At 38.6% G+C, this 72,089-nt stretch overlaps 1 protein-coding gene and 1 pseudogene across 3 annotated transcripts; one reads left to right on the forward strand and one right to left on the reverse strand.

Annotated features, from left to right (window-relative positions):
• Positions 1-7,670: 7,670 nt before the first annotated feature.
• LOC137015298 (uncharacterized) lies at positions 7,671-57,259 on the reverse strand. Of its 3 annotated transcripts, XM_067380164.1 has the most exons (10): positions 56,933-57,259; positions 46,787-47,107; positions 46,074-46,418; positions 39,510-39,638; positions 38,648-38,974; positions 31,368-31,664; positions 23,615-23,926; positions 18,707-19,003; positions 10,119-10,157; positions 7,671-9,737 (listed from the first exon to the last, which is right to left on the reverse strand). In XM_067380164.1, the coding sequence occupies exons 1-10, from the start codon at positions 56,937-56,939 to the stop codon at positions 9,646-9,648; spliced, it is 2,166 nt and encodes a 721-aa protein (XP_067236265.1). In that variant the 5' UTR covers positions 56,940-57,259; the 3' UTR covers positions 7,671-9,645. The 3 variants fall into 3 exon arrangements, with proteins under 3 accessions (XP_067236265.1, XP_067236274.1, XP_067236281.1); XM_067380173.1 differs by lacking the exon at positions 31,368-31,664; XM_067380180.1 differs by lacking the exon at positions 18,707-19,003.
• LOC137018211 (5S ribosomal RNA) lies at positions 8,320-8,436 on the forward strand (annotated as a pseudogene).
• Positions 57,260-72,089: the final 14,830 nt, after the last annotated feature.

Consider the following 72,089-nt stretch of genomic DNA (forward strand, 5'->3'; position numbering starts at 1 on the left):
GGGGTGGTTGCTATGGTGTTGCCCTGCAATTTCTAGTGTATGCTATGGTATTCTGAGTGATTTCTGGCATGCTATGCGGTGCTAGGGTATTCTGGGTGGTTTCTAGGGTGTCGCTATGCAGTTGCTAAGGTACTAAGGGTGGTTGCTAGGCTGTTTATATGCAGTTGCCAGGGTACTCAAATTGGTTGCTAGGGTGTTCCTATGCAGTTGCCAGGGTGTTCTGAGTGGTTGCTAGGGTGTTGCTTTACAGTTGCTGAGATATTTGGGGTGGTTGCTAAGGTGTTGCTGTGTGGTTGTTAAGGTACTCACGGTGGTTGCTAGGGTGTTGCTATATGATTGCTAGGGTGTTATACAGATTCTAAGGTACTTGGGGTGATTGCTAGGGTGTTGCTATGCGCTTGCTAGGGTACCTGGGTTGGTTTGCTAGGGTGTTGCTAAGGTATTCTAAGTGGATGCTAGGGTGTTATGTAGATGCTATGGTATTCAGGGTGGTTTTTAAGGTGTTGCTATGCTGTTGCTAGAGTATTCAGGTTGTTTGTTTGGGTGTTGCTATGTGGTTGCTAGGGTATCTAAGGTACTCAGAGTGGTTGTTAAGGTGTTGCTATGCAGTCACTAAGGTACTCAGCTCAGTTACTAGGGTGTTGCTAGCATGATTAGCAAGTTATATTATTATTATTACTACTATATATTATTTAAAACATCCTCAATCTCATCCAACCCCCCTAGGAAAAGCCATTAAATATGAATAATAAAAACTGATATCAATCCTTTAACATTGAATGGGGTCAAATAGACTCTGATAGGAACATTAATAACAATTTTTAGCTCATGAGTTATTGATCCAGGAAATCAATAATCTGTGAATATGTTGCTAACTTTACCGATCTGATCCAGTTCAGGTGTCTTTCACTTACGTCAAAACTGTCATTGAACTATAAACACTGAACATATTTCTTTATATTAAAGGATTAGTTCACTTTCAAATGAAAATTAGCCCAAGCACCTCAAGCCATCCTAGGTGTTTATGACTTTCTTCTTTCTGATGAACACAACCTGAGAAATATTAATAAATATCCTGACGCATCCAAACTGTTTAATGGCAGTGAACGAGATCAATGAATTTGAGCTGAAGAAAGTGTCTCAATCCACATCCATCATCATAAACATACTCCACATGGCTCCAGGGGGTTAATAAAGGCCTTTTGAAGCAAAGCGATGCATTTGTGTAAAAAATATATCCATATTTAATGTTTTAGTTATGAATTAAAATATGTAGCTTCTGCCTGATCGCCTTCCGTATTCAACTTACTTTTTCAGCTATGAACAGTCTGGAAGACAGCAGCTTCATCTGATCCTCCACAATCCTGTTCAGCTCCAGCAGAGTTACATTGGGGTCAGTGCGTGTGTTCAGAGAGGTTTAGCAGCCACTAGATGGCGCTCTGGCAGTGTCAGACATCTGAAATTATGTGTATCATTTCTAAAGCACTGAGAACTACAGTGAACAGAAGTTAGTGTGTGTGTTTGGAGATGGTCTGTGTTCCAGTCAGTGAATCTCAAGTTTGAAATGAATATGGAAAGTACGTATATAAAGGGGTCTGCAGATGATTAACTGTTCTGATAGACCAATATTGTTATTATGATGTTCTTTATTTTTGATATATCTCACCTTCATATTTAACACATCATGCATTAACATTCATGGCCTCAAAAATTAAGATCGCCCTCTGATACACACGTTCATCTCAGAGACGTCCATCTGTGTTTGTTCATCTGTGTCTCTCTAAGCTGAAGACTGCTCTGAGACTAACTGCTTTTCTAACACGTTTATCAATTGATTTTCCAGATTTATTCATCTTTAGTAAACATCTTAGAGAAGTATTTGTGGATCAAAACACAAATGATGAAATGATTGTGTGTCATCAGCCAGTTTTTCCCTCCAGAAGACCCAGATTCAGCGCTTTATCTCCCCCTTGCGTCTGAACACGAAAGGACGTTATTTCAGCACTCTCACCAACATACCAGCTAATAAAGGTTACATACTGCAAATTATCTGTTATTTTTGTGATTGTTTGGGGTATTCTGCAGCCCTTCATCAAACCTTTCGACACAGAACTACCTCAGATTGATTTTAATCAATGCACAAATCATAAAAACAGATCAAATCTGTTCCTAAATTCTGATTGGTTGTGCAAGGCAGACATTCAGGTGGGCTCAGTCCTGTCCATGCCTACAACCGACCATGGGAATACTTTGGATAAAAATCAGAAGGTGTTGTTGTCCTTGAGGACATGTCCAGTTTGCAAAAACAGGCACGTTGGATTTGGGTCTAATTTTATCGGGTCTGTCTCGGGTTGGGTTTTTCTTTAAAAAAAAATTACGAATGTCGGTTTCTGGTAAGAAGTGATTCGGGTCAGTTCGGGTCGGGTACAGATTTTAGGACCCAAGAAGACTTCTAGTTCACAGGCGGGTGTGTGGTGTGCTTTCCTGGTCACATCTCGGCACTCCACACACCAGAGGAAGAAAACGGTTAAAACTATGATTTCTTATCGTCATGTTTGTGGTCTCTCACATTTTGAAAATCTTATAAGTCTTTAAAGATCTTTAAGTGTGACCCTAGCTTAAGGTTAAGGCCATGATTTCCATGATGCAGATAAAATGCGCGATTTAATTGATAAACAATCGAAAACAGAGCAGTCACATCGCAACATGGTCTAGGAGTGTCTGTGGCCCTGTTTCCACCTGGTTTAAGATGTTTTTTGGTTGATTGGATCACAAGTGGACGAGGAAGACACGTTCCTGTTTACACCTGGCATTTTTTTTGGTCTCTTTTGTGCACTTTCACCCACTTCTGTCCGGACTTCTTCGAGGGGACGGCCTATGAGTGGGTAAATGTATGGACGTGCCCAGAGATGACGGAAAAACATGCGGAGAGCATCTTTAGTTTCTGCTCTGACGGCCGTGAGACCAGTCGAGCTGTGAGTGTGTGTTAGAAATCAGTAACAGTGAGAGAACATTGTGCTTGGTACTTTTAAGATTATTTTAAATCTCCGTCTGTTGTCCCTAGTCGTGCTTCATTCTCAGTTTGTCTTTTTTACTCTTTCAATGCATAGGCCTATGGGAAAAGAGCCATGAACATGAGGCCAATCCTTTCACAAAACCTTCTCCCAATCTTACTTCTGTACATGGCTTTTATACATGTGAAGGGGTGGTGTAGCAACTGCCCAGTGAGAATATACTTTCATGATATAGGAATGTGGTACATGTAGAAAAACAAGTCTAAATATGGTCAACTTCCGGTCAAGTAACCATCCTTCCCAGAGCTGCCTTATGGCCCTCTTTCCTAGACCAAGAAAGGGAGACCCTTTCTTGGCTGCTTTCCAAGAAACACACACACACAAATATACATATTGTACATTAAAAACAGATGTGTGATGAAACAATAACAGCTATTCTCCCCTATTACCCTTACAGCCTTAAAGACCAGAGAGAAAACAGGTAGAAACAGAGAAAGAAAAGTCAGGCTGATAATATTTATCTTACAGTACTTCAAACCAAACTTGTGTCTTCAGCTGACAAAGTTTAAATCCCATCCAGCTAGAGCTCTTATAATGTTTACTCATTAGGTCTGAGGTGGAGAGTAGGCGTCTTTAGTGAACACATTCAACCACGAGCGTTTACACTACAAAAGCAATCCTGGTTGAATGCGTTTTCAACTACTTCTGGAAGTGTTCGAAAGTGGACAAGCTCAAAATGTTTTATACCCCGTTCACACCTGTATAGCGTCGTCCACTTGTGATCCTAATTTAAAAATAAATGTGCTTTCTGTAGACAAGATTCCCAGAACTCCTGGTCTGGAAATACACCTTCATTTAGAGACACACAAACATTAGTCCGCTGACACACAACTTTAAAGTACAGCAGTGAATCCTAAAGATAAATCCTTAACAATTTAGTCAATTTCTAGTTAAAGTCTAGTCACTCTAGACTTGTGACATTTCTACAGACACTGCAATGATTTTGATATGATGTCACACTTTATAAAAACATAAATTCAGCATATAACTGATGATGATAAATCCAAATGTACAAGAATCAGCATAAGCCTGTGTTTGTTGGTGTTCACACTGTGACAAGATTCAGTGTGTCAAAAACACATGAGAGGATCCACAGCAGAGAGAAGCCGCACACATGTGATCAGTGTGGAAAGAGTTTCTCTTTATTAAAGTCAGCTGAAGATACACATGAAGATCCAGTGGAGAAACCACATCACCACAGTCTGAGATCACAGTAAGCATTAATACAAATATATATATATAATTTATTAAACACACACAGAGTTTTTCATTTCAAAAGCATTACTAAATTCAGTTTATATTTCTAACAAACAAAAATGATGGTGAAAAAACTGAGCTACCACCATATCCAAACATTATCATTTCTGACTCTCTCTCTCTATGTGGTAATGTACATCTCTAAAACCTGACACATGGACAATACTCACACTAAACTGAAATATAATACAGATATATGAATGTACATAATAATAATAATTTGCTGTCAGTTAGTAACAGTCTGTTTGTGAGTTTTATAACTTCAGCAGCTCTGTGACCAAAATCCTGAATCTTATTGGTTTGTCAGTGTTTTTCACAGTGCAGTGAAGAGATTACATCACTTCTGTAAAAACAATGAATGACACATGAGTTACAGTTGTACATTTACCCGTTTTACATGTAGGTATATTTTAGTCAGTTATCGCTCTTCGTCTGCTTGAGCTCATTCTGTAAAGTTGAACAGAGACTCACTCGCTCTCAGCACAAGCACTTAAAGGGTTAGTTCACCCAAAAAATGAACATTTCTGTCATTAATTCCTCACCCTCATGTCATTCTACACCAGTAAGATCTTTGTTCATCTTCAGAACACATTAAGATATTTTTGATGAAATCTGAGAGGTTTATGCAATATAATCAACACTTTCAAGGTCCAGAAAGGTACTAAAGACATTGTTAAAACAGTCATGTGACTGCAGTGGTTCAACCTTAATGTTGTGAAGAGACGAGAATATTATTTGTGAGCAAAAAATAGCGGCTTTATTCACCAATCTCTTCTCTTCTGTGTCATTCTCATATGTTGTTTATGTCCAGCAGGGCTGGACTGGTAATCTGGCATACCGGGCATTTTCCCGGTGGGCCGACGCACTTTGGGGCCGATAAAAGGTTTTTTTTTTTTTTTGCCAAGGACTGGCCCATCACGCAGGGACAGCGGCCCATTGGTTTGTCTTCTGAACTGACAGGCCAAAGTGAGAGAGACCTCCCCCTCCCGCGCTGTTTTTTGTTTTTAATTGGAGCGCATGAGAAACTGCAAAAGACTAATATACCCGCTCACCACTGCCGCCCTATGAAGTGATAAACAGCGCAAGTCGCTTGATGCCTTGATCCTTTCAGATTTGTCTCAGAATTGTTTAAAACAGTCGTGTGATATGGGAACATTACAGGTTCGGTGGTGAATCTAGCCGAAAACAGCCGCGACCATGTAAAGACATGACGAGGTAAATTGGAAAACGCCAATACACACAACTACAAGCTTGTCAATCCAACACCACCACCTTTATAGTAATTTACCTTGCAGCTACTAACAGTGAAGAAATATGGTGTTTTGGCAGAAATGTATTTATTAAAAATGCTGCTATTATTAGGCCTACTTATGTTTAATATTGCGGAATATAAATCACTTTCTTTCATAAAGACTGTTTTCGTATTTTATATGCTTACAATATTTTATTACACAATCTATAGTTCATTATTTATTTTAGAAACCATATACCCATGGTAATAAGAAGCTTGGTTTTACCTGTGCTCTGTCTACATTGATCTTACAGTTAAACCATAGTAAATATCATCAGGGCAATTAAAGGATAATATAACAAAACAGCTCTAAAGCCTGTATCCCATGGGATAAGGACAAAGCTTTATTTTTTATTTCTTTAAATATGTTTTATGACATTTTTAATAGTTCTTATGAATTTTAATTGAAGTAAAATATTATTTCAATGAGAGCATCATGAAAGATAGATATCAGTGTCTTACATAAATTAGGTGTTAACTCTTTAAAAATGTTATTGTTTTAAAGGAGTAGTTCAACCCAAAATGTCTTAATTTACTCACCCTAATGTCATTACAAACATGAATTACTTTCTTTCTGTATAACATAAAAAAGAAAATAATTGGAGTCAAGGGTATAGCTTAACCAAAATGGTTTGGTTGACAACATTCTTCAGAATATCTTCTTTTGTGTTTTACAGAAGAGAGAAAGTCATACAGGTTTGGACATGAGAGTGAGTAAATGATGACAGGATTTAATAGCATTAAATTTACTTAACGGCATGAAAATCAGTGTTTTACTGCCAAAGTGAATTTCTATGTGACAAAAGTGCAATATTAAATTTGTTAACTGCATTTGTAGTAAATTCAATAATATCCATCATTATTTGTCCCTGTCCTAGTTTTGTTTATTCATTTATTTACTCCAATTTAAGGCCCTAACCCCAGCAAAAACATTCACAGGGGAACTTGTAGGCCGCATGGGCTGGGTTTGTCCAGGGCCGAATTTTAGCCTCAGTCCAGCCCTGATGTCCAGCGCTTCCAGATTCTACATTAGAACTCTGACTCATTATTGGCCAAAGCTGGTCACATGATCAGCACGATGTGTGTGATGCTGACGCAAGAGCCGACCAATAATAAGTCGACGATCTGACGTAGAACCTGGAAGCGCTGGACGTAAACAACATTCTTCTCAGATTTCATCAAAAATATCTTCTCACTGGAGTGATCTAGAATAGAGGCGATTCTGATGAATTCAGCGACACTAAGAAGGAAAAGTGAGCACTGTTACACCATCATGACTCAGCTAAAGATGTGGGAAACAGACCTTGAGTGTAACTTTGAAGTTCAGTGGTGCTATATATGTAAGATTGTTTTTACCTCAATATCCTTTAACAAAATTACAGGACAGAATTAAATTCCTCACCTCACTTTGAGTATAATGTATCCAAATGAATCACCTATAGATGGGTCAATTATACAAATCTTCTGGGAATGTAGAAAACAAACATTTTTAGAAAAAAAGGTTCACCCACGATTGTGGACATGCTTTAAAAACTGCATGATCATATTTTTGCTGAAACTATTTTTTTTCTTATAAATGAAATTTATACTGTTATTACTTATTTACTTTTAATATTATGACCATAATTGTTCTTCCATCTGCTGCTGTCTGTTTCTATTGTTGTTTTTTTGTTCTTTCTTTACTCTTTTTTTTATATATATATATATATATATATATATATATATATATATAGAAGTATCAAAACAATAAAAACACACTAGAAAAAAGCAGAAGTGCATGTGAAAAGCCTTTTCTTGGCACTGGGTGAAAATTCAGTACTTGAATTAGCAATAAAAAGAAAAAACATTCTAGATTGTACTTTTCTTCAACTATAAATCAGCACAAAGTTATTATTTATTGCTCTTGAAAGTTGAACAACAGCTGATTAAAGTCTCATTTTATTGCTGGACATTTGTCATTACAATCAACACAACTAGACAATAATTCATGTTAAAAGATTTATTAGGAAGCAAAAGCTGTATCAGTGTTTGTCCACTAGAGGACAGAAGAGATCAGACATTAAGATCAGCAGTACAGCAATATTCATCAATCACATGCTTATGAAAAAATAATAAAACACAAGAAACAACACCACAATGTGGTATCATGTCACTAAATATTAAATCTGAACAAAATGATTTTTCCATCTTTCAATAAGGTTACTGTAAGTGCTTCAGCGTGAATATAAAGGCACTATATATTCAAATATTCATTAATAACATGCTTCTGAAAAATAATAAAAGAACAACACCACCACAATGGTATTATGCAAAATGTCTTTTTCCATCTTTTTTTTAAATAGTTCAGTAAGGCTACTTTAAGTTCTTCAGCATGAATATAAAGGCACTTTAAATTCAACTCACATTTACAATCAGACATGAAGATTCACTTCACATCATATCTTTAATATTCCCTTATTCAAGCATAATTACATCATAGAGCAAAAAAAGCCATACATTTAAAACTTAAAAAGAAATATAAAAAAAAGAGTCAGCTTAAGTAGTTGGTTATAATTATAATTATTTTTACAATAATACTGTGACTTACAGTGAAGCTGAATAACACTGAATGTGACACACTAATGCATTTCTACACATGAAGCGAATCTCAAAGACATGTGATTAGATCTGAACTTGAACGTTAATCAGGCACTGGTGGCCAGCAGCCATATCACCCTGTAGCCCAAGTCTGGTTGCCCACTGAAGCTAAGCAGGGCTGAGCCTGGTTAGTACCTGGATGGGAGACCTCCTGGGAAAACCAGGTAGCTGCTGGAAGAGGTGTTAGTGAGGCCAGCAGGGGGCGCTAACCCTGTGGTCTGTGTGGGTCCTAACACCCCAGTATAGTGACGGGGACACTGTACTGTAACAAGCACCGTCCTTCGGATGAGACGTTAAACCGTGGTCCTGACTCTCTGTGGCCATTAAAAATCCCATGGCACTTCTTGTAAAGAGTAGGGGTGTAACCCCGGTGTCCTGGCCAAATTCCCTCCAATCACAGCCTCCTAATAATCCCCATCCATTGAATTGGCTCTTTCACTCTCTCTCCTCTCCACCTTCAGCTGGTGTGTGGTGAGCGCACTGGCTGCACACTGGTGGTGGATGAGGAGAGACCCCTGATTGTACAGTAGTACATAGGAAAGCACTATATAAATGCCTCATTCATTCATTTATTCATTCAATTACATAAAACATCAAATTCAAATACTGTGGTAAAACATCTTATAAAAATCATATTCCTCACACTCACTGTCGATAATCACACAAAATCAAAGCAGTGAGACTCACACTAGTATTGTGTTAAAGGGATAGTTCACCCAAAAATTAAAATGTTTATCTGCTTACCCCCAGCGCATCCAATATGTAGGTGACTTTGTTTCTTCAGTAGAACACAAATTATGATTTTTAACTGCAACTGCTGCCGTCTGTCAGTGGTATAATGCAAGTCAGCGGGAACTTGGACTATAAGAGTAAATAAAACACGACTGACAAATCCAAATTAAACCCTGCGGCTCGTGACGACACATTGATGTCCTAAGACACGAAACGATCGGTTTGTGTGAGAAACCGAACAGTATTTATATCATTTTTTACCTCTAATACACCACTATGTCCAACTGCGTTCAGCACTCGATTAGTGAGGTCCGATCGCGCTCTGACAACAAAAGTGATGTCTCACGCATATACTTCAATGAGTGCTAGACATCACTTCCAACTTTTCATTTTTGGGTGAACTATCCCTTTAACAGTGGTACAGGTATGAAGTGTAACATTATTAAAATGATATAAGAAAGTGTTTGATTACTATGTTTCTCGGTTCATATAAAGTAATTTTCACATGCAGGTTCATCATCTCAACAGACACGGGCTCATTTCTCTCTTTCACGGATTCTAGAGGATTATGAAAGCAGAAATGTGTTTTTGTTGTTGGAGCTGAAGTGTTGATGATGTCAGAGTGACTGACACTGGTGGGCGTGTCTAATCTCATTAATGTGAACTCTCGTCATTCACTCCATCTGGATCCTCTGCTTTCAGCAGCGGCATCATTACAGTCACTGATTCGTTCCCTCGTGTGGAGTCTGTCAGAAAATACACAGACAATGACGAATTAAAAGAGATTTACTGATCTGGATTCAGTCATATTATACGAGACATCAAAACTAAAGTCAAGCTTTTACATGTATAAAATCATGTTTACACAGACTGTCAGAAGTTCATCTCACTTATTTGACAAGTTCAGTCTGGTTTAAGCACTTTTCTCACAAATGAACATATTTATTGTTCTTGTGAACTCATGCATCTACTAAAATAAGCAACTAAAATATAAAGTTAATTCAGACTTTGTTTGAAATCTGAAAGAAAAAAACTAAACTGAATAAAAACTAAAGTGAATGCCACATCTCACACATCAAATCATGATCACACTTTAAATATATTCAGCACAAATGACAGAATCTCACCCTTCATCAATGGTCTCCTCTCCTCTTCATCTGTGACAGCTGCACATAGAAACAAAGAAATACAAGGAGAATGTTTCCATTAGACCAAGTGTGTTTTTGTACTTAAAAACAATGAATATGTGTTTGACATTTTTTGACATCATTCAGATGCTGATTTATCAGTGTGAAATAGACAAAGACAGTTTGCTATTTCTGGTAAAAAGAAAACAATATATATTTGTGCTTCATCTACAGATCACTGATATAAATAATGCTGAAGCAATTCACTGAGGTGATGCAGCAACTTAAATCATTTTAAAACTTTAAAGTTCCCGTTTTTTGTGGGTTTTTTTAAGCTTTGATTGTGTTTATAGTGTGCAATATAACATGTGTTCATGTTTCGCGTGTAAAAAAAACACAGTATTTTTCACATAATTTACTTATCTGTATACCGCTGTTTCCACTGTCATAAAAACATAGACAGTAAAAGAAATGGACACAGCGACCCCATTGGAACTCAATTGAGAGAAGTGAAGCCCATTTTTAGCGATTTTTAGCACTTCCCTTTCTGACGCGCAGACTCACACTAAGCTTGATGACGTCAGCAACCTGTCTGACAGATGTAAATCTTCTAGCAGCTGTGCGTGCAAACTGCCATCGTTAATCTTGCAGAGACGGCGAGCTTGAGCGGGGATTTCTTTGGCGTGAGTGAGCAGGAGTAAGTATTCTGATTAATTATTTTGTATAGTATTTTAAAATGTAACGCCAGTACGCCATATTAAGATAATCTCCCCGATTGCCTGCGAGCTTCTCCTCCTGTCTGTACGGTAATTTCTCTACTGTGCGACAGAGAGTCGAGTGGTTATGACGCAATCGTTAGCCTATTTTTACAAAAACTGTTTCTACGGGGCCATAATGTAACATAGAAGGTAATGGAGCCCTTTATACATTGTCGTGTATCTTTAGAAATAAATAATGGACAAATGGAGTCTTTAAACGCCTCAGATGTAAAGTTATTTGCTGTCAAAGTGACGCCAAAATGAATGGGAGTCAATGGGATGGCTAACGCAAGTGAAGTTCTGCTACAAGATGGCGGCACGCGGCCGACTTCAACTTCCGGTCGACTTCCTTGGGCACTGCATAAAAACGGGCTGATGACTTCCTTGTTCTATGAAGTCCCTCCTTCAGAAATACGTAACGAGTTCGGATTGTGCCAGCGGTTCCTGTGTTGTGATTCGACAGCAGCTTAGCGCATCTTGCCCGGAAAGGTCACGCCTCTTACCATAACGTGGAGATGCACGCGCTCAGTGTTATTGTAAACATGTCTTTAATTTTACTTTATCAATTTGAGCCGGAATCAGACCCGGTGATTGGACTGCGGGATGAAAATAACAGCGTTTCGACGACATGGCGACAAACACACTCTACAAACGCAACTCTTGTGTATTCCTGTGGGCGGAGGTTAGTCAAAAAACTGTTTTAGTGACGTCATTAAAGAAGGAAGTAGAGGGATGTAGTCCAAACTGGCCGTTCGATGTAGGTGACTTCTGTTAAATAAAATATCTCGCTTGGCATTGAACTTTGAGCTTTAAAATTTTACAGATTTTATTTATACTCTAACAACAACATTACACACTAACTAAAGTTTGAAACATGGGATCACGAAGAACGGGACCTTTAATCATTAATTCAGCATTGTAGATTTTATACAGGGTGAATTCAGGTTGATTGGTACACTTTTTACCATTGAGATGACTTGGAAAAAGTGTCCCAATCAAACTGAATTAATTCTATCTATCTATCTATCTATCTATCTATCTATCTATCTATCTATCTATCTATCTATCTATCTATCTATCTATCTATCTATCTATCTATCTATCTATCTATCTATCTATCTATCTATCTATCTATCTATCCACACACACAATTCCATGGTTTTCCGTATCAGGAGATTACATATACATATATATATATATATATATATATATATATATATATATATATATATATATATAAACAAGCTGGACGTGACACTCATTCATTCAACAGTTGACAGTCATTCAAGATTTAACGATCCAAACTTGCGAACATTTGTTTTTTACTTATAGTTTTAAGATTTCAGCATCAATATTTGAACAATGTTTTACAATAAAAAAAGTTAAAGTAATAGTAATTTATTAATTTATGTCAGGAGTGCAATCATGCTGAATCTAACTGATATTTATATTGACATAAAAAGAAAACGCATACCTATTCAATTGCACCTGCTTCCATTTATTTACGATTACAAGAATGCACAAAACAACTCCACTAAGGCTTTTAAATCCAAAGGCTTACACATTTAGAAATATATTGAAAACATACCCTATGTTTACGTCACTTTTCTGAGCCTTTCTATTGATTTTCCTCTAAATTATGCGATGATTGCAATCCGAGGACGTTTGCGCGATCTCTCTCAGGAGTTATATGAGTTATACGAGTTAACCGGAGTGTGTGAATCTGCAAGATATGCATTTGTCAGGAATCAACAGGCACAAGGAAGAGACAGATAAAACATTAAACCAAATAAATGCACGATTATAATCATATAAGAATTGTCTTCGTTCCTCAAGCAGTCTCTGATATTTTCCATAAACGTGTGTATTTAATCGCAATAGAGTGCCCCAGGGATGACGCATTTTTGTAGGCAAAACCCGGAAGCGAGTTAGCATTTTAGGACTTCCGGTTCCAACGCAGTCAAGTCTATGGGTTTTTTGAATGGGTTTTTGCTAAATCGCCTGAAATAAGGTCTGTGGTTAACAAAGCCTCTAAATACTTTAACGTTTTGATCTATGACATAAAACACACCAGTTATAACCCACTTGTGATTTTTTAAACTTTTACTGTGTCTTAAAAACGGCGTTTGCTAACAAATTGCTAAAAGGGACTACTTCTTTTGGCGGGGACTTTAGACGTCATCATGACAAACAGGATATTTGGACAGCATTTCTCATGAAAAAGTGGATAAGTATTCATACACAGCGAGCATGTTTTTAAATAAAGTTGTTTTCTAAATAAAGTTTGAGGAAGCTTGGTGGTGACGACGTTGATCCACGACCATGGTGTGCTGTAGTCCGTTTATAGCCTACTGTTAGCCTTTTATATCTGACCACTTTATTTAGGCTTCAAAATCTATAAATGTTGTGTTAACTTGTAAAGATTATCTTGATAGACAAATGTGTAAGTGTCATAACCCTTTTGCGATTTTCCAAAAGTCTGGGAAAAATGCATAGGCTTTCAACCGAGGGAACCCGTGCGCCGCTAACTTCCGGGTTGGCCTACAAAAACGCGTCATCCCTGGGGCACTCTATGGTTAACATAAGTAGCCTTTAGCATCGCATATATGACAGTGGAAACGCGACTGGCTCTGGCACGCACGACACGTTAGGAGTAAAATATCACATCATAAGGCTTTGGTGCATCAGTGACAGGTGAAGTACAGACAGCGGGTTGTTCATGTATTGCAGGGTCAGGATGCTCTTGAAGTCATGCAGCAGCACTTTTGTGGAAGGTCAGTAAAGTAAAGGGCAATTAAGGGCACGAAAACTGTTTATTGTACTGTGTCCGATTGTTTAGATTAAAATATCCAAAACCACTAGAACAGTGTTATATATTTTGTTGACTTGTGTACATTAGCCCAAATGTTTCCAAGAACATTTAAATCCAGAGAAATAAGCGTGTCCGTACGTTGCCTACCAATGACATCAAACCCGCGTTACCCTTGATTTCCGAGGGTATTTATTTGTAGAAACCATAGAAACTCCAGAGATGCTTTAATATATTCTGTGTTTTATTAGACAGGTGAGCAACTGTTTGGATACATTCATCAACAGAAAACCGATCATTGGTATATAGCTCAACACAGTCTTATTGTTTAAATTTCATTTTCTTGATTTACAGCTAGTATTATGTTTTACCATGACTAACATTGATCTCTTACTGCAGTGTGTAACAAGTGTCTCATAACAGTCGCCGAGTGAACGCTCAGAGCATTATAACAACTTTCAACACACAAATGTATCTAATATGATAAACAGCGCTGCGTTACTACACACATACGCTTGACCAGAAGAAGCAGAAGTGACACTTGCGGCATAATAAAAGCTCCACTGCTCTCAAGACGTGTGTCGCACTCGTCTCTCATTAACAGTCGCTCCAGCTGCCTCGTTCCTCCTCAACATTTCTCAGCCACACTCTGCTTCATACTACAGTAATGTTAAATCTTAAATACATTTGCTCATCAATGAACATGATTTCTGTCCGAGTCCTGTCCTGATTCTTATCCACCAGCTGTAGACGTGAAGACAACACCTCCCATGATTCAGTGAAATCAAGGAGTCATCAAGCTACACCTGTGTTTTGAATGAGTGACCTCTACAGGCGAAAACTACATAGTGTGCCTTTAACAAAAACTAAGAGAAAATGAAGAAGCCATGGGGGGAAACTAAGGACACTCTTACTGTAACATAGGAATCAGAGTAAGTAACGGTCATCAAATGACTTTGATTAACTGATCAACAGCACATGTGATCACCTCTATAAAAGCAGGAAGAAGGAAGATTATTCACAAGTGGAAGCTGTTTGAAACAAACACCAATCTTCCCAGGAGTGGACGTCCCAGCAGATTCAGACCGTGTGAAATCACAGACAACCCAACAGAGACTCTACAGGCCTCAGTTAACATGGTAAATGATAATGACTAACTGTTTTTAGCTACAGGGCGGTTGTCATCTCCAGACTATTGTCTCCTCTATGTTGTGCAAAATAATAATTTTTAACATTCATATCTAACAAAGTTGTATTGCATAAAATTTAAAGTGCAAATTTTTTACTTTTTAAGCCAAAAAATAAGAAAACTGTGCTAACCTCAGATTAGAGCGATCTTGACCACATGTGAACAGGAAGTTGACAATAGAAGAAGAAGTCAAAGTGGCTATTTGATTATTGAGATAGAGCCTCTAGTTTTGGAGTAATGAAGAGTGTGACAACTTACCCTGCTCTCCCCTATACACTACCAGTCAAAAGTTTTTTTTAAAAAGTAAGATTTTTAATGTTTTTAAAAGAAGTCTCTTCTGCTCACCAAGCCTTCATTTATTTAATTAAAAAATACAGTAAAAACAGTAATATTGTGAAATATTATTACAATTTAAAACAACAGTTTTCTGTTTGAATATATGTTATAAAGTATTTTATTCCTGTGATCAAAGCTGAATTCTCAGCATCATTACTCCAGTCTTCAGTGTCACATGATCCTTCAGAAATCATTCTAATATGATGATTTGATGCTCAAGAAAAATTTATTAGGGGCCAAGCACCGAAGGTGCTTAGGCACCTATTGTATCTGTTGGCGTTCTTTTTATTTTAGATTCTTCTTCTTCTTCTTCTTCTTCTTCTTCCGCTCGTGAAGTCTATGGCAGCCCATAGAACCGCTTACGGGAAAGTTGTGAAATTTGGCACACAGTTAGAGGTCAGTCTGACCTTTGTCCATAGCAAATTTGGAGTCTCTAACTCATTCCCTCTAGCACCACCAGCTGTCCAAACTTGCACTTATGTTTATGCTAATAACTTTTGAATCATAAGGGTTAGAAACAAAATTCCTCTTTTTCCTCTGATTCCTTGGGTCAAGACGAATCGATTGCACCCTATGACGTCATTTTCCGTCATGAAAATTTTTCTGCCATTTTGAATTTTCTGAAAAACATACTTTTTTCCTAGGCCGTTACTCCGATTGCACGAAAATTGAACCAGATCATCTGCAGACCATACCGACCAAAAGTTATGGAATTCAAGTTGATTCCTCAAACCGTTTTCGAAAAACACACAAACGAATTGTACGTAGTGCTTGCGAAAATAGAAGTGAGAATAGAAGTGAGGCTGTATCTCCGCAATGCTTTATCGTATTCAGACCAAACTACTATCGTATTCCTACATGTCATAACAAGCATGACCTGAGGCATCATGCAGTGTTTCAGCGTAGCGCCACCTACTGGTGCAGAGATATGAAAAATGGTCATTTTTGCTTATAACTTCTGATGGGTCTTGTTAGATTCGGGGCATCATGTCGAGTCGATTGATATCCAACCGTTGCTCCGATTTTCACCAAAATCGAACTGTATCATCTTCAGACCATGTCGACAAAATGTTATGGATTTCAAGTCGATACATTAAACCATTTTCGAATACCAGAGGAACAAATTTGAGGCATGATGCAAAACACACTCATGAAGCTGCATCTCTGCACTGCTTTATCTTATTCAGACCAAACTTGGTACATGTCATTACAAGCATGACCTGAGGCATCATGCAGTGTTTTGGTGCAGCGCCACCTACTGGAGTGGAGATATGAAAAATGGAAATTTTTCGGGGCATCATGTTGAGTTGAATGATTTTTCTATTTTCTCATATCATTTTGGCCATCAGACATTTTGAATTTTGTGCTAAAACGCTGTATTTTACGAACGCATTAGCATATCAATATGAAACTGGGTATGGGTCATCAGGACAATGCCCTGAAAGAGCCTGAGAAGTTTCTGACCAGCACCACCTTGTGGTCAAAAGTTATAACAAAATTTACAAAAATGCTAATGACTTTTGACTATTTTAACTGATTGTAATGAAACTGGTCTTAGTAGATTCCTTGGGTCATGCCGAGAACACGGATATCAAATTTTCCATAATCGGCTGAACTTCCTGTCCGCCATATTGTTTTTCTTTAAAAACATACTTTTTCGAACTCCTCCAAGACCGTTGCTCCGATTTTCACCAAAATCAAACCGTATCATCTTCAGACAATGCCAACAAAAAGTTATGGATTTCAAGTCGATACGTCTAACTGTTTTCGTATACTTGAGCAACGAATTTGAGGCATGATGCAAAACCCAGTCTTGAAGATGTATCTCTGCAATGCTTTGACATATTGACACCAAACTTTGCAAGTGTCATTGTCACCTCACTCTGACCATACCACATTAATTTGGTCACAGCGCCACCTATTGGTCAAAAGTGATGAACCAGTAAATCCTCATTTTTTATCATTTTTCAGCTTGTTTGCCTAGAATGATCTTAATAGGTTTTTAATTGCTCAGTGTTGCAGTTGGTCTGATGCTCACGGCCGTGTTGGCTGGTTTATTGTGCCGTTTTTGTGCTTGGCCCCGTAATTGCTGCTTGCAGCTATATTTATTATTATTATTATCAATGTTGAAAACAGTTGTGTACTTTTTTTCAGGATTCTTTGATGAATAGAAAGTTAAAAAAAAAAAAAACAACAACATTTATCTGAAATACAAAGCTTTTGTAACATTATACACTACCGTTCAAAAGTTTGGGGTCAGTATAAATTTTTATTTTAATTTTTTTTAAAAGAAAGCCTTCATTTATTTAATTAAAAAATACAGTAAAAACAGTAATATTGTGAAATATTATTACAATTTAAAACAACAGTTTTCTGTTTGAATATATGTTATAAAGTATTTTATTCCTGTGATCAAAGCTGAATTCTCAGCATCATTACTCCAGTCTTCAGTGTCACATGATCCTTCAGAAATCATTCTAATATGATGATTTGATGCTCAAGAAAAATTTATTAGGGGCCAAGCACCGAAGGTGCTTAGGCACCTATTGTATCTGTTGGCGTTCTTTTTATTTTAGATTCTTCTTCTTCTTCTTCTTCTTCCGCTCGTGAAGTCTATGGCAGCCCATAGAACCGCTTACGGGAAAGTTGTGAAATTTGGCACACAGTTAGAGGTCAGTCTGACCTTTGTCCATAGCAAATTTGGAGTCTCTAACTCATTCCCTCTAGCACCACCAGCTGTTTTCGTATACTTGAGCAACGAATTTGAGGCATGATGCAAAACCCAGTCTTGAAGATGTATCTCTGCAATGCTTTGACATATTGACACCAAACTTTGCAAGTGTCATTGTCACCTCACTCTGACCATACCACATTAATTTGGTCACAGCGCCACCTATTGGTCAAAAGTGATGAACCAGTAAATCCTCATTTTTTATCATTTTTCAGCTTGTTTGCCTAGAATGATCTTAATAGGTTTTTAATTGCTCAGTGTTGCAGTTGGTCTGATGCTCACGGCCGTGTTGGCTGGTTTATTGTGCCGTTTTTGTGCTTGGCCCCGTAATTGCTGCTTGCAGCTATATTTATTATTATTATTATCAATGTTGAAAACAGTTGTGTACTTTTTTTCAGGATTCTTTGATGAATAGAAAGTTAAAAAAAAAAAAAACAACAACATTTATCTGAAATACAAAGCTTTTGTAACATTATACACTACCGTTCAAAAGTTTGGGGTCAGTATAAATTTTTATTTTAATTTTTTTTAAAAGAAATTAAAGAAATTATTTTTTTTTTCAGCAAGAATGCATTAAATCGATCAAAAGTGACTGTAAAAACATTTATAATGTTACAAAAGATTATATTTTAAATAAATGCTGTTCTTTTGAACTTTCTATTCATCAAAGAATCCTGAAAAAAAAAAAAAAATGTTTCTTGAGCAGCAGATCATCATATCAGAATGATTTCTGAAGGATCATGTGAAAGACTTTGTGTTACTCACCACAGACGATAAGACTGAAGAGTCTGAAAGTTGAATAATAACTGCTAGTGATCTCTTGCTTATATAATCCAGAGTGTTCAGGTCTGGTTTGTTGAATGGTGAGAGATCCAGTCAGAGGCTCCAGCGTCATTTGGTCTCTGAATTCATCAGTGCATTGAGGGTTCCCACGGTTCTCTCCAGTCATTTTAACTATGAGTTTCTCTTCAAACTTCCACTGTATTTTAACATCCTCTTGTATTTCAGTATCAAACTTCAGAGTGACAGAATCTCCCTTCAGCACTGATTTATTTTCTTGTCCTGCAGCAGCACAGAAATAGAGATCAGAACCAGAATCTAACTTCAGACAACAAAACATTACTGTTCAACATCTCAAATGTTTCATTCACTCAGTTTATAAACATCAGTAATGAACTCAGCTTTCTCTGATTCTACAATATTATAGAAATCTACATGAAGATATAAATTAATTAAATTAAATCTAATGTGTGTTTTGACCAACAGAACAGCCTGAAATCCCCACAACAAACATCAGACTACAGATTTTGTTGAGCTTGACTATTTAATGATCCTCTTTTAAACTAAAAGAAGCAAATAGAGGGAAAATGTGTGAAAAAAGTCTGAATTCACATCAAACAAACAATAATTTGCTCAAAGAGCATCTGACATGTTCCTCTGCTCATCAGAAAAACTTTCATTGTCGATCACAAGACAGATAACAAGCAAACATCAGCCTGTTTCACACTAGACGAGTAAGTGAAGCGTATAAAAGCTTGCAGGAACAGGATGTGAGCGAGTTAAATGATCAGAGAAGTCCTGCGTTCATCACCAGAGAGAAGTCAGCAGATTATGATTATGGCATTTTGATTCAAAATTTCAACCTCAAGAAATAAATAACCTTTACATCACTCAAAATAAGATTAATAACATGCATTCAGAAAACAAATGGAGGGAATTTTTATTTCATGGTCACTTAAAAAAGCGACACACTGATCAGAACAGGAAGTGACACGAATGCAACACAAGCAAGGTATCGCATCAGTGATTTGATTATGCATTGTGTAGTGTAGCGTTTCTCAAACATTTTCTGCCATTCCCCACTTTGGAAGGGTTCCGAGCCCCACCTGTCCACAATCGCCCCTACAAAATGTTAATAAACTAGGCTTTAAATTTAACTGTTAAAATGAAAACTCTAAATGTATTGTTTTACTGTATATTTAAATGTCTGACACCTAAAATAAACATTATGTTGTTGAAAACACAGTATAGTTGTGACAAATGACAAGTGCTGCTACTGCGGTCAAGTGGGCCGCGCGTCTCAAATACACGGTCAAGCCAGCCGCACTTTTTTTTTAGTTTGCGCGTCTTTTCCTGCACTTACGGTATGTGTGCCGGAAACGGTCTAAATGCATTTAAAGACGGAGTTTCCTTTATACTCTTGCAGTTAACCCTAAAAAGGGCAAGAACATAAAGAGACATCAGACATTTTTTCCCCATCTTATTATGACTCAAATATTTTTTTTTATATAAAAAAATGTCTTTTATTTTCGAATTTAATCTTTGTATATGTGCTATACATAATATATTAATGTTAATAGTAATGGTAATTATTATGAATCATTTATTAATTTGAATTTTTAATTATTTTTTGTTATTGATTTTAATGTTTTTTTTATATTATACATTATTATACATTATGAATATTAATTAATGTTATATTAATGTGAAGTTTTATACTATTACATTTTGTGTTGGATTGTAATGTTTTATATTCTACGTTTATTTTTCTACATTATTAATGTTAATATTAATCTTAATAGTAATGGTAATTAATATAGATCATTAATTTTACTTTTATTAAATTTAAATTTTTGATTTTAATGTTTTTATATGTACAATAATTATTAAACATTATTTATTAATTTTAATGTTAATTATGATACATGGTTAATGTAAACTGTTATATATATATGTGTGTGTGTGTGTGTGTGTGTGTGTGTATGTGTGTGCATACATCAAAAGTAAAAATTGTAAAAAGTACCTTTATAGGTTTGCTCATTCTGTCAACTGATATTTATTAAGGGTCACCCTTGCTATTACTGTACTCATTGTCATATCATTTTACTGTACAGTTTGGGAGAAAATTAAAGTTAAACTCACCCACAATATCAAAGTGCATTCAAGCACTTGCACTGTAGCCCATATTCAAACACTCATAAAAATATTTTCTTTATAGGTTTGCTCATTCTTTCAATTGATGTTTGTTCAAGGTCACCCTGACTATTACTGTACTCATTGTCTTATTATTTTACTGTACAGTTTGGGAGAAAATTAAAGGCAAACTCACGCCCATACATCAAAGTTCATTCTAGCACATATCATGTCCCAATTTCAAACACTCATAAAAATCTTTTCTTTAGAGGTTTTCTCATTCTGTCAATAGATATTTGCTCAGAATGGCAATGGCTATTACTGTAATTATTTCCATGTCATTTACTGTACATTTTTGGATCAAATTTAAGGCAAAACTCCAATATCAATGTGCATTCTAACTCTTGCAGCCACCGCAGGACTCGCAGGTGGGAGGAGTCCTGTTGGAGTCGACTTGGTGGCAGACAACACCCTGAGGACAACCAACGGAGATGCAACCGAAGATGGAGACCCAGATGGAGCTGATGTGCTCACGTGCAGCCGATGGTCCTGGTGACCGAGGTGGAGCCGGTGGGACTGAGGATGGAGGCAGAGCTGGGGGGAAAGTGGAGCCAGATGGAGCCGTAGGTGTAGGCAGGTCAATGCTTGACCAAGGGGGAGCCTGAGGGATGAGGGAACCCAGAGAAGCTGTATGGCCCATGGTGGATCTGAAGTGTCGAAGGGCCGAGGTGGAGCAGGGGGCACAGAGGCTGGAGACAGGGGATCCTCTGTGCGAGATGGAGCTGGTGGCCTGAAGACACTTGGCATCTCTTGCTGGCACGTGGAGGATGTAGAAGGCTGAAGGACAGCAACGATGGTGTGGCTGAGGAACTGGCTGAATGAAGAGGTGGGAGAGGGAGGCTGGGCGGGAAATACAAGGGACACTGGAGATACAGGAGACTCTGGAGATATAGCCATATGGTACACCAGAGACCAGACAGGAAAAGGCCCCAGGGCAGAGTCGCAGGTGGGAGGCAGAATAGTGCCCCGCTGGAAACACAGGGTAGAATCACTTCTCCGAAAGAGTCTATCAAGATCACTTCAACAGATCCTTCTGTTCATCAAAATATTTGCCAGAGTTTGACATACACATTTCCACAGCAGTGGTGTTGTGGGCAGAGCCTTTTTCCCAGCTCTCAAACTCCACAATCACTAACTTAGTGATGAATGGTTTTGCCAGCTTACGCACCTGGTCAGACTCTGTAGGTGGTCTGGGCTATAAAACACTCTGTCCTTATCATTGGTATGGGCTCATCTCTCATGGTGGCCGGTCTCCACTGTCTGCGGAGGGCTCAAACAATATCTCCGTCACATCGTTCATCGTTGGTGGTGATTGTCTGGCCTCTGGCACTGGAGTGGGACTGGTGGTGAAGTCAAACAAAGGAAAATAATAGAACGAGTCTACTAGCTCCATTTCGCTCGCAGACCACCACGCTTCTTGGGCATGATTTACTCCCCAGTCTCAGGCAACAGGTCTCATGTCCTCCAAGCCAAAGTGCAGTCTCTGCTAGAAAAAGGTGATGTGGAGATAGTTCCCTCAGAATGCAGACAGTCAGGCTTTTACAGCTCCTACTTCCTCGTTCCAAAGAATGATGGCGGTCTCAGGCACATTCTTGATCTGTGACGTCTGAACCGGATCTGACTTTCATATCTAGAAAGCCCCCCACAAAAGGCCATTCTTGAGATTTGCCTTTGAGGGAGTGGTATATTAATATAAATTCCTTAAATAAAAATAATTACAGTAATAGCCATTGTCATTTTGAGCAAATATCTATTGACAGAATGAGCAAACGTATAAAGGAAAGAGTGTTTGAGTATGTGATGATTAAGTGCTAGAATGCACATTGATATTGGAGGTGAGTTTGCCTTTCATTTTCTCCCATACTGTACAGTAAAATGACATGGAAATTAATACAGTAATCGTCAGGTTAACCCTAAATAAAAATCAATTGAAGGAATTAGTTAACCTATAAAGAAAATATTTTTATGAGTGTTTGAATATGGGCCACAGTGCAAGTGCTTGAATGCACTTTGATATTGTGGGTGAGTTTAACTTTAATTTTCTCCCAAACTGTACAGTAAAATGATACGACAATGAGTACAGTAATAGTCAGGTTGACCCTGAATAAAAATCAATTGAAGGAATTAGCTAACCTATAAAGAAAAAATGTTTGACTTGAAAATTAATACAGTAATAGTCAAATAGTCAGGTTAACCCTGAATAAAAATCAAGTGACAAAATGAGCAAATAAAAAATTATTTGAGTCATAATAAAATGGGGGGGGGGGGGGAAACCAATAAATAACTTATCTGATGTCTCTTTATGTTCTTGCCCTTTTTAGGGTTAACTGCAAGAGTATAAAGGAAACTCCGTCTTTAAATGCATTTAGACCGTTTCCAGGACACATACCGAAATTTCCTCTCGTTTGCCGCGCCCCACTTGTCATGTCTCTATTCCCCACCAGTGGGACGAGCCCCACACTTTGAGAAACAATTTAGAATGTCCAAATCAAATTCAAACTGCTGAAGTATGAGGAGTTTTTGAGCTTTAAAGTTTTGTTTCTCCACTTGCAATGGATGGACACAAATCTTGTGATGAATAAAAGTCTTGTGGGTTCAGGACGACACAAGTGCCTTTTTGGCTGAACTATCCTTTAAGAACGACATAATGCTGATCTAAAATAAAATCATAATTACAATGAAAGTAAATATTTCACTCACCATAAACACTAACATCGAATAACTTGAATGAGGATCTGCCATTTCTGATGATCTTTAGTTTGTATTTTCCAGTGTAGTCAGATCTGATTGTCTTGATGGTGAGATCTCCAGTCTGAGGATTCAGATCCGCTTTGCCTATCAATCTAAAATCAAAGCACTTGTACTTTTCTTTGCATATTTTTTTTGTGTTTTTAGCTATGAGACGGTTGTCATCTCCAAACATCCAGAATATCTTATCTCCTGTCTGTATTTCAGTATTGGCACGTAGAGTCACATCCGCCTCCTTCATCACTGACACTGACTTCTGTTCATCTGTCAAAGAAACAGAAAAATACAGAAGAGAAATCAGAAGCAGAAAACCAACAGCAGCAGAAATAAACAGAAGAAACATTGTCATATCACACCTGACATACTGGATCACAAACATATAATTTAATCTATTTTAAGATGAAAAGAGCTCAACTTGTCATTGTAGAAATCTGAATGTAAGTATAAATCTCTACAGCTCATGTGTGTTTGACTGATGAAACTGTGTTGAACTCCAGTCTGTGTTTCTAAGAGTAAAAATCCACTCAAATGACATGAAATATGAGTGTGTTGAATTGTGTTTGTGTGAAGAAGCGCTTCTGAATGTTTGATTTGTGATCAGATAATGACTGTACTGCAGTTCAATAATGATCAGGAATAATGAGGAGGATTGTGACTGATAAAGTTGATCAAACAATCCTGCAGACAGAAGCAACACAGTCTGTGTGAAGAACAGTTTCAGAACAGACAACAGCATCTGAAAGAAGACTGTCTGAAGCTGCTTCATTGAGGAACCACATCTGTCTGAAACACCACAAACCAGCTCTGACTAAATACATTAATACATTAATTCATTATTATTCAATTCAAATTAATTAATCTGCAACTGCCTGTATTTACAGTTGACTTCATGAAAAATACCACATGATCTTTTTGAGTCTTACAGCTTTGATAAAATAGAGACACATTTGAACACATTTTCAGTCAAGAATGATTTAACTCTGTACATTAATTCCTCTAGAAGGTCTTGATCCTGACATTACAGTGTGTTGATTTGAGCAACAATATACACTACCAGTCAAAAGTTTGGACATGGTAAGAATTTTAATGTTTTTAAAAGAAGTCTCTACTGCTCATCAAGGCTGCATTTATTTAATTAAAAATACAGTAAAAACAGTAATATTGTGAAATATTATTACAATTTAAAATAACAGTTTTCTGTTTGAATATGTTATAAAGTATTTTATTCCAGTGATTGAAGCTGAATTTTCAGCATCATTACTTCAGTCTTCAGTGTCACATGATCCTTCAGAAATCATTCTAATATGCTGATTTGATGATCAAGAAACATTTATTATTATTATTATTATTATTATCAATGTTAAAAACAGTTGTGTACTTTTTCTCAGGATTCCTTGATGAATAGAAAGTTACTGAAATTAATGAAAGTTGAGGAAATTAATGAAATTCATACTTTTTTCATCAATGATGCATTAAATCGATCAAAAGTAACAGTAAAGACATTCAGTGCATGCAGTGATATGGTGAAAAGGTCAAAGTTGCTGAATGATTAAAGTCCCCCTGTAGTCAATTATTTTACCCCTTAAAACTCATCGTTGATCAACAAAATTACATATTTTAAAAAGTGAAAGCAATTTCTTCATGCCTTAAAATAGCTTGAATGTAACTCTACACCCTTGCCTAATTTAATATACACGGATTAATGAATATGTAAATTAGCCCCGCCTCCACTCGCTCATGCCAGCTCTGAGAGTCTACTGTTGCTATAGTGACAAACAATTTGTTGTTTGTGTTGTGGATATTTAAGAAAAGGCTTGCTTCGCTTCGTATATTCAGTTTAATTTTTGACGCTTAAATTGTGTTTTAAATGATGAATTGGTAAAACGCCTTTGCAAAACTCTCTGAATCCACTGGCATTCGTTTGGACTGCTCTCTCACTAAATCACCTGAAGCAATTTCTCAGTAAAACAAACAGTTTGAGAGAACAAGCAGCCGTTTTCCTCTGTGAACATGTTTGACAATTTTGTTGCTTTTTGGAGTTCAGATTTTAAAAAAAAATTCAGATGAAATACTGCAGGCGCCGTGCCATCTCAGTACATGAAACAAATGCACATCCTTGAATGAGCGCAAACTTCCATCGTATTTACTTGAAATCATCAGGTAGGCTAATATCTATGGTTTGTTCCATTTCAGAGGCACCAAAATCAGAATTTATAATGGACTGAATATCTCTCTGAACTTGACGTGTGATTCCACACTGACTGACATATGTACACGAATCACGGTCACATGCTCAGAGCAATATTGTTTTAGCTATGTTTTATAGTATTAAATTATTTAGAAGGACAAAAACATCTATAGGGGTTATGTTGAGATTCGCCTGTTCTTCTGAGGTCTTTTAAACAAATGAGATTTATATAAGGAGGAGGAAACAATGGCGTTTGAGACTCACTGTACATCATTTCCATGTACTGAACTCTTTTTATTCAACTATGCCAAGGTAAATTCAATTTTCAATTCGATGGCACCTTTAAATCATTTTCAATGAGGAGTAAACTAATCTATCAAATCTTTTAGATAAGTCATAATATTGGAAATCTTCCCGCTTTAAACCAAGAAGGGGAGCCAATGGATATCACACAAGAAGCAATGTGCAAACTTTGTGCAAGAGTTATGCCGGTGAAAAAGTCTCAACCTCAGTCACTATTCACTACAAAAAGTGAAAGTAAAAGTGACGGAGCTCTCTGACGCTGCATTAATGGAGCATATTCTCTCAGACACGAATTTCAGTGATTCCTCACTGACTGAATATGCACAAGGAGACTGTCCTCCAAAAAAACAACCCTATAAGTCGTTTTTCAAGCACCTTATTACGACCTATATTTACGTTTTGAAGTCATGCGCCCTCTTGTGGGTGTAAAATAATAATGACAGTGTCGTGTTACATCTGTCATCATGAAATGTCGTATGACTGTCATTACCAATCAAAATGCATGTTCATTTAAATGCAATGTGTGGATATTTTACACCTTCGATTTAGCAAAACTCATTATTTATTAATGACTACACCTACCCCAACTCTAAACCTAACCTTAGTGATTTGTTAGATGTGTTCCTTGGGATCGAACCCAGGATCACATGATCACGACTGCATATTGTTATTGCAATGCTCTACCAGTTGAGCTACGCGAAACCTGAAATATAACGCAGATAAAAGGGGACAATGCATTAAAATCAAACGCTCCTATCAAGGATGATGGCCTTGCCTATCTCCTTGGAGTGCTCCCTTGGCCGTACCCATCGCTGATACAGGTTCTTTAGACAATGGTATGTCTCAGATGGTGATTCTCCAGCTGGAACAGTAGGTGATCGGAACCTTTGCCGGTAGGTTTCTGGTGAGATGTTGAATTTTTCCAGCAACGCCTCCTTCAGATCATCGTACACCTCTGCCTGTTCCTCATCCATCGCCAGGTAGGCCTCCAACGCTTGCCCCGTCAGTAAAGGAACCAGATGATAGCTCCATTCCTCCTCAGGCCATCTCCAGCTCCTAGCCAGAAGCTCAAACCGCTGCAGATAATTCTCAATATCCTCCCCTGCTGGAAGATCAGCATCTTTGGTTCAGCTCGCTGCATCGGCCCTCTGAGCACAGGAACACTTGGGGAGTCTGTTCTGCATGTGCTGTTCTGCGTTGTGTGGATATCCTCTGTGTAGCTGGTGTTGGAAGCTCCATTCGCGGACTCTCACCATCAGACAACGTCCCAGCAGGTTAAGTCGACTGGAAGATGGACTCGCGTAGACCCCGGAGCTCCTGCTGTGCGTCTAGCAACTGACGCATCAGGGAAACCATTCCCTCGCCAGCTGCAGCGACTGGAGTGATTGGCTTAGTCTGTGGTGAGCTAGACTTTCTCGAGGTACCAGGAAGCCCTGCCATCACTTCCTCCTCCTCTGTAGTTTCCGCCGAATCCCAGGCCTCATCCTCCATCGTTGCCTTCACCTGTGACCGCTTCCCAGCCCTGGGTTTCTTGCCATTTGGCGCTGTTTTGCGAATAGCCATCCCACCGCTGCCACCAAATGTAGTGAAGCGAGCACCACTTCTTGCTTTGGGGAGGGGAAAAGTAACGGGAGTCTGTGAGGAAAGGGAAAAAAATAAAATAAAATAAAAACAATGGCTTACTCGCACAGCACTTCCGTGCAGGGTGTACTTTATTTACAGTGCCAGTAAACAAGGTAGTCCACAGTGAAGTATATGTACAGGTGCACACAAAAACCCAAAAGTATCAAAACAAGAAAACAAGAAAATAAAGACGAAAAACTGTATCCACAATAGCAGGAGGCTAATCGCCTCAGACTGTCTCTGGGAGGCTGGAGAATTGCCAGGCAACAACCTCGACCACGTCACCGAAAAGGCCGGCCTGAGAGACAGGGGAGTTTAGGAGCTGAGTCCGGTCCGACTCCCTCACATCTGCCAGGTTCAGCCAAAGGTGGACCACCAAGGTGGACATCACCTGATCAATCGAATGCGCCGTAACCTTAGTCGCCCGAAGGGCAAGGTCGATGGCCGTGCGGGCCTCCTGAAGGGCCGCTTGGTCAGCACCCGCCTCGTGCAAGCTCTTGAGCACCTTAGCCTGATAGACTTGTAAGGTGGCCATGGTGTGCAAGGCGGAAGCGACCTGACACGCAGCTCTGTAAGCCTTGGCCACAAGCGTGGATGAGAACTTACAGGCCTTGGACGGGAGCTTGGGATCACCGCGCCACGTAGAAGTGCTCGGAGGACACAATTGCATCGCAACCGAGCGCTCCACAGGGGGTACCGCAGCATACACTCTAGCTGCCCTGCCATCGAGGGAGGTGAAGGCAGAGGAAGCACCAGAACGGTTTCGGGCAGTTAAAGGTGCCCTGATCACCCTGGCCACCAGCCGAAGATCGGGGTGTGGCAGAGGGGACTCGATACTGTTTAAGGTAATCGAGTCTAGATCTAAGCATCTTGATGGTCATGCTCCCACAATGAGGACATGAACCATCCACGAACGCCGCTTCAGCGTGCTGGAAGCCCAAGCATGTGAGACAGCGATCATGGCCGTCAAGAGGCGCCATATACCGACCGCACCCAGAAACACACGGGCGGTACGACATCTTTAAAAAGACGCGACCTGGAAACCCGTAAGCTCTTTTAGAAACACTCTTTTAGCACTGAAGCGCTCAGGGGAAACAGGCAAGGCAGGAACACTGGAATCCTCTGAGATGCGCCGTCACACCAGTACTGCAGAGACTCGCTGTAAACACTCCGGTGAAGGCACGATGCACTCGGCTCCAAAGCGAAAGCTTGAATGCGGGCTGCTCGCGCTGCTCCTTATATACCCACAGTGTGGGGCGGAGCTTGCGCATGCAAATTCCGCAGACCAAGATACTTATCGTATCATTGGCTTGTTTTGTTAACACTCGAAGATGATTGGGCTCTCGGGCGAGACCCCATTTCGTCAGTCTCTGACGTAACGTCAAAGTGACCGACTGAAAGGGAACTGTATCCACAATATACAATGGTTTTGGGGTTTTGCTTGGGGTTCCACAATAACACTCTTGCCGACTTGGTTAACAAGCCCTGAATGTGAGTCTCGCCTCTCTTTTTATATGCCAGACTCCACCCCTTTTGGACTAATTGATTAAGAGGTAAGTATTATACATTGGACATTTTAAATCTTTCACAACACTCATTAAATCAACCTTAAACAATAATTCTTACAGGTAATTCAAATAAATATATTCATCATCCTCAATAACACAGAAGCACGTAAACTTTCAACACATATTTTACACATAATCTCCCCCACCACACACAAGACAATGGTTTAGCCGGCTTCCGGTTGCACTGCGCCGGCGCGACCAACCATTACATCATAATCAGGTGCCCTTAGTGTGCTCTGTTTGGCCGATGCAGCGTTTACCCACCAAAAGACCGACTAAACCCAGACAAACAAACAATCGAACAAAGACAAAACACAAGACACGGACAATGTGTGTGTAAAATGATGACATGAGACTGGGCTAAAGGGAAATGTGGTGTGGAGGAATGTCCATGAGCCATCGGCCCGGCGTGTGCACCCGCTTTGCCGATGGCAGAAACAGCAGGTAAGGAGAGGGAAATGGAGAGTGAATGGGGTATGTATTCAGGTGTGTGTGTGTGTGTGTGTGTCCAGCGGGAAATGTCTACTTTATCACAGGGTCGTATTTCATGAATAAAACTGAAAGTGTCTTGTTGTCGATACGGGAGCCACTTTAGTAAACGCTCCTATGGGTCGTATTTCGGGGAAGTGACAAACGACCTATATGGTCGTATTGATTGGAGAACATGTTGGGTTAGACAGCTGCCTTCTAATAATCAGTATCCTTACAAACGCTTGAACAACTCTGAACGTCAGTGGAGAAAGACTTATAGTTCATCATAACATCGTATTAGACTCACTATATTAATACATCTACACAATTTTTCACATCGACAGAAAATATACCAGGATAACCTGGCTTCTCTCGAGATTTTCCTGCTTCACAGCAATCTTAAGCCCCGTTCACACCGCCAGCGACAAGCAGCGACAAAGCGACAGGATCCCATTCATTTCAATGGAGCGCTGGAGATTTCCGGCGACAAGAGCGACAGTGACCGTTGGCGACAGAATGTAGGCGTGTCAAGCGACGGGAGACAAGTTTATGCCATATTTCAACTTTATGCCAATCAGGAGCGAATTTCGCGAGCGACAACCAATAGGAGTGGAGCTCAAGTCACCGTCTCGAGTGCTGGCAAGACAGACAGGACAAAGTACTGGAGCGATTTCACTGTTTTATATGATTTGGCTGTAAATACATGGATATAATAAAATGATGCGTGGAAAAGAAACAGTTGGCAGTCTTGTGAATTTGATTCATACATTTTATGTTGTTAATTATATGATGCTGTGAGCAATTTAGCACCACTGCAATTACAGTTTCCCCTGCATTGGGTTGATTATTAGGGACAAGAAAATTGATTATTTGTCAAATTCGAATGACGTTTTAGTATTTTTTGACAGTATGAGTGATTTTAATTTGTTGATGGACCAATCGTTAATCTAGTTAATGATTTAATGCACTGAGCTCTGCAGTCACAACACTCTACAACAGCAGAATGTTACTTTTAATTATTTTAAACCTAATTCCTAGTCAAATTAGAATGATTTCTTAGTTTTATATATCATTTGTGATTGCATTTTCTATAGATATGATCAGACATGCAGTCTACCAATGACATTAGAGCGACAGCACTAGGAACGCCCACAAGCGACTCACAGTAGGAGACCAGCGACATGCAGCGAAAAAGTCGCTGGCTGTGTGTATGGGGCTATAGTGCTAAAGCTGTGCCGGCACGTTGTTGTGATTGGTTACAAAGTAGTCTGTGACGTCACAAACACCACCAATTTCAAACCGCAGGTTTTTGGTTCACTGCAGTTTCAAACATAAAATACTCAGCAATGGTGCTGACTTATGAATTTACACATGGTTCGTCTTAAAGCATATTAAAAGCACTGCCTAGACATATAAACAACATTAAAAACTTGATTTTCACCACAGGGGGTCTTTAATATAACACAACTGGAACACTTTTATAATCATATTTTGACACAAGGTCTGTCATATACACTGCTGCTGTTTCACTGAAAGACTTTGTGTTACTCACCACAGACGATAAGATCGAAGAGTCTGAATGTTGAATAATCTCTGGTCTTGATCACTCGCTTATATAATCCAGAGTGTTCAGGTCTGGTTTGTTGAATGATGAGAGATCCAGTCTGAGGGTTCAGCTTCATTTGGTCTCTGAATTCATCAGTCCATTGAGGTTTCTCACGGTTCTCTCCAGTCATTTTAACTATGAGTTTCTCTTCAAACTTCCACTGTATTTCATCATCCTCCTGTATTTTAGTATTACACTTCAGAGTGACAGAACATCCTTTCAGCACTGATTTATTCACTTGTTCTGCAGCAGCACAGAAACAGAGAAATAGCGATCAGAAATTAGAACCAGAAAACTAAAACAACATCAGAAATCAGAAAATCAACACCGATCATTTGCTCCACGTCTGTCACTCAAACCACAGGAAAATATAAGTAGCCAAATCCATTTTACAATAATGTATCTGATACTTCAGGAATCACCTGATTTGCAGCATAACAGAGTGTCAGTGGACAGGATTTGTTTTAGGATATCTGTGTGTTAATTAATTGTTACTCTGGACGTTATCTATATTGTTTATGGCATGTTCAGGCAAGATAATCGATTTATAGAAAATCACTCTCCAGGACATTCTCGTTCACTGTTCCTTGCTGGTGAAATGATCTTCCTGCCTTCATCCAGAATGCAGAATCCCTGGCAATATTCAAAAGACAGCTGAAAACTCATCTCTTTCGTGAGCACTTAACCTCATCTTAGAAAAAATATAAATAAAACCTTCTTATTCCTATCCTTTCACTTCCTCTAATCCCTCTCTATTGTAGGTTATGATTCTCTGAGCACTGCCTAAAACTTTGTGAGTATTGTGAGCACTTCTTGTGCCTCGTCATGACGACTCGCTTGTTGTATCCCTCACTTGTAAGTCGCTTTGGATAAAAGCATCTGCCAAATGAATAAATGTAAATGTAGAAACTGTTACGACACAAGTAACTGACAAACAGTTGAGCTCAAAAGTTTACATACCCCTTTCAGAATATGCAAAAATGTTAATTGTTTTAACAAAATAAGGATCATTATATGGAAGTAAATTAATGCCAAATGTTTTTGAAATAAAAAGCTTGTCGAAAATGGTCACTTCTTGATTAACTGGCACTAAATATAACTAAGTAAAGTATGAGAATCACTGAATATAATAATATTCATATATAATATATTACATATAGTCTAATATATTCTAAGTTTGTGTAAAGTAATGTAAAAACAAGTAGGGCAGTGTGGGATTACAAATTTAAGAATCTGTTTAAGATCTGTGGATCCTACATCCTGACCATTTGGCATGACAAGCTCAAGATACAGCGGTGCTTTTGTCTCTATGATAATGTAAAGGTATGGGTGATACTGTCAGACTGATTGGATTAGCACCTATGCATTTGAATGACACATTTATGCTGATTAGATCATGGCTGGGAAATGTAAGGAATGATCTGATTCCTTACTGCATTTGCATCCTTTGTTTAGATTGTCCACACCTCTACTCTATGTATCCCTCCCCCTTGAATGTATATGAACTACCAAGTCACTGCCTTAGTCAGATTTTGGATGACCACAGCGACGCACAGCGTGTTTCTCAATAAAGAGTAACTTCTGCTTCAAGAGATCCCAAAGTCTCCTGGTCTATGCTTCGACGAGGAAAAAAGTTTCCAACAGTTTTGTTGCCGTGACCCGGATAGAGCTTCTCACCTCAATCCAGATTGAAACTTCAAGCACAACAAAGATCTGATCCAAAAGATGATCCAGGCTGAATTTTCCTGTATACCCAAGGGTTGGTGAGTGATACTCTATCCAAAAGAACCATTAAGACCAGTACAAAGTTGTTATCCTCTGCACCGTCAGAGAAGAGTTAACAGACAGCTGTAGGGTTTGGTTAACTAAGTTATCCTCTAAAAATGTTCTTTTAGTTTATCCTCTGCTGTTTTTAGTTTATCCTCTGTTCAGGCAGGGACGATTAGCATTAAATGCTAATATTGGTAACCTCTGTTCAGGCAGGGAAGAGTGGCATCATGTGCTAATATTGGTTTATCTTCTGTAAAGTTAGGGAAGTTTTATCCTCTGCTTTATAAGGGAAGGTTGTTTATCCTCTGTTTAATCAGGGAAGGTGGGGTGTTAACAGAATAGCCATCCTCTACTTTGCTAGAGAAGAAGGTTCATCCTCTGTTAATTCAGGGAAGGTTATAACTGTTAAAGTGTGGTAGCAAGTTGTTTCAACTCTGCTCGTCAGAGAAGGTTGAATACATTACGATGTGTATTAACTAGGTTAACCTCTGCTCTGTCAGGGAAGTGTTGTAGTGTATTGTTGTGCCAGAAAGACATTACACAATGTTGAGAAAGAACGCTAGACTTTTTCCAACAACTGAGAAAGGTGGACTAGCTATTCCTTTATGGACAGATAAGTTCAAATCATTGTTAGGAAAGCACATGGACTCAATAGTGACTGAGTCAGTCAGATTGGATTTGACAAAGAAATTTGGGATTCATCCAGAAAAAGTTTGGTCTATTGAAGAATGCAAAAAGGTACTTGGTGCTTGTATTTGGAAGAAAAATATGAAGGGCATTATCTGCTGCCACAGAGAATTTACTCTATCCATTGCACAAGAACAAATCCAACGTATTACTAAGTTAGAAGAGCAGAACAGTTGCACACTCGAGTGTCTCATCTCACTCAGAAGTTGGGCCTTAACAAAGCCTCAACCAAACGTGACTCAAAAGACCAACAGTCAGATGAAAGCTATCCTGACATACAGTCTTTCTGTAGACTAGAGGGCAATAGCATTCATGGATAAAGATGTAAATGCAGTTGAAGTGTGTGGAGCGAGACAAAAGGCTCAGAGTAGGGCAAAAGGGGTTGACACAGTTACATCTGTAACCCCCATACTGCAGTTACAAGCAGTCAGTACCGCTATAGGTCCTGAAGACATAGAAAGAATTGCTGAGAATTTGCCATCAGTGCATAGAAACTTTTCTGAGTTTAGGACAGAGTTGTCCAGAAAAATGAAGCTCTATGATATATCCCTAGCTGACGTCACACAGCTAATGTCACAAATCCTGAAAGAGTCAGAATTCAATGATTTTGAAAGTGCTGTAAATAATTCTGAGTTTCAGCATTCCAGCAAAGGCGAATTGAGAGAAGGAGTTCTGAGAGTGTTACAGAACCTTGTTGGACCAAAGGTAGACTGTTCAAAGATCACTAGTTGTGTACAGGAGGAGGATGAAACTGTAAGTGAGTACACTGAAAGATTTTGTCAGTCAGCGGCAGCATACAGTGGAATAGCTGACACTCCAGAGAAGGTGTTAGAGGATAATGGACCACTGGTCCGCATGTGGTTTGATGGCCTTTCATCAGAATACAGAAATGCATTGCCTTTCTTAGACCTCACATGGTCCAATGGAACCCTGCAAAACAACTTGGATAGATTAGCTATTTGGGAAAGAGACTCAGATGTCAAGACAAGAGTAAAGATTGCAGCAGCATCCTTTAAGGTCAACACAGAGAATCGACAGAAACGTAAATGTCCTAAGAGAGAAGGCAGTTGTCATTACTGTGGTAAACCTGGACATTGGATGAAAGAGTGTAGGAAAAACAAAAAGACATTTAAAGAAATGAACAGCTTTACTCAGCTCCTACTCAGTCTACTTGCTACATTGAAACTGCCCCTCCCCTCTTCTCCAAACTCTTGGAGCAACAGCTTGCTGACATGCTAACCATTTGGGCTGTGAGTGCTTAATTTCCCCAGTAATTTACAAGAAAGCTGAAAGACTCATTCTGAACAAAAGAAAGTTGACTGTCACTTCCACTGTTTGGGGGACACTGGTTAAGTACACTCACAGCCTTAAATGTTATGCTACAGCACACACCATTCACTTATTCATCCTCTTTGGGTTATGATGTCTACTATGACTGATGTTTCAATGGAAGATGGAGATGTAGCACCTTAAATTTGGAAATTAACTACAGGGAGAGAATAGGACACACAGACCAGTGAGGAGCCCAGGGAACAACCGAAGTGCATAAGGCCTCGGGGGCCAACCCTGTGGTGAAGACTTCCTCATAGGTTTCCCCCTCTCTCAGTTTATCCCCACCTTACTGGTCTATAGGTGTCAAATTGATGAAGACTAGGTTAAGAAAAAGAAGAACAAAACCACTATACGATCACTAGAAGTTTATTATGATAAGAGTTAGACAGAAAAACTATACAATCATCAGAGGTCTAACATACTAAAGTCTATGCATGAATACTGCTGGTCTGCTGTCTCTTTGTTTTCTTGTGTGCAGGTATGTGTATATGCCATGACGTCTCATAAGCAGCACCTGGTGTAAAGCACCACCTCAGATATCCATGAACAACCTTCATGATGACAGAGTCATCAGAGCAACTCGGAGTTGCACAACGACAAAGAATCATCTTGGGACAAATATGGAAATGGACTCTACAGGGAACAGACTCCACAGCTATTCAGGCGCCATGGACTTTTAGGACTTCCACGCTTATGCTACATGTTTTTTCTGTGTCATCATGTAGTTAATACAACATGTTACCACCCTGCGTTGTATATGTGTGTCAACAGTATACTCAAGTTAAAGAACAACACTTATGTAAATGTTGGACGAGACACAGAATAAGATGTATGTGCCTGTAACTGTTACAAGTTGCATGACTGGAAGATGGAACTTATGTTAACAAACATATGTTATAGAAGGGATTTAAGAAGGTTTTAATTTGTATTATGTGAGAGTTATTAGAACTCTCAAAGGGGGAACTGTGGGATTACAAATTTAAGAATCTGTTTAAGATCTGCGGATCCTACATCCTGACCATTTGGCATGACAAGCTCAAGATACAGCGGTGCTTTTGTCTCTATGATAATGTAAAGGTATAGGTGATACTGTCAGACTGATTGGATTAGCACCTATGCATTTGAATGACACATTTATGTTGATTAGATCATGGCTGGGAAATGATCTGATTCCTTACTGCATTTGCATCCTTTGTTTAGATTGTCCACACCTCTACTCTATGTATCCCTCCCCCTTGAATGTATATGAACTACCAAGTCACTGCCTTAGTCAGATTTTGGATGACCACAGCGATGCACAGCGTGTTTCTCAATAAAGAGTAACTTCTGCTTCAAGAGATCCCAAAGTCTCCTGGTCTATGCTTCGACGAGGAAAAAGTTTCCAACAGCAGACTCATTTCTGCCCCAACCGAAAACCAAAACCCGAAACCATGTTTCACCACAGACTTGCATTGGAAGAAATATGGGCTGCACCATCAATCAGTGCAATCGTTACATAGCATACCTGCCTGCTGAAGCCATATGCTAAATTTTAATATTTCCGGCTCACTTTATGACTTAAAATAGTTTAGAAACTCGGAAAATAAATATTTGTTGCAGAACATATTTTGGACTGATTTAGTTCATATAGAAGTCCATGCAGGCCTGGAGTGGCCATTTTGGAGAACTAGGAGAATTCCCGGTTGCCCGGTGACTTTTATAGTCCACTTAAATTTCACAACACAACACAATGCATCTACAGTAGATAATGCATGTTCAGATGCAAGCTGTGACAATGGACAGACCTGTGTCAACTCTGAGCAGCATGAGGGTAGAGACACACCAAACTGATGCCACAGAACTAGCGCTGATGAAAACTGACTGTGTTGTCATCTTGGGTCGCCTGCATCAGGGCAAAAAGCTGCACTATTAATTTACTTGTTTCACTTTCCATTTTCTCATTTAGGCTATTTAATATTTAATTAACATTATTATCACAGGAAATGTGAACTGTTGTCCATCATTTGGCAATTGGTGATAAAGAAAAGTTTCACGTTGCAATATTGGAATTTTTTTTCATTTTAAACTATGAGGGCGAGTCAGTGGATATCACATATGCAATGTGCAAACTTTGTGCGAGAATCATGCCGATCCCTAGTCAATTATTCTGTACAGAAAATAAAAGTAAAAGCGGAGAGCTTTCGATGCATATTCTCTCAGACACAAGGAGAGATAAATCCTACTTCAACATGCTGATAACAGTAGGCCATGCCTTTATTTTCTTTATATTTCCCTTGTGGCCCATATACTGTATGTAGTGGGGGAAAAAAAGAAGAGAAGTATTTCGTATTAAACAAGTTGTTTTTTTAAATAAAGCTGCTTTTCGTTGACTGATTATTGCAGTGTTCAGGCACATTATACTATTAATAATTTTAATGATAGGCCTATAATCAAATGTCTTTAAATCATTTTCAATGAGGAGTAAACTAATCTATCAAATCTTTTAGATAAGTCATAATATTGGAAATCTTTCCGTTTTAAACCAAGAAGGGGAGCCAATGGATATCACACAAGAAGCAACGTGCAAACATTGTGCAAGAGTTATGCCAGTGAAAAAGTCTCAACCTGTCACTGTTCACTACAAAAAGTCAAAGTAAAAAGTGACATTTCATAATAATAAGCTGATAACGGTCTTAATTTATTCCATTATTCTCTTGTGGCCATACATATAGGCTAGTGAAGCAAATGAGAATAATAGTATTTTGCGTTAAACAGACTATATATAATTTATTAAACATTTATTATTAAATTCAGTGATTCTCATACGTAGTGATATTTAGTGGCAGTTAATCAGGAAGTGACAATTGTGCTCTCTTTAACTCGTTGGATGGAAGCAGTGCTTTATTCCCAAATGTTTTATGCAATATTGCAATTTTTCACATAAGTTAATTCTTTGGATAGAAACTTGCAGATTGTATGAGTGTGCATTTATAGACATTAGAACCCCACCCTCAGGCTGAATTATTTAAGGACACAACACTGCAAAAGATTGTCTGCATGTGTTCAGCAATTACAATGTAAAAGCTTTATCTAGCGCTATAACACAGAATCTAGCCCAGATAAATTTATGGTCAGGAGCCAATACTGATAGTTACGGTACATATCCAAAACAAACCAAGCTTCAAAATTAATTTACTGCTGTTTAGCATTGCTAAATGAAGAGTGTGACTAAATAAACTTCACATTGTTCCTCATAGCTGCATGGAAAACAACTGTTATTCAAATAATGTATAAAATATGCTGATCAAATATCTACCAAATACCTGACTGTGCAAGTGTACCTACAAAAACTGATGCTGTTTTAAAGGACATGACATACAACATATCAATAAATTACCTACAGAAAAAATCTGAATGTATCTGGAAGAATGTAATCTTTATTATATTGGCCGACTCACCCTTGACATAAACGATGAATTTTTTGTTCAAGTTCTGCACAAGTCTTCTGCACATGTTCTGTACAAATCTGCCGCCTCTGATCTTCAGTTTATAGACTCCTGTGTCTTCAGTACTGGTGTTTGTGATGATCAGAGATCCAGTCTTCTCATCCATCTCCAGTCTGCCTCTGAATTTCCCATCAGGAACAGTGACCTTTCCAGTCCCTCTTTGGATTTCAGCTATGACAGTCTTCTTTTCATCTCCAAACAGCCACTGTATCTCATCATCTTTGTTTATTTCAATGCCAGGGGTTAGAGTGACAGATTCTCCCTCTATGACTGTCTCCACTTCATGTCACAGCAGCACACAGAAACAGAGAAGAGAGGAGATTGTAAGAGAGTGAACTGAAGGACTGAGAGGATACTGTGTGACTCTTCATGTGTTTCTAATAATCACTTCATCATTTGGACTTTTAAATAAATATCTGCATCAACGCAATAATGTTTCGTTGAATGAAGAGCTCAGGCAGCCCCAATAAAACTTAAAATGACAGAAAAAGGACAGCAGGATGATTTATGGGCTGTTTCTGCTAAATTTGTCAACCTTCAATAGCAAAAGAACAAAACTACATGAAATACATGATCAAAAGATCTTAAATCAACAATTTAAACATACAGAGATTCAGTAATTAGTATTAATGTAATTCAGCTCAACTCTGAACAATCACACAAATCAATGATTACTGCACTAAATCAACCACAATTAGAACTGGTAAAAAGGTAGAAATATTGATTGTGAAAAATTGTATTATACATTTAAACTGTACTGAACTACAATAAAGCTCAATGTTTTTCCTCTTGTTGTATCAGCTGTAATACTTACTCGTTTGCTTTTGTAGATCAGATACTTTGTAACGATAATAAAAAACACCAGCAGCTGAAAATGCCAGCAAAAAAATGGCAACAACAATCCCTGCTAGAGCAGCTGGAAACAGAGCTGGGACTGGAACAGCTAAAGAGAGACAGACAGTGTGAATGAGTCTGATCTATAACAAACACTATAAACATCAACACTATATAACCTGAGTGAAGATCTGATACTGTAATGATAGTCATTAGTGTGAATGAGTCTGATCTATAACAAACACTATAAACATCAGCACTATATAACCTGAGTGAAGATCTGATACTGTAATGATAAAGAGTCATTAGTGTGAATGAGTCTGAACTATAACAAACACTATAAACATCAACACTATATAACCTGAGTGAAGATCTGATACTGTAATGATAAAGAGTCATTAGTGTGAATGAGTCTGATCTATAACAAACACTATAAACATCAACACTATATAACCTGAGTGAAGATCTGATACTGTAATGATAAAGAGTCATTAGTGTGAATGAGTCTGATCTATAACAAACACTATAAACATCAACACTATATAACCTGAGTGAAGATCTGATACTGTAATGATAAAGAGTCATTATATGTCGTATATTATATGTCGTATATATCTAAATTACAACATATGCTCTCAATGACAAATGCGGAACAGTTGGTTCATGCATTCATGACCTCAAGACTAGATAATTGTAACGCTCGACTGGGTGGTTGTTCTGCTCGGCTTTTAAACAAACTACAGTTGGTTCAAAATGCGGCAGCTAGAGTTCTTACTAGAACCAGAAAGTATGACCATATTAGCCCAGTTCTGTCAACATTACATTGGCTCCCTATTAAACATCGTATAGATTTTAAAATCTTGCTACTTACTTATAAAGCTCTAAATGGTTTAGCTCCCCAGTACCTAAGCGAGCTCTTAATGCATTATAGTCCTTCATGTTTATTGCGATCTCAGAATTCAGGCCAGTTGATAATACCCAGAATATCAAAATCAACTGAAGGCGGCAGATCCTTTTCCTATTTAGCACCTAAACTCTGGAACAATCTTCCTAGCATTGTTCGGGAAGCAGACACACTCTGTCAGTTTAAATCTAGACTAAAAACACATCTCTTTGCTCTTGCATACACATAACACATTATCAATACATTAACATTTTTCAAATCCGTTAAAGGATTGTTACGCTTCAATAATTAGGTCGGCCGGAACCGAGAACATTTCCTATAACACTAGATATACCTGTACATCAGAATAAGAATGGCATCTACGCTAATATCTGTCTCTCTGCTTATCCTGAGGTTTGCCGGGTGCTGGATCCAGGCCGTATCCAGATCAGATGGAGAACCTGCGTCTGGACCTGACTACAACGTAGCCCAGGAGACAATGGGCCTAAAGATCCAATTCTGGCTGCATCTATAATTCAGATTTTTAATCCCCGTATCCGCTTACATATATTTATATATAATCTATTTTTAATCTCTATAATAAAAATGTATAATTCAGATTTTGATCTCCATATCCATTTACATATATTATATATATCTTCCAAGGGGTTTTTTCCCTCCTAGGACTTTTTTCCCAGTGCTAGCACGCTGGGTTTTTCTCCTAGGGGTTTTTTTTCCACCCCTGGAAGTCAGCCGACATTGGCTTAATGTAGCACCATCTTGTATATGTCACATATTACCACGCTTGTTTGTACAGTTTATTTTTAACCACTTCCCTTTTTTCTGTGCTTCTAATATGTAAAGCTGCTTTGAAACAATTACCAATTGTAAAAGCGCTATATAAATAAATTTGACTTGACTTGACTCATTAGTGTGAATGAGTCTGATCTATAACAAACACTATAAACATCAGCACTATATAACCTGAGTGAAGATCTGATACTGTAATGATAAAGAGTCATTAGTGTGAATGAGTCTGATCTATAACAATCACTATAAACATCAACACTATATAACCTGATTGAAGATCTGATACTGTAATGATAAAGAGTCATTAGTGTGAATGAGTCTGATCTATAACAAACACTATAAACATCAACACTATATAACCTGAGTGAAGATCTGATACTGTAATGATAAAGAGTCATTAGTGTGAATGAGTCTGATCTATAACAAACACTATAAACATCAACACTATATAACCTGAGTGAAGATCTGATACTGTAATGATAAAGAGTCATTAGTGTGAATGAGTCTGATCTATAACAAACACTATAAACATCAACACTATATAACCTGACTGAAGATCTGATACTGTAATGATAAAGAGTCATTAGTGTGAATGAGTCTGAACGATAACAAACACTATAAACATCAACACTATATAACCTGAGTGAAGATCTGATACTGTAATGATAAAGAGTCATTAGTGTGAATGAGTCTGATCTATAACAAACACTATAAACATCAACACTATATAACCTGACTGAAGATCTGATACTGTAATGATAAAGACTGTCATTAGTGTGAATGAGTATGATCTATAACAAACACTATAAACATCAACACTATATAACCTGAGTGAAGATCTGATACTGTAATGATAGTCATTAGTGTGAATGAGTCTGATCTATAACAAACACTATAAACATCAACACTATATAACCTGAGTGAAGATCTGATACTGTAATGATAGAGTCATTAGTGTGCATGAGTCTGATCTATAACAAACACTATAAACATCAACACTATATAACCTGAGTGAAGATCTGATACTGTAATGATAGAGTCATTAGTGTGAATGAGTCTGATCTATAACAAACACTATAAACATCAACACTATATAACCTGAGTGAAGATCTGATACTGTAATGATAAAGAGTCATTAGTGTGAATGAGTCTAATCTATAACAAACACTATAAACATCAGCACTGTATAACCTGAGTGAAGAACTGATACTGTAATGATAAAGACAGTCATTAGTGTGAATGAGTCTGATCTATAACAAACACTATAAACATCAGCACTATATAACCTGAGTGAAGATCTGATACTGTAATGATAAAGAGTCATTAGTTTGAATGAGTCTGATCTATAACAAACACTATAAACATCAACACTATATAACCTGATTGAAGATCTGATACTGTAATGATAAAGAGTCATTAGTGTGAATGAGTCTGATCTATAACAAACACTATAAACATCAACACTATATAACCTGACTGAAGATCTGATACTGTAATGATAAAGAGTCATTAGTGTGAATGAGTCTGAACTATAACAAACACTATAAACATCAACACTATATAACCTGAGTGAAGATCTGATACTGTAATGATAAAGAGTCATTAGTGTGAATGAGTCTGATCTATAACAAACACTATAAACATCAACACTATATAACCTGACTGAAGATCTGATACTGTAATGTTAAAGAGTCATTAGTGTGAATGAGTCTGAACTATAACAAACACTATAAACATCAACACTATATAACCTGAGTGAAGATCTGATACTGTAATGATAAAGAGTCATTAGTGTGAATGAGTCTGATCTATAACAAACACTATAAACATCAACACTATATAACCTGAGTGAAGATCTGATACTGTAATGATAGTCATTAGTGTGAATGAGTCTGATCTATAACAAACACTATAAACATCAACACTATATAACCTGAGTGAAGATCTGATACTGTAATGATAGAGTCATTAGTGTGAATGAGTCTGATCTATAACAAACACTATAAACATCAACACTATATAACCTGAGTGAAGATCTGATACTGTAATGATAGAGCCATTAGTGTGAATGAGTCTGATCTATAACAAACACTATAAACATCAACACTGTATAACCTGAGTGAAGAACTGATACTGTAATGATAAAGACAGTCATTAGTGTGAATGAGTCTGATCTATAACAAACACTATAAACATCAGCACTGTATAACCTGAGTGAAGAACTGATACTGTAATGATAAAGACAGTCATTAGTGTGAATGAGTCTGATCTATAACAAACACTATAAACATCAGCACTATATAACCTGAGTGAAGATCTGATACTGCAATGATAAAGAGTCATTAGTGTGAATGAGTCTGAACTATGACAAACACTATAAACATCAACACTATATAACCTGAGTGAAGATCTGATACTGTAATGATAGTCATTAGTGTGAATGAGTCTGATCTATAACAAACACTATAAACATCAACACTATATAACCTGAGTGAAGATCTGATACTGTAATGATATAGAGTCAATAGTGTGATTAAGTCTGATCTATAACAAACACTGTAAACATCAACACTGTATAACCTGAGTGAAGATCTGATACTGTAATGATATAGAGTCAATAGTGTGATTAAGTCTGATCTATAACAAACACTATAAACATCAGTACTATACAACCAGAGTGAAGATCTGATACTGTAATGATAGAGTCATTAGTGTGAATGAGTCTGATCTATAACAAACACTGTAAACATCAACACTGTATAACCTGAGTGAAGATCTGATACTGTAATGATAAAGAGTCATTAGTGTGAATGAGTCTGATCTATAACAAAACCCTATAAACATCAACACTATATAACCTGAGTGAAGATCTGATACTGTAAAGATATAGAGTCAATAGTGTGATTAAGTCTGATCTATAACAAACACTATAAACATCAGTACTATATAACCCGAGTGAAGATCTGATACTGTAATGATAGTCATTAGTGTGAATGAGTCTGATCTATAACAAACACTATAAACATCAACACTATATAACCTGAGTAAAGATCTGATACTGTAATGATAAAGTCATTAGTGTGAATGAGTCTGATCTATAACAAACACTATAAACATCAACACTATATAACCTGAGTGAAGATCTGATACTGTAATGATAAAGAGTCATTAGTGTGAATGAGTCTGATCTATAACAAACACTATAAACATCAGCACTATATAACCTGAGTGAAGATCTGATACTGTAATGATAGAGTCATTAGTGTGAATGAGTCTGATCTATAACAAACACTATAAACATCAACACTATATAACCTGAGTGAAGATCTGATACTGTAATGATAAAGAGTCATTAGTGTAAATGAGTCTGATCTATAACAAACACTATAAACATCAGCACTATATAAACTGAGTGAAGATCTGATACTGTAATGACAGTCATTAGTGTGAATGAGTCTGATCTATAACAAACACTATAAACATCAGCACTATATAACCTGAGTTAAGATCTGATACTGTAATGATATAGAGTCATTAGTGTGAATGAGTCTGATCTATAACAAACACTATAAACATCAGCACTATATAACCTGAGTTAAGATCTGATACTGTAATGATAAAGAGTCATTAGTGTGAATGAGTCTGATCTATAACAAACACTATAAACATCAACACTGTATAACCTGACTGAAGATCTGATACTGTAATGATAAAGAGTCATTAGTGTGAATGAGTCTGATCTATAACAAACACTATAAACATCAACACTATATAACCTGAGTGAAGATCTGATACTGTAATGATAGTCATTAGTGTGAATGAGTCTGATCTATAACAAACACTATAAACATCAACACTATATAACCTGAGTGAAGATCTGATACTGTAATGCTAAAGAGTGATTAGTGTGAATGAGTCTGATCTATAACAAACACTATAAACATCAGCACTATATAACCTGACTGAAGATCTGATACTGTAATGATAAAGAGTCATTAGTGTGAATGAGTCTGATCTATAACAAACACTATGAACATCAGCACTATATAACCTGACTGAAGATCTGATACTGTAATGATAGAGTCATTAGTGTGAATGAGTCTGATCTATAACAAACACTATAAACATCAGCACTATATAACCTGAGTGAAGATCTGATACTGTAATGATAAAGAGTCATTAGTGTGAATGAGTCTGATCTATAACAAACACTATAAACATCAGCACTATATAACCTGACTGAAGATCTGATACTGTAATGATAAAGTCATTAGTGTGAATGAGTCTGATCTATAACAAACACTATGAACATCAGCACTATATAACCTGACTGAAGATCTGATACTGTAATGATAGAGTCATTAGTGTGAATGAGTCTGATCTATAACAAACACTATAAACATCAGCACTATATAACCTGAGTGAAGATCTGATACTGTAATGATAAAGAGTTATTAGTGTGAATGAGTCTGATCTATAACAAACAATATAAACAACAACACTATATAACCTGAGTGAAGATCTGATACTGTAATGATAAAGAGTTATTAGTGTGAATGAGTCTGATCTATAACAAACAATATAAACAACAACACTATATAACCTGAGTGAAGATCTGATATTGTAATGATAAAGAGGCATTAGTGTGAACGAGTCTGATCTATAACAAACAATATAAACAACAACACCATATAACCTGAGTGATAAAGAAAGTCATTATTTATCAGATCTACTGTATTTACAGGTGTCAGACAGGCTGTTTTAGATAATAAAAGTTCAGGGTGAGACGTTATGAATTATTTACAGACAGCTGATAAACAATCATTGCTTTTATAGTCTTGAGTTACTCACCGCTGAGAGTAACAACGAATCTCTTGTTTAAAGTCTGATTGTTGCTGCTGATCTTCACTTTATAAACTCCAGAGTCTGTGATTCTGACATTTGTGATGATCAGAGATCCGGTCTGATTATCCAGCTTCAGTCTGTCTCTGAATCTCTCATCAGGATCATCATATAATCTTAGACTCTTGGCCTCTAGATCATGTTTAGCTATGAGTTTTCCTTCATCTCCAAACCTCCACACTATCAGCTCTTTTCTGTGTGTTTTAGTATCAGTCTGAAGAGAGACAGGATTCCCCTCCGTCTCTGATACACTCTTCATTTCACCTTTAAAAGCATCAATAACAGCTGGAGACTCTGCATGAGACAGATTTACAGATATTAAACATTAAACACAGTTACTGGCACTAGAATATTAACTTTAACAGTCAAGTATCTTGTGGTTACTCCATAAGGCATATATGAACCATATATTAATTAGTTTATGATATTTAATCTAATTTAAGTGCTGAATATAATTTTCCTTAAACATATTTCTTTAAGTGTATCTTTATTTGTGTTGATTGAGTCTGCTCCTTCTATAGGCGAAAGCTATTCTGTAAGATTGTTTTGTAAGATTTTCCAGCTGCAGTTTAAATATCAGCTTAATTGATTTTAATTTATAAAACAACAATAAACATCTAACATCTTCAAAACATCTAATTATTCAAAAATAGTGTCCTCACCATAGACATTAACACTGAAATTCAAACGTGAGGTCCCATGGTTGTGGTTGATCTCTAGTCTATAAAGTCCAGAGTGTTTAGTTCTCATGTTTGTGATTGTCAGAGATCCAGTCTGATCCAGCTGCAGTCTGTCTTCGAACATCTCAGGAACAATGGGATATGAAATATCATTTCCCTCGATTTGAGCAATGACTGAACGTGAATCCTTAAACCTCCACATCATCTGAATAATTCCCTGTATTTGAGTAAGATCAGGGTTTAGAGTGACTGAATCTCCCTCCATCACAGTCTTCACTTCATCTGTTCCAGCACCAAACACTCCTGCAGAACAAACACAAACAGTTTCTCAGAGATTAAACTCATGTAACACTGCTGCTCATGTTACTGAACAGAGTTCAACAGAAATCAATCTTGACTTATAAATAATATTTAACTTACTACAAGGCCACTATTATGCTTATTTATTAGTTCATAATTTTGTTTATTGGGTCAGCTAACTGGTTTGCATAACTTCATGTTCAAGAAAAATATATTTATTATTATTTACATTGTTGCAGCACCAGTTTTCACCCTCTGTCTGAATGCTCTATTTAATAGAATCCTCAAGAACAATAAAACTATAATTCCCCAACAAACGTTAAGACTGTGAGGTAATACACTTTCAAAGTTACATAATACAACACCAATAAGATAGTACCCCAGGTGACAAAATTACAGAACTGGTCTGTCATACATACACATGAAATGAATGGATAAAAATATCTCAAGAGTACCAGAATATCACTTTGAATATCCACATTTCTTAAGTGCATTGACTAATATGCTATGAACAAATATTAAATGCTGTGGGTCAGCAACAGGTGTGGCACACATGTCCTGAAAACAAGTGAAGCCAAATCATTTCGATCGCGCCCTGGTGGGTGGCTGAAGTATAGGTCATAAACCCCAACATTTCCATGTAAACAAATGTGACATGAGCTAAATGAAACAATCAAATTACACTTCAATTTCAAATTGATTTCTGTCATTTTAGGTAGCTATTATCACGTTGATGTATGTTCAACTGTTCATTTTTTAAACAGTTTGGTTTTAGTTAAGCTATCTGAGAATGCTTTGACGCACTAGCACAGTGCATGATTGCCTGGCAAGTCCAGAATGATATATCTTCTACAAGATATATCAGTCTGGTCAGTCCGCCCTCCATCGCGATTCAAGTCAACTCCAAACCCTACCGTGCAATCAGATTCGTTTATTTCAGTCCCTTCAATATAAACAAAGATTGCGCGCGGGAGACCCGAGAGTTTGTTCTATTCAGCCGTGAATTCAGTTTTAAATGACCAAAAACACATTAATTATTTACTTTTTGCTGTTGACTCTCTTGTCGCTTTGCTAATGTCATATCCACCCTTCTCTGATTGGTTTACTCCGCTTCCTGTTTGCTCGGATTTGCTCCGCCCTAGAAATCGAATTGATTCAATGGCCGACCAGACTCATCTGCTGGTACAGTGGTGAGGCTGGATTTTCCAGGCAAGGTGCATGATGCCTAAGGGAACATCTGCCAATTTCCCAACTGCTTAAAAACACCTGATCTGGGTAAATTAAGCTGACTTTTAACATTTAAAAATCCAAAGCTTGTAGTACATTAATATTTGTCAGACTGACTTACTGTAATTTTTGCCAGTATCTCGCTTACTGTATGTACTGTACACAAATATTTCCATTAAAAAAAGTTACTGCAATTCACCAATACATGTTAAAAAAAAACTTTTAGAGGAATTGCAGCATTTTTTTTTCTATTTCACCTGTACTAAATCATACTTCTAACTATAAACATACTACAACATTTAGAACATGAAAACATGATTTACTGTAAATAAAAAAAAAAAAGAATATTCGTATACTGTGTGTTTGTATACTATGTGACAGAGTTGTCAAAAGTACCGGCTTCGGTACCACATCAGTACTGAAATTTTAAAAATGTGACCCTTAAGTGATGTTGAGCGGATTCATAAACACCTCTGACCCTAACACAGACATATCAGATGAGCGCATCAACACAATCAGAGGTTTTTATGAATCCGCTCAAAATTTCAGTACCGATTGGTACCAAAGTCAGTACTTTTGACACTCTTCTATGGGTCATTCCGTGTCAAATCAACTAGAGGTCCCTGAATCAAATTTTTGATTTTGTTCATAAATTTTTTTTCTGTTGAAAGACAAACACAAATAGTGATGAAAGCCAAAATATTAAATGTCAGAGATGTATATTTATTGAGTAATCAAAATGACCATTTTCATCTGAGATTTGGAGCCAAATTAGAGGGATGTAAAAATGATTTTAGAAAGCTGGCAGCATCATTATTTTAGTTTTACACAGAGATTGGTAGGTCTATTAGTAAAATCTGTTGACCTTAGCAATCTTTGTTTCATTAAACACCAACAGTGACAGTTCAAACCTGGGAAAAAGCACTTCTTGTGTTTTGTGTCTTAAGTTTGCATGCCTGTAACTCAAGTAGTAAAGATATTTTATGCCGGTAACACAAAAAGTATTCAAGATCTCAATATCTTTCTAGATTCTCAAACTTAATAAACTTGTTGAATTTTACCCATTTTCAATGGTCACAAACCAAATGTAGGTAACTTTCTAAACAGACTCAACTATAGGGCCTTGAAAATGAAGATTTCAAAAGGGAAAGTTTATTAAGAATAAGAATCTACAAGGATATTAAGATATCTTGAATAATTTTAGAGTTGCAGGCATGCAAACTTGAGGCACAAAACACAAGAAGTGCTTTTTCCCAGGTTTGAACTGTCACTGCTGGCATATAATGAAACAAAGATTGTGAAAGTCAACAGATTTTACTAATAGACCTATCAATCTCTGTGTAAAAATAAAATAAAGATTCTGCCATCTGTACAAAGTCATTTTTTTCTCCCCTGTAAATTGGCTCCAAATCTCAGGTGAAAATGGTCATTTTGACCCCCTCTACAAAATAATGGATTACTCAGTAAATATACACCTGTCATATTTAATATTTTAGATTTCATCACTATTTATGTTTGTCTTTCAACAGAAAAAGTATTAACAAAATTTGAGCTGGGGACCTCTGGTTGATTTGACACGGAATGACCTCTATTTGATATTGTCAATTAAGTATCAATTGGCCAGTGGCAGCAGTGTTCATTTCCCTTCCTGTCCATCATCTCACCTTTATCTGAACTAGCTGTGCTTCAGAATGCACTGCTCTATCTATTTGTTTGTAATTCATTTATTCTTAAACAGCTTCGATTCAGCCAGAATCAGTCTTCAACAGAGTCAGTCTTGTATCTTCTTTGGAACGTGAAAAAACTCTTTTGGCGAATTACAGTATTTTTTTCTAAAAATATTTGTGCACTGTATATACGGTAGGGGTGTGACGAGATTTCATCGTGAGATTAAATTGTGACGAGATTTCTCGTTGAGGCGAAAAGCAGTCTTGTGATAGTGGGGGGCCAAGATGGCACTGTGATAGGTAGACGTGTTCTTGACGTCTCGTCAGGAAATTTTGAAATAGGACGATTATATAGCCATTATAATATAGACATTGCTATTTATGAACGGGTAAGTGATTGCGCTCATCACATTATCCTCCTTGTGCCAGTTTAGAAAATGAGTAGAAAAATAGGCAAACTTCCAACGTGACAGCACATGCCCCTATGTCAACTATGGAGCCTGTTCAAAATGCCGATGGAAACGATAATACCGTTTCCTTCGTGGAACTGATTTCGGAAAATATTGAGGAGCATAATTGGTTTGATTCAAGCAAGGTGGTGAAGTGAATTTTCTCAAATTTATTGTTTGTGAATTATCTTTGGTTATATGTTGTTCCTATTTCAAAAATAGAATTTGTTAGTGTTTGTTCAGATATAAGAGGTACTAGAATTGTTTTCTGTGTTTAATGGATTTTATGTTTAATTCTTTTTCTGTTATATCCTTAAATGTAAGGGGTTTACGTGATGCAGTAAAGAGGAAAGCTGTTTTTTTTTATTCTGTAAAAGCAGTGAGTCAGATATAATTCTTCTTCAGGAAACACACTCGTGTGAAATGGATGTAAAATTTTGGAAAAATCAATGGGGAAATACAATTTGCTGTAGCCATGGCTCTAGTCATTCTGCTGGAGTTTCGATTTTGTTGCACAAGTTTAAAGAGCACACACTAGGAGTGATGTCTTCCGATGAAGGCAGATGGATTATTTTATCGCTTCAGCAGGATAACTCAATCTTTACTATTTGTAATATTTACGGGTTTAATTCCTGATCTGCCAACAAGTCTCTCTAAATTCAAAGTACCCAGTACCCAGACTCTTTTGTGATTTTGGGTGGGGATTTTAATGAATGTGTGGATGATACCTTTGACAGATTTTCTCCCAGAAGCAACGATAGCCTGCATTTAAATATTAACATTTTATCATTATGCACAGAATTTTCTCTTACAGATACATGGCGTTTCTTTCACCCTGAGCTGCAGGAATTTACTTGGTCTAATAGTAATATGTCTTCCCAATCGAGAATTGACCTCTTCTTGATCTCTTCCTCAGCTCTTCAATTTGTTATAGATGTTTCTCATTCTTTTGCACCCATCTCAGATCATAAACAAATAAATTTAAAATTGTGTTGCAACACTGATAAAACTCCAAAGTTACGTGGTTATTGGAAATGTAATATTTCTCTCCTAAAAGCTGCTTCCTTCAATGATGGTATTAAGAACTTGTTTTCGGATATATATTTTCTACAAATTTTAGTGATGGTTATAGAGCGAAATGGGAATTCTTTAAATATAAGGCTAGGAAGATCGCCATTAGAAGAAGTAAAGATTTAAAAGCCTCTAAAAAAAAAAAAAAAAATGCATGAACTCCTAAATAAAATAAATGCTTTAATGCAAAAAGCCTTAACTCAGGAGGAAGATCTGCTTTTGAGAGAAGTTTACAAATTAATCAAGCTTACTTGGATGTGGCTAGAGGGGTCTTTATTAGGTCAAAATCCAAATGGCTAGAGGAAGGAGTGACTAATTCCAGTTAATTTTTTGCATAAGAGAAGAGGAATTGCAGGAGAAATTCATTGACCGTTTTAAAGGTCCCATTTTTTCGTAGTATTTTGAAGCTTTGATTGTGTTTATAGTGTGCAATATAACATGTGTTCATGTTTCGCGTGTAAAAAAACACAGTATTTTTCACATAATTTACTTATCTGTATACCGCTGTTTCCACTTTCATAAAAACGAGCTGATGACTTCCTTGTTCTATGAAGTCCCTCCTTCAGAAATACGTAACGAGTTCTGATTGTGCCAGCGGTTCCTGTGTTGTGATTCGACAGCAGCTTCTACTCCATCTTTCAAAAATAATCTTTGTGCGAATCCGGCATTAAATTGATTGAGATTGAGGAAGCTGTCCTCAGCAAAATGTGATGCACATAGTTTTACATGTGGATTATAATTTTCGGGAACCGAGTTAAACATAAATTGTAACCATTGATCTATAAGTACAGCGTCCCTGGGAAGGCCAAACAAAGGTGTTTGGACTGCGGGATGAAAATAACAGCGTTTCGACGACATGGCGACAAACACACTCTACAAACGCAACTCTTGTGTATTCCTGTGGGAGGAGGTTAGTCAAAAAACTGTTTTAGTGACGTCATTAAAGAAGGAAGTAAAGGGATGTAGTCCAAACTGGCCGTTCGATGTAGGCGACTTCTGTTAAATAAAATATCTCGCTTGGCATTGAACTTTGAGCTTTAAAATTTTACAGATTTTATTTATACTCTAACAACAACATTACACACTAACTAAAGTTTGAAACATGGGATCACGAAGAACGGGACCTTTAAATATTAATGGTGTCAAGTGCACTGATCCTAACCTAATTTCTAATTTTATCACAAGCTTTCATGACAAACTTTACACTTCTGAATTTAATATGGATAATTGTGAGACTTTTGTCGAAACAATTAAAAACTATATTCCTACCATTGATAATGACTTTAAAGACCTTTGTGAATCTACTTTAAGAATTGGGGAAATTAGATCTGCTCTCTTCTCTATGAAGAAAGGGAAATCCCCGGTTTTGACGGATTCTCTGTCGAATTTTACGTCCATTTTTGGGACTTAATAAAATCCCCTCTGCTTTGCATGTACGAAGAATGTGTTGCACAGAAGGAAATGACTACATCAGTGAAACAGGGTATAATTTCTCTTATTCCAAAACCTGAAAAAGATTCTCTCTTAATTGATAATTGGCGACCAATTACACTCTTAACAGTTGATTATAAGATCTTGGCCTTGGTTTATGCTAATAGATTGAAACTTAAGCTTAAATCAAATTATTGCAGAAACGCAGTCAGGTTTTGTCAAAGGTAGTCATATTAGCAATAATATAAGACTTGTTTTAGATTTACTGGATTATGCTGATTTTGTGCATTCTAAAGCCATTATTCTTTTCTTAGATTTTTATAGGGCCTTCGACACCATTGAACATGGATTTCTCCTGCAATCTCTCAAACTGTTTGGTTTTGAGGATTCTTTTGTTAACATAATTGAAATGTTTTATAAAAGGAATTAGTAGTTCCGTCATGGTCAATATGCACACCTCCCAAAGATTTGCTATAATGCGTGGTGTCAGACAGGGTTGCCCAATTTCACCCTTTCTATTTATTTTTGTTACTGAGCTATTGTCATTGAGTATTAGGCACAATCAGAACTTAAAAGGCATCTCCATCTTCGATAGGGAAATCAAAATTTCACAGCTGGCTGATGACACCACTCTTTTTTCAAAAGATAAAAGTCAAATTTCTAGTGCCATTAAGATCGTATGCTGGGTTAAAGTTAAATATGTCCAAACGTGAGATAATGTCTCTGCATAATTGCGACGACACGTTAGTTGATGGTATTCCAGTCAAAGTCATTTATGTAACTAAAAATTTAGTAGCCAGACAGCAACTTAATTTTTCTAGTCAGATTAAGAAAACCCCAAATATTTTTAATCTTTGGTTACAAAGAAATCTATCTCTCTATAGTAGGGCTCTTCTCTCTAAAGCAGAAGGTCTTTCTCGCTTCGTGTATCCTTCACTCTCTGTATATGAACTATATGTGACTGATTTTACTGCTAAAGGTGTCAATAAAATTTTCCTTGACTTTATATGGAAAAACAGGTCTTGATTCTTAACACTTCCTTTAGATATTTGACTCTACATACAAATGTCTTTTATTTCTTATTTCTAATGTTCTCCTGAAGGTGTTTGTATATTTGTATGGTTATGAATACAAATAAAAAATAAAACATTTAAAAATTGCGATAATGTTAGGGTGAAATTAGGAAAGAATATGCCATCGCTACGTTTACATTACATCCACTGTTGTTTTGCTTTTTATAGAAATAAAAAACATTTAATTCAGTTGGATAACAGTCGCTGCGGTATGCGCGATCGCAAAAGTGAAAGTAAACGCGAGCGCTTGTTCAAGTGCGATTTCAATACCCCGCATTTTGAAAGCGGCTCCCTGATGAATGCAAATATCTCTCAATATGAAAGCCATCTTAGGCTGGGCTGTGTAGTTGTAAGCATCTCTCAGCTCTGTATCATGCTTAAAGAAAAATTTGGTCTCTATTTGCACTTTGAATATTGAGAGAGTGCTTTGGTTATGGTTGCACTTACTGTTTGCACTTAAGACTAAAAGAAAACTGTTATTTATTTTTCATGGTAACACCTTACAATAAGGTTTCATTAGTTAACGTTAGTTAACTTTACATGAACTAAGGAAGAACAATACCTCTACACCATTTTAGTTCATGTTAATTTTGACATTTACTAATACATTGTTAAAATCAAAAGTTGTATTTGTTAATGCACTATCATGAACTAACCATGAATGACTATTTTTATTAACTAACATAAACAAAGATTAATAAATACTGTAGCAAAGATATTGCTCATTGTTGATGTTTGTTAATACATTAATGTTAATAAATGAGACCTTAATGTAAAGTGTTACCATTTTTATTTATACTGTTTTTATTTCTATGATCAGTTTGTGGAGGTTAGGAGGTTAAAAGTTGTAGAAGCTCATAAATCATGTACAGTAAGGTCTGAAGAGACTGAAATCATACAGTAGAGAAGTCAGTCAGTTGAGTTATGGCAAAACCTTTTACAGTACTTTATTATTGTATTATTGTATATAGTTATTGTTGTATTTTACTGCATATGATAATTCACACTAAGAAAGTAGAACTGAAATGACATTTATTACAAGATGATTAGTTAAAACATTTCAAATACACCAGCAGATTATTTTTCTAATCATGGATTTCTTAAAAATAGTGTGTAAAAATCTTGTCTCATTCTCGTGAACTCAATCTTGTATCTAGTCTTGTCACGTGAGATGTGTCTCGTCACACCCCCTATACGGTAATGGAGGTATTGACAAAATTTCACCTGCACTATGTCAGTCTGGTCACTAGGAACGTACAGCCTTTGAACATGGAGAAAAAAAAAAAAAAAAACATTTAGTTGAATTTAACTTTTTCATGAAAATATTTGTGTTACTGTACGCATGTTAGGGGAGGTGGTCTAAAGCAAGATACAGGCAAAATATAATAAATCAGTTTGCCCACACTGGGCATTTACTATGGCCCTGTAAACATTATCTGAAATAAATATTTGACTTAGTTTCAAAGTGAGGGGAATTCGCAGACCGTCCCTAAAGCAGCCCAGGTGAACATGCAAAGCGAATACAAAGATTATACACTAAGAAGCAACGCTCAGTATAACGTTCCATTGAAACACCGGCGCCCAGCAGCAGCCCTGCGTTTCCCGCCATTTTGGGGTGAAAGCGAGTCGGCAGTCCACTAGTTTCTATGGCAATATCAGCAGCATATTAAAGCTGAAATCCAATCTGAATGATGAAAACACAGAATAAAATACTATCACTGGAGATCATCAAATCCTTTTTACAGTTTATTTTACACACTTTGTGTTTAAGTCTTCCACTTTTTCACAAAACCTTTGCTCTCTAGAAACCCAGTCAGTTTGGGTTAAATTTCTTTAAAAAGGCTTATAAACACTGAATTAATACCAACATATAAAATTAAATTAATGACATGCATCAGAAAAATTGGGAAAGTTGGACAATAAATATATGAATATAACAGCTTGATTTTGCAGTGTTGTCTAATGCCTGTTAAAGCAAAAGTGTCCAAAAGTGTGAATTATGGGATAATCGGACACAGCAATGCATCATGTGTTATAAGATCATTATGTTTGTAGTGTGATCCATTAAAACGTACAAAATAGCCTATTTCAATTCAGACCTCGATATTATTACTATTACTCCACTAGGACTGAAATATATTGCTCACTGTAAACATGATGATCTTACATTTATTAATTTACTATTAATAAACGTGTACATTTGCATAAAATGGAAATACTCAATAAAGCAGGCTAACTATTCAGATGGATGAATGGTTGGATTCCACAACTGGTAAAATAAAACATAAGACAATACAACATTTACTGTAGGATCATACAATTTACTGATGGCTTTATTTAAAAAACTGTTCTACTGCGCTTCTGATTTGGCAGTGAAATTCGCCGATTTTGGGTGCATAAGATGTGAAGTTATTATTTTCACCCCATAATGGCGGCCGCGCTGCCGGAGCAGTGGCTGTTACCTAAACATGATCAGTGTCGCTTCTTGGGTTCTCTTTGGTGAATATCAAACTCGTGCCCCTGTCCCTTTAATCGTGAATGTGCCCTATTCGGTCGTGTCGCGGTTTGTTTATTTAATTCGTAAACAGCTTCCATTCAACAATAGAGCAACGTGTATAAAAGCGCAGGAGACACTACAGATAGTGAAGGACAAGTTAAAAAGGGGTGGCGAATGTCGGTCCTGCAGAGCTATCACAAATATATAAAACTCCCCTGCCCGAAGCTCCCCAGTAACCATTAAAACCTAGTTTAGCTTGTTCAGAGTTTAATTTGAAGGAAAACTCTTCAGGGCTGATTTTCCAGGATCATGTTGTCTCACCTCGGTCATACTGTTTCCAGTGTCAAGAGTGAAACCGAAAGTAGTAAATATAATAAACATAGTAAATATAATAAACGGAATCATGAACTTACCGCACATTAGTAGAACAATCTGAAATAACCTGGAAAATTGTTCTTCATACTGTTGATTCCAGCAAAACCTGATTTCGATGAATATTATTAATGCTCAATGTTGTTTCTGGAATCACACCCTCCTGACAGACCGACAGCGATGAGTGTGGAACAAACCCAGCTAATACATATAGAGAGATCTTAATACCGACTGATACTGATGAATACATTTTCATTAGGCTACAAATTATATGCTACTAAAGAATTAATTTAAGGTTTCCAGATCTGAAAGACTGTAGAGAAGCTCAGAAACCTGTAATAGCGGAGACTACAACAGTTCCCTTTCTGTGCAGCGGATCGCAAGCTAAAATTGAGCATTACTGCCATCTGCTGTTTGAATGGACCAGACAATTCTCTTTTTTTCTCTTGCTCAAACTCTGTTTTGAGCTCTTGGACAACAGCCTACAATACAAAATATGCAATAGGAAGGTGTAGACTAGTTTACAGAAATAAAGAAAATGAAAATGAGAAACACATAGTAAAAATAAATAAATCAATAAATCACAGTATTCTACCAACTTGATGCAACGGATCTTTAAGTATTAATCAGAGTTATCTTTGGAATGATAACAAATTAATGATTTTATATTTTTCGTTATGTTTACTTTTGTGGGCGTTGACTTTCAATGATAAGAACACACAACAAACTCGAATTACTTAAGCTCATTTTCTCATTTTAAATGTCTGGAGTGGTTTGACACATCAGACAGTTAATCTCGTTCATGATAGGAATGTATTATATATATACATATATATACACACACACACACACACACACACAATATACACACATACGTTGTATATGTGCCAAACAGACAGACAGACAGACTGATGTGTAAATAGTAAGACACAAAAGATTTGTAAATTACAAAAAAGACTTTTTTTAAAGTAAACATCTATTGATACATTCCCATCATTAATACTAAGTTCCGTTTATAATTAAGAAAAGCGTCATGCATCCACACTCATTTTAAGTATTGTTTCATTCATTTTCCTTAGTTATGGGGACTTTTATTTTGTAGTTTGCGTGGTAGCAGGTTGCGATGAAATTAAAGGGCGAAATTTGCGATGAAATTAAGGCTAAATGAACACACATATAATTTTGAAAGATTCCACTGTCAGACTGTTTGGAAATTCACATATAAACATTAAAAAATGATATCACAGCTTAGAATGCAACTGTTTATTTGTTTTGTTTTGTTTTTAATGTTTTATTTGTTTACACTATGGAACAACAAACTCAAAACATAGCAACAATTAAGAATAACACCAATAGAATAATAATAATAATAATAATAATAATAAAAATCAGTAGGCCTTCCATAGTTCAAAGCAGTAAAGTCCATAACAAAAAAGAAAAGGAAATAAGAGGGCATCACACAAATGAATAAAAATTACACATTAAATACAGTAAAGAGTTTGTAGGCCGTGCAAATTGTACATGTTTTAAGAGTTTTTTTGTTAAGTGAGAGGAAATTGTAAGTAAATAATGTTTTATCTCTTGAAGGAATACTACAAAAAAAGGTTTGCAATTTGAAAATTTACATTTATGAATATAAAATCTACATAGAAAGAGAATTAGGTTTATTATAAAGCAAGCATTTGAATCCACTGCAAAGAAACCAAAAACAACAGATTTAGGATTCAGGGCTGAAAAGTATAATTACATGACCAAAACAGATGAAGAAGTGTTTCAGTATCATTCTGACAAAAGGAGCATTTAGTGTCAAAATCTGATCCAAATTTTTTCTTAAGAAAATGTTTGACAGTGTAAATATTATGGAGTAATTTAATAGTTATTTCTTTTATTTTATTCGTGAGGAAAAATCTTTGTTGCATGGACCATATATTTTTCCAGTTTGGATTATCAAAATTGTTGTTCCAATATGAGACTGCAGGGGGAGGCTGCACTCTTAGAAGAGGTCGAACCTTTGGAGTTCAATAAAGAACTTTACAGTGCAAATATGAACTTCTAACTATCAAAAAGGTTCAAAGTTGAACTTACAGGTAAAATGGTTATTTGGAAGTTCTTTTTAGAACCTTTGTTGTGGTAACAGGGTTCATATTAGAACCTGTGTGTAGTTAAGGTTCGTTTATGAACCTTTTCTAATATGATTGGAGTGTACAGTCGATACAGTGTTTCATCTGTACCCATGACCTCCCCGCAAATTTCTATAAATTGCATCATAACATTGAAAGACACCATGTTTTTTGTCCATTTTTAAAGCATAAACTAAGAAGACCAAGAATAAAAATTCAGTTTTACATTCATAAATGGACAAGAAGCTGTTCAATGTTAAATGGAGAGGTGACGTGAAATTCTTAGCCCTAAAAATAGACTGTGTTCAATATCTTCCGCTTAGACAACCGTATAAATATTCCCCAATTGAAAAGGACACTATGCAGTTTTAGAGCAAAAATCATGAGTAAAGTGTGATGCACAGGCAATTTATTTTATGTTTCATCTCTCCTTCTGTTCCAACTTTATCTACTTTGTTATTAGCTCATGTTTTAGAAAACATTTCATAATTGTATTGTGTAAGGTTTCATCAGGAAGATTATTTTTTTCTTTATTTAGTTTATTATTATTATCATCATTACTACTACTACTACTACTACTATTGCTTTTACTACAGCTGTTGTTAATCATTTATGTGCTGAGATTGCTTGTGCCTAAATGTTTTTACAAAATAAGAATACTGACAAATAACTAGCAATTCAAAAGTACATTATTTTCACTCAAAGTAAACGAGATTATTAATATTGTTTCGTTTTTAAGCATGAATAAGCAAATCCTTGAAAATGCTTTAAATGTTTTCTGTATCTGGGCTTTGGTACGCAACGCAATGCACTGAATCTCCACAAGTCTCTCTCGCGCAATGATGTCAGTGGTCACGTGGAAAAAACCGTTACAAATTTTGAAGCGGCAGCAGCGGGACCGAGTGGGACTGAGCGGAACGACTTACAAAAATCTGAGGTAAGACAACATAACGTCTCAAATAAACTATTAACTTTTTGAAAAGCTATGAAACACCTATTTAATGTCATAATAACTTTAAGGTGTGTGATAATGAATAAATGACGACGGGCCTAAGCAGACACGTCGTGTTAATGCGGCCACAATATTGTCAATTTAACGGCCTGGAGAAATAATTCCGGGTGTACCACTTACTACACCTTTTCCACATGTACTATTTCAAGATATTTTGCCGTTTTTTATCCTTACTGTGTGTGCGCGTGTGTTTGCGCACACACACAGAGAGAGAGAGAGAGAATTTAGTAAAAAATGAAAAGTTTATTTTTATTCATATTTTATAACGCATTGTTTTCTAAATTGCAATATTTCTCTGCATATAGAGGCAAGAATGAGCTCAGAGCTGATTCACTGGAAAACATCCATGTGGCTGACTGGTTGATGGCAACAGTTTCCAGGTGATCATCCCTACATTTCAAGGTTTATCTCACAAAAATGCACACTCTGTTTAATTTCCCTATTGCAGCAAAACAGACATTTTCACAGTTAAGCAGATATGACATTCTACTATTGAATCCTGTTGTTTTAACAGACAATGGAATTGATGCAGACACTTGAATGAACCTAACTGAAAACTATGATACCTAAAATATTCCCCTTAAATTGAAGGATCAAGTTAAATTCATAAGATTAGAAGAAAACCTAAAGACTGAGATGCCTACCAAGACCACAAACACCATTCATGTGTAAGTTTATTACATCTACTCTTAAAGTTTTAAAAAGTATGTGGACACCTCTATTAATTATTATTAACATTTTTTAATTACTTAATAGGTTGTACTGAAGAATTCAGTGACTAGCATTTTCTCACATGTATGTATTTAGTTGACACTGTTATCCAAAACAACTTACATTGCTTTAAACTTATATTGCATTCCCCGTTTTGGAATGGGATGCCCATCAACTTGTATAGGTGTGATGGTTAGGTTTCCACATACTTTTAGCTAAACTATATTGCTATCATTACAAATTACTGAGCTGTTATTACCATTATAACATGCACCTCTCTGCAGTTTTTTGTTTCTGTAGGACTTGATTTGGTATTTCACATGGATCAATCTCAACACAACGTATTGCTCAAACAGGGTGACCAGAAATTTATCAGCTACCCCACTAGCAATACAAAAACTTAAGGAGAGTGGAGATTTTTTTTCTTTATAAAATGTATTTATTACTTTTTTTTTATCACAAAGCAAATGGAGTTAAAAAATAATCTGTTTGATCAGATGTGCACATATATATGTTAATTCCCACAGTGAAGTACAGGTAAGTGCATAATTTTAAAGAAAGATGGAGGGTAAAATTGCCTCTCTTTAATTTCAGGTAAAGCAAGCAAACAATACAACAAGGTTAGTTTAGCCCTGGTTACCAAAAACCAGTCTTAAGTGACAAGACTGGAAGAGTGTATTTAAGAACGTGTCAAAGAGCCCTGCATTATAACATAGCCCAGCCTTTTATAGTATTTTAAATAATATTATTTTTAAAGGAGTCATGGTGTCACGGACAGAAGGAGACAACGTAATACAGTTCACAAAGGTTTATTATTGCAGGTGGCAGAGATGGGGAGAATAAACAGGTTAGTAGATTGAATGATGACAGGTTGAATGAAATCAGCTGGATGATAACAGTCTCTTTGTATTTGTAGATGATGGTGAGCGGATTGGTCTGGACTGAAGACAAAGGATGATGAAGGTGAGGGATCTCAATTATGAGACGAACAGGTAAGGAACCAGGTAAGTGACACATGGCATGAGATGCTTAAAAACTAATTCAAGAAAGATCACATTTGGCTGGTATTGAAAGACTAAATTAAATTCGTAGCAGGTTTAGCAAAGTAAGGAAATGGGTTATTTTACCAAGGGTCCAAGGACTTGTGACACTAAAAATATGGCAAGTATTGTAGATGTAAGTATGCCAAATGAAATGACACCTTTCTCACTTACATAGCTAATATATATAAACTGAAGGGCTCTTTGACATGTTCTTACATACACATCTTTCCAGTCTTGTCTCTCTTAAGAACTTCTAGCTGCCCGGTTGCATAAAGCACCTTAAAGGGTTAGTTCATTTATTACTGACCCTCATGCCGCTTCTACACCTGTAACACCTTCATTAATCTTCGAAATGCAAATTAAGATATTTTAGTTGAAATCCGATGGCTTCATAGCCAGCAATGACATTTCCTCTCTCAAGATCCATTAATGTACTAAAAACACATTTAAATCAGTTCATGTGAGTACAGTGGTTCCATATTAATATTATAAAGTGATCGAGGAATATTTTTGGTGTGTTGCCAAAAAAAACTAAATAACAACTTATTTAGTGATGGCCAAATTCAAAACACTGCTGCAGGAAGCTGGTGTAGTAATTTTTTGGCACAGAAATACAGTACTCCGTCATTCGTCCAACTCGTGTTTTGAAACTTTGGCCATGTTTAGCATGAGAATCCAACTCTTTAACAGTGTAAATAAGTCAGAATATAGCATTATACCCCCCTTTAAGCTTCAGAGCATTATGAGTCAGCGTGTCGAATCATGATTCGGATTGCGTGTCAAACCACCAAACTGCTGAAATCATGTGACTTTGGCGCTCCGAACCGCTGATTCGACACACTCATTATCACTATTTAAGTCCTTATTTAGTTTTTCTGGCAAACAAAAAATTTCGTCGTGGCATTATAATATTAATTTGGAACCACTGTACTCACATGAACTGATTTAAATATGTTTTTAGTACATTAATGGATCTTGAGAGAGGAAGTGTCATTGCTGGCTATGCAGGCCTCACTGAGCCATCGGATTTCAACAAAATATCTTAAATTGAGTCCACTTTTCAAATAAAATTTTCCTGATAATTTACTCACCCCCATGTCATCCAAGATGTTCATGTCTTTCTTTCAGTCGAAAAGAAATTTGGCAGGTTTTTGATGAAAACATTCCAGGATTTTTCTCCTTATGCAGTGGACTTAGGTGGACCCCAAATCGTGCTGTGGGTCAAAATTAATTAGTTTTCAGTGCAGCTGTCAAAGAGCTTCTAAATGATACCAGATGAGGAATAAGGGTCTTATCTAGCAAAAAGATTGGTCATTTTCTTAAAAAATCAAATGTATATGTTTTTTTATAAACAAATGATCTCCTTCAAGTGGTTCCGTTGCAATAATTGCACTTCCGTATTCTTCAAAAAGCTTATGCTGTATAAATCCTACGTCTCTTTCCCTATTCTACTTACGGAAAAAAACAGAAAATGGTGCTGCATTCTGTTCCATAAGTTGGAATAGGGAAGCAAGCGAAGGACGTGATAGGGTATGGCTGTTTGAAGAATACGGAAGTGGCAGAACCACTTGAAGAGAGATCATTTGTTTATATAAAAGCATATACATTTTAAAAACAAATTAGAAAATGACCGATCAAGTTTCGCTAGATAAGACCCTTATTCCCTGCTCATCTGGTATCATTTAAAGCTCTTTTGAAGCTGCAACTGAAACTGTAATTTTGACCTTCAACCACATTTGGGGTCCGAGTGAAGTCCACTATAAGGAGAATAATCCTGGAATGTTTTCATCAAAAACCTTTCATGTCTTTTCAACTGAAGGAAAGAAATACATGAACATCTTGGATGACATGGAGGAGAGTAAATTATCAGGAAAAATTTTAAATGGAAAGTGAACTAATACTGTAAGGTGTGATTTCTCCTTAACTAAGTGGAATGTGACTTAAGGGTGTTGTATAATACCTGTTTTCTTAGGTAAAAAGGAAACCGTTAAGTGTTTCACGACAGCAATCCAGGTTTTGCCATTATAAAATTCTGCTGTTGCCATGGACACGTTATTTGTTAATACTAAAAATTGGGATTTCTGCCGTCATTCACTCACACTCATGTCATTGCAAACCCATAAGACATTCATTCATCTTTGGATAACAAAATAAAGATATTTTTAATATTCTCTCATCATTTATGTCCATTCATTGAAAGACTGAATAAGGCTGTTTTGGAAGCTTGAATGTGCGCAGAAGGCAAAACACAAGGAGAACCAATGAGATTTGTTCTTGCACGTGATGCAACACATTTCCGCATCCGTTGACCATAAGAGATATAAATACGTATGTAATTCCATCAATGTTTATGTGAATAAACACCTAAATTACAATTTGTTCATCATATAAAGCAGTCAGATCGTGGTCTTTGTTAGAATACTTGGATTGAACCTGCCTACTACCTTGTAACACTTGGGGAAAAAGGTGAAGTTTTCCAAAACCTTATGTTATACTTAGGGAAATGACAGTTAAGGGGCTTTATGCAACACATCGTTTTTAAAAGGATTTACTTAAGGGATATTCTTAGGGTTTATGATGTTTCGCTTTGAAAGAAACCCTTAAGTAACACGTACCATGGGTGTTGCAGAAAATAACCGTTAAGTTTAAGGGAATGACATAAGGGCGATCTTATGGGAAAATTACACTTAAGGTGCTTTATGCAACCGGGCACTGTGTATTTTGTAACAATGGCTGAGCACACCTTGTTGAATTGTTCGTTTGTTGGAGACCTGGAAATATAGAGAACTGTTTTTACTCTCCACCATTCTCTAAAATGTACACACTTGCTTAATAATATATTTCTTTGTTTTTTTAGATGGACAATCTGTCTGACCAAGATGTGTATCAAAAGAGGTCAAGGGCATTGTTGGGGGTAAGTGTCCCAGACAGAATCAACTTAAGTTTTTTAAGAATAGCAGACATATTTTTGTGGGTAGATTTATTCAGTGAGAAGATGATTACAGCATTGGGGATCCACTTGGATAAAATGAAAACCAAATGCTTTGGAGATCACCAAATCCTTTTAGAGGACTAAATGACACGGACAAAGAGTGAGAGGACAGACTATATGAAACATCACTCCACAAAGGAAATATTATCATTATATCCAGCCCCTTAATGTCCCCTCAGTTGTGAGTAAAATTGTGTTTCAAATTGTGACGCTTAAAAGCAAATAATAATGGGAAATTATGTATCATTTAATACGTTTATATTGAATACATACATGTTATACTGAATATTAACATTATTTTCTTTTCTTGTTTAGGAACCACGTACACCCAACCCTGTGCTGTATATACTGTAAATGGTGCCTTGTGTAACAGGTATACAAAGTATACTAGTAAATATTGTTATAATTCACACAAAATTGTTCATATACGTTTTATGATACCTGATCTTAAAGGTGCGCTTCTCCTTTAAGTGATGCGAGGTCACAGTATGACCTAATTTCCTGTCTCACCTGTCTCCTCCTCTTCCCTTTTGAAATGTGATTCGATGGAAGAGGTAGGTTTCTTTTGTCATCCTGTTAATTTTATTTAATCCTAATGTTAATTATATCTTTTATATCTTTATTTCAACCCAATATGTATATGTAAAGTACTGTTTTATCTATCATTGGGATTATTTTTGATATTTTACATTCTTTGAGATATATTTCTGTCTTTATGTGAGACCAGCACATGGTAATGGAGGCGCACCATATTTGTTTTATAGAGTGTTATAAGGGCCACTCTGATCTGAGGCTGCTTATTTGTCTCTGTTAAACAGGTATGTTTTCTATATTATTTTCCTTATGTTCATGTTTTCTCTTTCCGCCCTTTGAAATGTGATTCGATGGAAGAGAGTGTTATAAGGGCCACCTCAGTCTGAGGGCTGCTTATTTTTCTCTTTTACTCAGTAAAAAGATCCAGTGAATCGACTGCTTGCTGTCCTGTGTCTGTTTCTGCATCCACACAACGTAACAACGCAGACCAAGTTTTAATACCTCCGGTGTCGCTGGCCGCACATCACGCTGGGCATAAGCGAGCCGCACAGGTTACACTTGGATGCAGTCTGTTTTAGAAATAATGATGCAAGGGGAGAAGGTCTGTGAAGTAGACGATATGACCAGGTCATATGACCATGTTATTCTAATGACAATGTACTTCATCTTCAACCTTTGAATATGCTTCAAAGCCGAGAAACACTCTAACATTATTTGAAAAATAAAAATGTCCTGTTTAATGTCCTGTTCAAACATTATCTTAAAAAATTATATATAAATGAAAAATTTAATAATATAGAAATGATAGATATTCAGCTACATTCTGTTAAAAGTTGATGGAAATGTATAGATTAATGAATGAATTAATTTATTTATTTGATTGTTTATTTATTTGAATTATAAAAAACAATATTCCTTTTTTTCTCTGTCCATTGGTGCCTGCTGTGCTCACATTTTATATTTATGTATGTAAAACATTTTATAGACAATCATTGTGTTCTGTGTATTCAGTGTTTTGAAATGGGATTAAGATATAAGTTATACAAGTTCCCATTCAGTCGGTCACGTTTCGACGTACGTCGGACAGACCGACGAATAGGAATCTCTGCTAGAGAGGCCAATCTACTTCGAGTGTAACTAAACGAAAAAGCCAATGCACATTGGCATGCAATCATCTGCATCAGCTGCTCGGCGCGCTCGCAGCGCGGGTATATAATGAGCAGCAGGTGCGTTGCATCTTCAGCTTTTCGCTTCGGAGCCAAACCTTCTATGAAGACAGCTACTGAAAACGAGTGTGGTGAACGAGTCTCTCTTCAAGACGTCTCTCTTTGTTGCGAGGGGTGCAGGCGGACAGCGCAGCAGCGGGGCCGATTCTCCTTTGTTTTTGTTTTTGCCTTTAATTTGATTACTGAGCAAAAGCTGTAATCAGCGTGAAGGGCCGTTCTCACGGCTGGTGAAACGGTGCGCCTAGAGCGCTAAAAGCTGTTGTTACAGCTGGTAAGAGTGAGCGCCTTTCAAGGAGAGTGCACACGACAGGCTGGCACATTCCCTGTCTGTGCTGCAGCGTGCTATTCCCCTGCGTGCTTCAGCACCTAAAAGAGTCAGTCCTTGAAAGAGCTAACACGAGTAGTCTTCGCGTCTTTTTAAAGATGTCGTTCTACTTGTGTGTGTTTCTGGATGCGGTCGTTACCTGGCGCCTCGGGATGGTCACCAGCGCTGTATCGCGTGCTTGGGCTTAAGGCACGCTGAGGCAGCGTTTGTGGATGAGTCATGTACCCATTGTGGGAAGATGACCATCGCGGAGTTGCAGGTCGAGACTCCACTTTCTGCAAAGGGGTGGAGTCCCGGTCCCCGACGCCGCTCCAATCCTCCTCAGAGGGTTGCTGCGAGCGGCGGGGCTGGTGGGACTTGAGGATAACGGTGAGGCCGCGCTTCCTTCCGGGGAACCAACCCCCTAGGAACCCTCCCCCTCGTGCGCTCCGCAGCCAGTAGAGCTGCCCTCGGAACGTGGTGGACCCCACCCCAGAGGTGTGTACCATCCGTTTCCTCTTCGGAGCTCCCCCAGACGACCGGATGTCGATCGCTGCATCGGAGGGTGAGCCTGATACTTCTGGGGAGGATGAGTCGGCGCAGCTGCTCCTTCGGGGGTGACAACTGGGCCCGACACGGACCCGGAAATGATGGCTATGCTTTCCCGGGGTCAAGCCAACAGGGTCGGGCTCGTGTGGTATCCTCCTCCACCGTGTCCCGAACCCTCGAGGTTGGATGACTGGTATCTCGGGGTGGCCAGGGCTGGTTCTCAGCCCCCACCCCAAAGTGCCCTTCTTCCCGGAGTGTGCATGAAGAGCTCACGGGCACGTGGACGGCACCTTTTACTGCCCGAAACCGTGTCGGTGGGTCCTCCTCCTCACTCACCCTTGATGGCGGGGCAGCGAAGGGTTACACGCGCTTACCCCCTGTGGAACGGGCCGTTGCTATGCAACTGTGCCCTAACTCCACCTGGCGGGGGGAGCCGTCTCTCCCTTCCCCCGGGCCTGTAAGTACTCGTCGGATCTTACCGGCAAGGCTTATCAGGCCTGTGGGGAAGCTGCCTCTGCCTTTACACGCTTATGGCGTTGTTGCAGGTCCATCAGGCCAAGGCACTGAGGGACCTGCACGCAGGGTGGTCAATGATCCACAAGTTCTCCAGGAACTTCGTGCCGCGTCGGACCTCGCGCTTCGAGCGACGAAGGTTACGGCGCGGTCAGTGGGTCGTGCGATGTCCACTATGGTGGTCCAGGAACGCCATCTCTGGCTGTGTCTTGCGGACATGAGGGATACCGACAAGGTCAGGTACTTCTTAATTCCCCCGTGTCCCAGACCGGCTCTTTTCGGGCGACGCGGTCGAGAACTTTGCCCAACAGTTCTCGGCTGCGTACAAAGGCAGTCTGAGGCCATCAGTCACATCCTGCCGAGGCGGTCGGAAGCTGCTGCAACCTCCACCGCCGGCGGCACCCCTCAGACTACCCGTCGCCGAGGGCGTCCCTGCAGCCGCCCTCCTCGCGCTCCCGCGCCCCAGCAGCAGCAGCCTCCCATCCAAGCGGCGCCTGCGGGAGCCGGTCGTCGTGGCGGGGCGCCCAGCCCGTCCAGCCACCCCCAAGAAGAAGGGGTGGCAAGGCCAAGTCCAAGCGGCCCTAGGACGGGCGACCCGGAGATAGAGGGGACTGCTCTTCAGGAGGTGGGGTGAATGCACCACTCCTTCCCTCGGTGGAGGGCCGGGTGAGAATCTCTTGTTGTTTCCTTTTGTTCCGCCGCTGGCTCAACGACCAGCGGTACCCAAATTTTCAAGAAAAGAGCAGTTTCCTTTATCTCCGGGTCCGAAGAGGGCTCGGAGAGCAGTGGGAGTGGCCAGGAACCTCACCACTCTCATCCACCTCTTCTGTCGCCAGCGGACAGCAGCGAGCAGCAGGTAAGCAAATCCCTCGACTGCTCCCTCTGTCCACCCGTGGAGGCAGGTAAGTGTTGCACAGCACACTGTGACCCCCGCTTCGGGCCGCCTCACACAGAGAGCCTCCCGGGCCGCGTCCCTGCGGTTCCACCTCGCTGCCCCGCGGCGGGTACGCCGGTGGGTCCCCTTTGGTGCCGCTGGTGCTGCGCGTCTCTGGGAGCCTGGCTAGCGCTCCCCAGTCCGTCTCGCTGGCTCCTCCGGGACCATCAGGCTCGGCTATGCGATTCAGTTCGCCCGGCGTCTCCCCAAGTTCAGGGGCGTCCTCTTCACTTCAGTGAAAGATGTCGATGCCCCTGTTCTGCGTGCGGAGCATTGCAGTCCTACTGGCGAAGGACGCGATAGAGCCGGTCCCTCCAGCCGATTTGAGGTCAGGGTTCTACAGCCCCTACTTCATTGGTGTACCCAAGAAAAGCGGCGGGTTACACATACCGATCTGACTCATGTAGTTTTGAATCGGAGCCTTCACAAGCTACCGTTCAAAATGCTTACGCAGAAACGCATTTTCGAGTGCATCCGTCCCCGAGATTGGGTTTGTGAAAGCGATCGACCTGAAGGACGCGTACTTTCATGTTTCGATTCTTCCGCGACACAGGCCATTCCTGAGATTCGCGTTCGAAGGTCGAGCATATCAGTACAGAGTCCTTACCCTTCGGGCTGGCCCTGTCTCCCCGCGTCTTCACGAAAGTCGTGGAGGGAGCCCTTGTTCCCATGAGAGAACAGGGTGTTCGCATTCTCAACTACCTGGATCGCATCTGGCCTCATTCTAGCACAGTCTCGGGATCAGTTGTGCGAACACAGGGACTTAGTGCTCAGGCACCTCGGCCAGTTGGGGCTTCAGGTCAACTGGGAGAAGAGCAAACTCGCTCCAGTGCAGAGGATCTCTTTTCTCGGTATGGAGTTGGATTCGGTCGAACGGGTAGCACGCCCTCTCACAGAGGAACGTGCTCGGTCGGTGTTGAACTGCCTGAATACGTTCAATGGCAGGACAGCGGTCCCACTGAAGTTTTTTCAGAGGCTCCTGGGGGCATATGGCGGCTGCAGCGGCTGTAACACCGCTCGGGCTGCTTCATATGAGACCGCTTCAGCACTGGCTTCTCACGGCCGAGTCCCGAGATGGGCGTGGCAACGCGGCATCGTTCCGGGTGCCAATCACTCAGGAGTGCCGCCGAACTCCTTCAGTCCGTGGTCGGACCCTTTGTTTCTCCGGGCAGGAGTGCCCCCAGGAACAGGTGTCCCGGCATGCTGTGGTTTTCACAGATGCTTCTGCCACCGGCTGGGGTGCCACGTACAACGGGCATGCAGTCTCAGGGGTTTGGACGGGACCCCCATCTGCATTGGCACATCAATTGCCTCGAGTTGCTGGCAGTACGCCTTGCGCTGAGCCGCCTCAAAGGCCTGCTTCGCGACAAGCATGTACTCGGGTCCGTACGGACAACACTCGCGACCGTTGCGTACATCAACCGCCAAGGTGGTCTACGCTCCCGTCGCATGTCGCAACTTCCCCGCCCCCATCTCCTCCTGTGGAGTCGGAAGCATCTGAGGTCGCCCCGCGCCCATTCATGTCCCCGGTCCCCTGGAGAGAGTTCGGAGAGGCTCAGGTAGACCTGGTTTGCCTCACCAGAAACCTCCCACTGCCAGTTGTTTTACTCTCCTGACCGAGGGAACACTCTTCGGGACAGACGCACTGGCTCACAGCTGGCCCCGGGGCCTGCGCAAAATATGCGTTTCCCCCAGTGGAGCCTACTTGCACAGACCCTGTGCAAAGTCAGGGAGGACGAGGAGCAGGTCTTGTTAGTTGCGCCTACTGGCCCAACCGGACCTGGTTCCCAGAACTCTCACTCCTCGCGACAGTCCCTCCCTGGCCCATCCCTCTGAGGTAGGACCTCCTCTCTCAGAGACGGGGCACTCTTTGGCACCCGCGTCCAGACCTCTGGAAACTCCATGTCTGGTCCCCTGGACGGGACGCGGAGTGTTCTAGGTGACTTACCCTCTTCGAGGTACTTAACACCGATCACTTCGGCATCGTGCACTGTCTACGAGACGTGCTTACGCCTCGAAGTGGAACCTGTTCGTCGAGTGGTGCTCTTCTCGCCGAGAAGACCCCCGAAGATGCCTCCGATCGGTGTCGTGCTTTCTTCTTCTTGCAGCAAGGGTTGGAGCGTAGGCTGTCCCCCTCCACCCTCAAAGTCCATTCTGCTAAGCTATCTCCCGCTTACCACGACCACATAGATGGCAAATCTGTTGGTCAGCACGACCTGGTCATCAGGTGCCTCCTTTAGGGGGCGAGACGGTTAAATCCTCCTCGGTCCCCCATCCATACCCTCTTGGGACCTTACTCTGGTGCTCAGAGCACTCCAGATTGCTCCCCTTTGAGCCTTTGCTGTCAGCAGACTTAAAGATTCTCTCTATGAAGACTTTGCTGCTGGTGGCATTGGCCTCCATCAAGAGGGTAGGGGACCTGCAGTCATTTTCTCGGTCGACTCTAATCGTGCTCTAGAGTTCGGGCCGGGTGACAGCCACGTGGTACTGAGACCCCGGCCTGGCTATGTGCTCCAAGGTTCCTACCACCTCCTTCAGGGATCAGGTGGTGAGCCCTGCAAGCGCTGCCCTTTCGGAGGAGGCAGACCCAGCCCTGGCTTTGCTCTGTCCAGTTCCCCGCGCCTTTGCGATTACTGTACATAGACAGAACTCGAAGCTTCAGGACCTCAGACCAGCTCTTCGTCTGTTACGTGAGGCCAGCAGAAGGGAAAAGGCTGTCTCCAAGCAGAGGGATGGCCCACTGGATAGTGGATGCCATCGCCCTGGCTTACCAAGCTCAGGGCGTGCTCCTGCCCGCTCAGGCTGCAATGCCCACTCCACGAGAGGTGTGGCATCCTCCTGGGCGCTGGCTCGTGGCGCCTCGCTAACAGACATTTGTAGAGCTGCGGGCTGGGCGACACCTAACACGTTCGCTAGATGCTATAGCTCTTCGTGTCGAGCCTAAGTCTCCTCCCGTGTTCTCGCCTCAGGTCAGAGGCACGGAGAGGCCTCCGGCTTAGTGTCGGCTTGCTGCGCTACATGCGGTGCCATCTTCTATTCTCCAGAGAGTCCCTACGGGCAGACCCTGCTGAGTCCCTCCGGTTACCTCCTTCGGCAGCCGACGTGGCGGAGCGGCTCTGGGCGCTCAGGCCTATACTCCGTTGTATCCTTGAGGAACCGGATTTGTAGGCTGGGTTCCATATGTGTGACCCTACGGGGATCCCATATGGCTTTTTTCCACGGCTGCTCCTAAACGAAGCCCGTGTCTTTCCCTCTGGGAG

The sequence above is a fragment of the Chanodichthys erythropterus genome, chromosome 3, assembly GCF_024489055.1.
Source record: "Chanodichthys erythropterus isolate Z2021 chromosome 3, ASM2448905v1, whole genome shotgun sequence".
Taxonomy (NCBI): Eukaryota; Metazoa; Chordata; class Actinopteri; order Cypriniformes; family Xenocyprididae; genus Chanodichthys; species Chanodichthys erythropterus.

What these genes read in the sequence shown, in the direction of transcription:
- LOC137015298 (XM_067380164.1), bottom strand. An exon ending in TGATCTACAAAAGCAAACGA is followed by an intron (nt 38,975 to 39,509) that starts GTAAGTATTACA and finishes TGTGACATGAAG; the next exon opens with TGGAGACAGTCATAGAGGGA. An exon ending in CTTCAGTCTTATCGTCTGTG is followed by an intron (nt 10,158 to 18,706) that starts GTGAGTAACACA and finishes TTCTATGTGCAG; the next exon opens with CTGTCACAGATGAAGAGGAG.